The following is a 72089-nucleotide window of genomic DNA, read 5'->3' as shown; positions in this document are numbered from 1 at the left end:
TGATTTGCATCTCTCTGATGACCAGTGACGATGAGCATTTTTTCATATGATTGTTGGCCTCATATATGTCTTCTTTCGTAAAGTGTCTGTTCATATCCTTTGCCCACTTTTGAATGGGCTTGTTTGTTTTTTTCCTGTAAATCCGTTTGAGTTCTTTTTAACTTCTGGATATCAGCCCTTTGTCAGATGGGTAAACTGCAAAAATTTTTTCCCATTCTGTTGGTTGCCGATTCACTCTAGTGACTGTTTCTTTTGCCATGCAGAAGCTGTGGAGTCATTAGGTCCCATTTGTCTATTTTGGCTTTTGTTGCCAATGCTTTTGGTGTTTTGTTCATGAAGTCCTTGCCTACTCCTATGTCCTGGATAGTTTTGCCTAGATTTCCTTCTAGGGTTTTTATGGTGCCAGGTCTTATGTTTAAGTCTTTAATCCATCTGGAAGCAGTTAATTTTCTAATCAGCAAAATATCAGAAATTTTGTTCAATAGCTCATAAACACTTATAACTACTTAATTAAATAAAATAAAGGAGTTTTCATGATTGCAGTTCCATTTTATTATTATGTAATATGTTAAATACATAAGAAGTAGAGAGATTGATACTACATACATACTCTTGTACCTACCACTTAGTTTAAGAAATAAAACATTATAAATACAGTTATACTCTGGTATACCGCTGCTCAATCAACTTTCCCTCTTCATACCCAAAAGTAATGAATATCCTGAATTTGGTATTAATTGTTCCCATGAATAACTTTCTACTTTTATCAGAAATTCATTTATCAATGTGCAAAGTATGAAATTGTTTATATTATTTCCTTGCATGCCTGTACTACAATTTATTTTTCCTTTCTCATGTTAATGTTGCCATTCTTATTTCAACATAGAATTTTTATACTTTTCAGTTTTAACCTCTTAGCTCCAAGATTCATTTTAACGTTCTTAATTTGTCTTGTTTCCTTTTGTCAAACTTTAGTGACTCAAATTTTTTCCATTCTCTACTGCCACCATCAAATTTTCTTAGTGCTTTCTAAATGCTAATTTATATAAAGTCATTTTTACAATTAAAATGGGAATTCAAAGTAGACATAGAAATAAATTTTCTATACTTAAAAGTTGAGATTATTCTAAATCTTTGTTTATGAAAACTTTTGAATATACATGGGATAAAGAGAGCATCTGTTTTGGTTATAGGCAAGGTGACATCAAACTAGAAGATGGTACACAAGTGTAATCTTACCATGTGCTCAGAAGGGGAACCATAAATATATATTGAATAGTACTAGATTACCACACCAAGGGAAATATGTAAGGCAGCTAGTAGGTTGAATACTTCATACAATTCGTCAAGTTGTGAACTGATGATATGCCAAGTCAGATTTCAGGACATAGGCAACAAGATGAATAAGAATTGAGAGCAGACTGAAGAGAAGGCCTATTAGGGCTCAGCTTTCCACAGGAATAGACTGATTACCAATGGATGGGTTCTTATTCTCAGTATCTATGTGCCCCACCAGCTTCACTCTCCACTCTTTGATTTCTGCCCTGGGAATCTAACAGTTATGGGTTACATCAATAGGTTCCCATGGTCTCTAGGTTCCCCTTGAGTTTAGTGAAATGAGAGTCCTCAAAAGAGAGGAGAGAGAGGGAGCACTGTGAGCCCAGCATATTTATTCTGTTGGCAGTCTGCCAGTGAGGTCAGCTCAGGTTTCTTGTGTCCATTCAACTCTCCTGCCTGTAAAGGCAGACTCTATGTAAAACACTTTGAGTAGTAACACCAGGACTGGTTGGCTCACAAATTGGAATTATTCCTCTTTGTAAATTACCATTTTTATTGTCTTTAGGCCCATACGGAAGTGTGGAGGGCATGTATGGGAGTGAATTATGGTTTCAGCAAGGCAGGTGAAATGTAAGACTCAATGAACTAACTGCACTGACATGGGTATATTCACCCAGGATTCAGTAGTTAATGCGCCAGCTCAAAATCCTTGGATTAGCTATTAACAATCCGCTAGATTGGATAATTGAATTATGGATTCAATAATGGACGATGGTTAATGAGGTTAAAATGCTAGTATTTTTCTGGCATACACCAGAGCAATTATTCTCAAAAATTAGTCCCTAGACCAGCATCATCAGCCTACCCTGGGAACTTGTTATCATTCTAAATTATTGAATACTACCCCAGAACTATTTAATCAGAAACACTGGGAACAGCACCCAGTAGTATGTGCTTTAACAAATCCTGAGGTGACTCTGATGTTTGAGAACCACTGCATTAGAGAAAAAAGGCCAAAGACCCAGGGAAATGGAAATATTGGTGGATCAATTATGTATAATCTTAACTCTGTAGTGGCTGAACTCTGTAAACTATCGAAGAGTATGACATGTGGTGAATTTGGGTTTCCTAATGTCAATGGAAATAACAGGATCCTGGCGTGATAGAGGTGAAATAGCAGCATTTAACTATCGAATTGTGTGAAATTTCTCAAAAAGCCAGGGATTGTAATGATAATCAGACTGTTTTGACCTAAAACAAACTGGCAATGGCCAGCTGATCACAGGGTCCTTAGAAATTTGTAGATTGCTCTCCTACTAAGTTGCTAGTTGATAATACAGGTGGAAAATTTTTAAATCAATTAGAAGCCTAATTTTAGTCATCACAGTGTGAATCTATGGCCTCTTCTCCAATTCCTCAGGGTCAGTCAGGTCAAAGACCTTCAACTGAGGGCAGACTGTGAACTTTTGAGGAGGGATCCTGCAACACAGTTGTAGACTTATACCATAAACCTTCCCTCAGTTCTTTTCCAGTGAAACCTGCAGCCATTAATCTGAGTAACTTCTCTGGGGGATGGAAAATATCCTGAGTTTCTAGGGATTAAGAGTTATTTACCTGGAATTTGGGCTGATGCCTAGATACTTCAAAATGCCACTGTATTCCACTGGTAAAAGTAAGGGCTTAGTAAAATCGGAAGGTAGATGGAGTCTTGGCTCCATTTTACAATATATTCATTTGAAATGTAGAATCATTCTGTGGTTATTTCACTGGTTGCAGATTATATAGTTGGAATAGGTATATAAAGTACTTGCAAGATCTCCACAATTGTTCTTTTCTTTATGTGGTAAGGGCTATTATGGTAGAAAATGTGAAGGGAGAGTGCCTTTGAAGATAACAACCCAAAATTTGCAGATTAGTGCTGCCATCAGACTTTAGAGATGCAGAGGAAATTATTCCTATAACATTCCCATTTATCATGCTTGTTTGGCTGGTGCAAAAGCTAGATGGATCATGGGAAATGACAGTAAATTATTGCAAATAATCAAGATGTGATGCCAACTACAGGCATGATTTCAATGTGGTATCTTTACTGAAGCAAATTAACACAGCTCCTGGATTCAAGTATACAATGACTGACCTGTAGAATGTTTTCCCTTAACTCTCCAATCAGTAAGTACTAACAGAAACAGTGTATATTTAGATGGCATGGACAATAATATACTGTTTGCTGTATCACCTCAGTACTGAAAGCTTTCTTGCTCTAGGTCAAAATATAATCCAAAGAGACTTTGATCATCTTCATATCCCACAGACTATCACTTTGGCCCATTAGAGTGATGATATTGTTAATTGGACCTACTGAGTCAGAAGTAGCAAGCACTGTAGTTGAGTTCTTATGAAGTTTCATTAGCAAAAGATATTTTTTAAAATTTTCAATAACAATTTTTAATTATTTGTTTTTCATTTCATCCAAGACTGATACTTTCTTCTACTTTTATTTTAGGTTTAAGGATAACATGATATGTGCAGGTTTGTTACTTGGGTAAATAGAATAACACTAAGGCTTGGTGTACAAATGATCTCATCACCAAAGTAGTAGGCACAGTACCTGATAAGTAGCCTTCCAACCTGCGACTCCCTCCCACCCTCACCCTTTAAACAGTCCCCAGTGTCTATTGTTCTCATCTTTCTGTCCATGTGTATTCAATGTTTAGCTCCCACTTATAAATAAGAATGTGTGGTATTTGGTTTGTAATATGTAATAAACATGAAGTACTGGAAAAATGTTTATGCACTTGGATATTGCAAGTATGTCATGCTTTCCGTATGATTGTTCAAAGATGTTAATTTCTGTATTTATCTTGCTGTAGACTAATGACAAATAGTTCATGAATTGACATGAGTCCATGGACCATACTTTCAATAGTACTGCCATAGATGCCTTAGTAAAACATGTGAATGCCAGAAAGTGGAAGATAAATTACACAAAAGTTCAAGACTTGCCATATTAGAAGAGAGTCCAGTGGTCTAGGGTATATTGGGAAAATTTCTTTCAAAATGAGAGACAAATTGCTTTACCTTTTACCACCCACCACACACACACATACACACACATGCGTGTGCATGCACACACACACACATACACACACACAGACATAATGCTTAGCAGACCTCTTTGGATTTGGAAGGCAACATATAATATACTTGGTGTACTGCTCTGACAGTCTATTTGGTGATATGTTGAGCTTCTAATTTTAAGTGAGTGCTAGAAAAGAATGGGCTTTCCTTCAGTTCCAGGCTGTAGTGCAACATGCTTGACTGTTAAGACTTTATGAGTCAAAGGTCCTGAAGATATGCAAAGTTTTGTGGCAGAAAGAGATGTCATATGCAGCCTCTGAGAGCCTCAACTGGGGAAAAATAGCACAGAATTCCTGGGTTTAAGAGAAAGGTCTTACCCTACTACCATTAGAAAAGCAGCTCCTGGTTTATGAATGGGCCCTAGAAGAGATTGTTTCATTCATCATTAACTGGTCATATCTGATTCAGACAAACATGAATTTGGATGTGCACAGAAACTTTTTGTTATAAAATAGAAGTGGTATATACCTGGCCTAAATATATTTGAAAGGCAACATAAAAACTATGAGCAGATGATCCAGCAATCACACTTCTTGGTATTTAACCAAATTAGTTGAAAACTTATAGCCACACAAAACCTTGCATACAGATGTTTGTAGTAGCTTTATTCATAATTACCAAACTTTGAAGCAACGAAAATGTCCTTCATTATGTTAATAGACAAATAAACTGTGGTACATCCAGACAATGGAATATTATTCTGTGCTCTAAAGAAATGAGCTATCAAGTTGTGAAAAGACATGAAGGAAACTTAAATGCATATTACTACATGAAGGAAGCTAACCTAAAAAGGATACATTACTGTATGATTACAACAATATGATATCTGGAAAAGGCAAGACTGGAAGACAATAAAAAATTCAGTGGTTGTCAGTGGATACAGAGGGGAAAGGGATGATTAGGTGGAATGCAGAGGATTTTTAGGGCAATGCAACCATTCTTTATGATATTATAATGGTGGATGCATGCCATTATACATTTGTCAAACTCAATAGAATATACAACACCAAGAATGAACCCTAACATAAACTATGGACTTTGGGTGATGACGGTTTGTCAATGAAGAATCTCAACTGTAACAAATGTATGACTCTGGTATGGAATACTTATAGTCGGGGAGGTTGTGTATGTGTGGGAAAAGAAGGTACATGAGAACTCTCTATACTTTCTGCTTAATTTTTCTATGAGCCTAAAATTTCTCTAAAAATAGTCTATTTAAATTATGGACAGTTGTCTCAGGCTTAGATGTTACCTGATTATATTGTTTTACCACCTGTCCTCAACCACACTATTACTCTATGAGGAATTCATCATGAGTAGTTAACGTGAAAGAGAAAATGTGGGCTTGATTTACCAATGGATCTGCATGCTCTGCCAATATGACCAGGAAGAAATGGTTGTGAAAATCAGTGGTGAAAGGAAACCCTTCCAGTTAGTGGAATATTTGGCAGTATATCTGATTTTACACATCAGTGGAAGGAGAGATAGCTTGACATATGGATCTAAATCAACTAATGAGCAAAGGCTGCTAACAGGCTGGTTAGGAATTTGGAAAGATCATAATTGGGAAATCAGTAAAAAGAATCCATGGGAATGGAGGAAGGTACTTGGATGGACCTCTCAGAATGGCTCCTCTTAGAATAGTATAAACACATTAATAGCCCATGCAAATGTCAACCAGGGGGTATCCATATCAGAGGAGGCTCTCAATAATCAGCTGGGCAAGATGACCTGTTCTTTTGGTGAATTAACTTTCCCATTCCCTGATGCTTATTCAGTGGGTTAATGTATGAAGTATACATGGTGGCAGAGATAAAGTCTATGTGTGGACTCAACAATATAATCTTTCCTTTGCTAGAGCTAACTTGGCTACCACCAGTTCTGACTGCCCAACCTGCTAATAGCCAAGGCCAACATTGAACTCCTAATATGGTATAATCTGTGATGTGTTAGCATGTGGCAGATTTATTATACTGGACTCCTTCCCTTATTTTTTTTTTTTTTTTTTTTTTTTTTTCAGAGCCAATACCATAAGTTTTATTTTATTTATTTATTTTTTTTTTAAATTTTTTATTGGATTATAGGTTTTGGGGTACATGAGTAGAGCATGCAAGACAGTTGCGTAGGTACACACATGGCAGCGTGCTTTGCTTTTCTTCTCCCCTTCACCCACATTTGGCATTTCTCCCCAGGCTATCCCTCCCCACCTCCCCCTCCCACTGGCCCTCCCCTTTTCCCCCCAATAGACCCCAGTGTTTAGTACTCCCCTTTCTGTGTCCATGTGTTCTCATTTTTCATCACCCACCTATGAGTGAGAATATGCGGTGTTTCATTTTCTGTTCTTGTGTCAGTTTGCTGAGGATGATGTTTTCCAGATTCATCCATGTCCCTACAAACGACACGAACTCATCATTTCTGATTGCTGCATAATATTCCATGGTGTATATCTGCCACATTTTTCCAATCCAGTCTATTATCAATGGGCATTTGGGTTGATTCCAGGTCTTTGCTATTGTAAACAGTGCTGCAATGAACATTCGTGTACATGTGTCCTTATAGTAGAACGATTTATAGTCTTTTGGATATATACCCAGTAATGGGATTGCTGGGTCAAATGGAATTTCTATTTCTAAGGCCTTGAGGAATCGCCACACTGTCTTCCACAATGGTTGAACTAATTTACATTCCCACCAACAGTGTAAAAGTGTTCCTTTTTCTCCACATCCTCTCCAGCATCTGTTGTCTCCAGATTTTTTGATGATCGCCATTCTAACTGGCGTGAGATGGTATCTCAATGTGGTTTTGATTTGCATCTCTCTGATGACCAGTGACGATGAGCATTTTTTCATATGATTGTTGGCCTCATATATGTCTTCTTTCGTAAAGTATCTGTTCATATCCTTTGCCCACTTTTGAATGGGCTTGTTTGTTTTTTTCCTGTAAATCTGCTTGAGTTGTTTGTAAATTCTGGATATCAGCCCTTTGTCAGATGGGTAGACTGCGAAAATTTTTTCCCATTCTGTTGGTTGCCGATCCACTCTAGTGACTGTTTCTTTTGCCGTGCAGAAGCTGTGGAGTTTGATTAGGTCCCATTTGTCTATTTTGGCTTTTGTTGCCAATGCTCTTGGTGTTTTGTTCATGAAGTCCTTGCCTACTCCTATGTCCTGGATAGTTTTGCCTAGATTTCCTTCTAGGGTTTTTATGGTGCCAGGTCTTATGTTTAAGTCTTTAATCCATCTGGAGTTAATTTTAGTGTAAGGTGTCAGGAAGGGGTCCAGTTTCTGCTTTCTGCACATGGCTAGCCAGTTTTCCCAACACCATTTGTTAAACATGGAATCCTTGCCCCATTGCTTGTTTTTGTCAGGTTTATCAAAGATTGAATAGTTGTATGTATGTTGTGTTGCCTCCGGTGCCTCTGTTTTGTTCCATTGGTCTATATCTCTGTTTTGGTACCAGTACCATGCTGTTTTGATTACTGTAGCCTTGTAGTATAGTTTGAAATCCGGTAGTGTGATGCCCCCCGCTGTGTTCTTTTTGCTTAGAATTGACTTGGCTATGCGGGCTCTCTTTTGGTTCCATATGAAGTTCATGGTGGTTTTTTCCGGTTCTGTGAAGAAAGTCAATGGTAGCTTGATGGGGATAGCGTTGATTCTGTAAATTACTTTGGGCAGTATAGCCATTTTCACGATATTAATTCTTCCTAACCATGAACATGGAATGTTTCTCCATCTGTTTGTGTCCTCTCTGATTTCGTTGAGCAGTGGTTTGTAGTTCTCCTTGAAGAGGTCCCTTACGTTCCTTGTGAGTTGTATTCCAAGGTATTTTATTCTTTTTGTAGCAATTGCGAATGGCAGTTCGCTCTTGATTTGGCTTTCTTTAAGTCTGTTATTGGTGTAGACGAATGCTTGTGATTTTTGCATATTGATTTTATATCCTGAGACTTTGCTGAAGTTGTTTATCAGTTTCAGGAGTTTTTGGGCTGAGGTGATGGGGTCTTCTAGGTATACTATCATGTCGTCTGCAAATAGAGACAATTTGGCTTCCACCTTTCCTATTTGAATACCCTTTATTTCTTTTTCTTGCCTGATTGCTCTGGCTAGAACTTCCAGTACTATATTGAATAGGAGTGGTGAGAGAGGGCATCCTTGTCTAGTACCAGATTTCAAAGGGAATGCTTCCAGTTTTTGCCCATTCAGTATGATATTGGCTGTTGGTTTGTCATAAATAGCTTTTATTACTTTGAGATACGTTCCATCGATACCGAGTTTATTGAGGGTTTTTAGCATAAAGGGCTGTTGAATTTTGTCAAATGCCTTCTCTGCGTCAATTGAGATAATCATGTGGTTTTTGTTTTTGGTTCTGTTTATGTGGTGAATTACGTTGATAGACTTGCGTATGTTGAACCAGCCTTGCATCCCCGGGATGAATCCTACTTGATCATGATGAATAAGTTTTTTGATTTGCTGTTGCAATCGGCTTGCCAATATTTTATTGAAGATTTTTGCATCTATGTTCATCATGGATATTGGCCTGAAGTTTTCTTTTCTCGTTGGGTCTCTGCCGGGTTTTGGTATCAGGATGATGTTGGTCTCATAAAATGATTTGGGAAGGATTCCCTCTTTTTGGATTGTTTGAAATAGTTTTAGAAGGAATGGTACCAGCTCCTCTTTGTGTGTCTGGTAGAATTCGGCTGTGAACCCATCTGGACCTGGGCTTTTTTTGTGAGGTAGGCTCTTAATTGCTGCCTCAACTTCAGACCTTGTTATTGGTCTATTCATAGTTTCAGCTTCCTCCTGGTTTAGGCTTGGGAGGACACAGGAGTCCAGGAATTTATCCATTTCTTCCAGGTTTACTAGTTTATGCGCATAGAGTTGTTTGTAATATTCTCTGATGATGGTTTGAATTTCTGTGGAATCTGTGGTGATTTCCCCTTTATCATTTTTTATTGCATCTATTTGGTTGTTCTCTCTTTTATTTTTAATCAATCTGGCTAGTGGTCTGTCTATTTTGTTGATCTTTTCAAAAAACCAGCTCTTGGATTTATTGATTTTTTGAAGGGTTTTTCGTGTCTCAATCTCCTTCAGCTCAGCTCTGATCTTAGTAATTTCTTGTCTTCTGCTGGGTTTTGAGTTTTTTTGATCTTGCTCCTCTAGCTCTTTCAATTTTGACGATAGGGTGTCGATTTTGGATCTCTCCATTCTCCTCATATGGGCACTTATTGCTATATACTTTCCTCTAGAGACTGCTTTAAATGTGTCCCAGAGGTTCTGGCACGTTGTGTCTTCATTCTCATTGGTTTCGAAGAACTTCTTTATTTCTGCCTTCATTTCGTTGTTTACCCAGTCAACATTCAAGAGCCAGTTGTTCAGTTTCCATGAAGCTGTGCGGTTCTGGGTCGGTTTCTGTATTCTGAGTTCTAACTTGATTGCACTATGGTCTGAGAGGCTGTTTGTTATTATTTCAGTTGTTTTGCATTTGTTGAGCAGTGCTTTACTTCCAATTATGTGGTCAATTTTAGAGTAGGTGTGATGTGGTGCTGAGAAGAATGTGTATTCTGTGGATTTGGGGTGGAGAGTTCTGTAAATGTCCACCAGGTTTGCTTGCTCCAGGTCTGAGTTCAAGCCATGGGTATCCTTGTTGATTTTCTGTCTGGTTGATCTGTCTAGTATTGACAGTGGAGTGTTAAAGTCTCCCACTATTATTGTGTGGGAGTCTAAGTCCTTCTGTAAGTCATTAAGAACTTGCCTTATGTATCTGGGTGCTCCTGCATTGGGTCCATATATGTTTAGGATCGTTAGCTCTTCTTGTTGTATCGATCCTTTTACCATTATGTAATGGCCTTCTTTGTCTCTTTTGATCTTTGTTGCTTTAAAGTCTATTTTATCAGAGATGAGAATTGCAACTCCTGCTTTTTTTTGCTCTCCATTTGCTTGGTAAATCTTCCTCCATCCCTTTATTTTGAGCCTTTGTGTATCCTTCCATGTGAGATGGGTTTCCTGGATACAGCACACTGATGGGTTTTGGATTTTTATCCAATTTGCCAGTCTGTGTCTTTTGATTGGTGCATTTAGTCCATTTACATTTAGGGTTAATATTGTTATGTGTGAATTTGATACTGCCATTTTGATTCTAAGTGGCTGTTTTGCCTGTTAGTTGTTGTAGATTCTTCATTATGTTGAAGCTCTTTAGCATTCAGTGTGATTTTGGAATGGCTGGTACTGATTGATCCTTTCTATGTGTAGTGCCTCTTTTAGGAGCTCTTGTAAAGCAGGCCTGGTGGTGACAAAATCTCTGAGTACTTGCTTGTTCGCAAAGGATTTTATTCTTCCTTCACTTCTGAAGCTCAGTTTGGCTGGATATGAAATTCTGGGTTGAAAGTTCTTTTCTTTAAGAATGTTGAATATTGGCCCCCACTCTCTTCTGGCTTGTAGTGTTTCTGCCGAGAGATCTGCTGTGAGTCTGATGGGCTTCCCTTTGTGGGTGACCCGACCTTTCTCTCTGGCTGCCCTTAGTATTCTCTCCTTTATTTCAACCCTGTTGAATCTGACGATTATGTGCCTTGGGGTTGCTCTTCTTGCGGAATATCTTTGTGGTGTTCTCTGTATTTCCTGCAATTGAGTGTTGGCTTGTCTTGCTAGGTGGGGGAAATTTTCCTGGATGATGTCCTGAAGAGTATTTTCCAGCTGGGATTCATTCTCTTCGTCCCCTTCTGGTACACCTATCAAACGTAGGTTAGGTCTTTTCACATAGTCCCACATTTCTTGGAGACTTTGTTCATTCCTTTTTGCGCTTTTTTCTCTGATCTTGGTTTCTCGTTTTATTTCATTGAGTTGGTCTTTGACTTCAGATATTCTTTCTTCTGCTTGGTCAATTCGGCTATTGAAACTTGCGTTTGCTTCGCGAAGTTCTCATATTGTGTTTTTCAGCTCCTTTAATTCATTCATATTCCTCTCTAAGGTATCCATTCTTGTTATCATTTCCTCGAATCTTTTTTCAAATCTTTTTTCAAGGTTCTTAGTTTCTTTGCATTGATTTAATACATGATCTTTTAGCTCACAAAAGTTTCTCATTATCCATCTTCTGAAGTCTAATTCCGTCATTTCGTCACAGTCATTCTCCGTCCAGCTTTGTTCCCTTGCTGGTGAGGAGTTTTGGTCCTTTCTAGGAGGCGATGTGTTCTGGTTTCGGGTGTTTTCCTCCTTTTTGCGCTGGTTTCTTCCCATCTTTGTGGATTTGTCCGCTGGTCGTCTGCGTAGTTGCTGACTTTTCGTTTGGGTCTCTGAGTGGACACCCAGAATGTTGATGATGAAGTATTTCTGTTGCTTGGTTTTCCTTCTACCAGTCTAGCCCCTTCGCTGTATGACTGTTGAGGTCCGCTCCAGACCCTGCTTGTCTGGGGTGCACCTCTAGTAGCCGTGGCACAGCGAGGGATGCTACCAGTTTCTTTTTCTGCTCTCTTTGTCCCAGGATGATGCCTGCCTAATGACAGTCTTTTGGATATAGAGGGGTCAGGGAGCTGCTTGAGGAGACAGTTTGTACTTTATAGGGGTTTAATTGCTGAGCTGTGCACTCTGTTGTTCATTCAGGGCTGTTAGGCTGCTATGTTTGATTCTGCTGCAACACAGCTCATTAAACAACCCTTTTTTTTTTTTCTCAAATGCTCTGTGTTGAGGGGTTTGGGCTTTATTTTTGGATGTCCGATCAGGTGTCCTGCCCAGCTCAAAGGCAGACTAGCCACTGTTTGGCTGCCGAGGCTCCGCCCTGCTGTTGTGTGATTCGTGCTGTTCCTGCCGGCTCTGCTGTGGTCTCCGCCACGCCCTGCGGCGGAGTCTCTTCATTGTAGCGTGTTGCCTCAGCAACGGCAGGCTGCGTCAGCAGTGGGCGTGTATCTCAGTAGGGACGGGTTGCCTCGGCAACGGCTGGCTGCGTCAGCAGTGGGCGTGTATCTCAGTTGGGGCGGGTTGCCTCGGCAACGGCTGGCTGCCTCAGCAGTGGGCGCGTATATCAGTTGGGGCAGGTTGCCTCCGTAGTGGTGGACGCCCTTCCCCCACAGAGCGTCTCGGACCGTCTGCCCGGGATAGTTTGAAATCGCGGTTTTGTTCGTCCCACTGGGTATCCCAAGCGATCTGTTCCTGCAATCCCCTGGGCTGGGCTACTGTGCAAGTCTCCTTCAGTCTCAAGTCCAGCCCTCTCAAGTCTCAGGTTGCCGGTTCAACAAGGCACCCGGACAAGCGCGCCCTGTGGGGATTGCTGGGTAGGGCCGGCCGCCGCCGCCCCGGCTGCCGGCTTTGCCAGGCAGACCTACTGCCTGGCGTCCCGTGTGTTTTTATGCTTGGGAGTTTCCCCGTTCTGTGGGCAACAAAGATCAGTCTGGAAATGCAGCACTGACTCACCGTTTGCGAATTCAACGCGGGCTCCAATCCTGGGTTGTTCTCACAGCGCCATCTTGAGTCCCCTCCTCGACTCCTTCCCTTATTAAGGAGAAAACTTTGTCCTTGATGAGATGGGTCAGCACAATTGTTCTTGGACTTATAGACTGCCTTTATCCATTGCCATGGCATCCCACACAATATTATCTCTAACCAGAGGACACATTTATAGTAATGAGTTAACACCCACAGAATTAACTGATCTTATACAGCCTACTAAAGATTGATTTGTTACGCCAAATAGAAAAAAAACACACCACACATCACCTGCAAGGTTAGGATGCTGTGCTAAAGGATACAATATGTGGCTTAAACCATGTGGCCAATAAGTGGTGCAATTTCTTTCATAACCAAGAATTAAAGGGTAGGTGGGACTGGCTCTTACTATTACAGTTCACAATTTCCTTGAACAGTTGTTTTTTTTTTTTTTGCTGTTTTCACAGTCATCTTGGTATGTTTGGAAATCCTAGTATACAAGGGAAGAATACTTCCACCAGAAAAAAAGAGTCCTGGGTTTGATGAGTAGGAAGCTGAGACTATCCCCATGGCTTTTCTTGAGCTCCTTAGGCTACTAAACCAATAGGCATAGAAGGGAGTCATTGTATTGGACTAGGTAATTGGTTGTAATTTTAGGGGAAAATTGGGTTGTTGCTACAGAATGGCACCAAGAGGATTATGTTTAGAATTCAAGTACTTCACTGAGGTGCCTCTTGTTATTCACTCCCTTGTTCAATTGTCCTCATCAACTGAAAACTGCAACAACCCAGTAAAGGCAGGACTACAAGGACTCAGATCCATCAGGAATACAGTTTTGTTACACCTGACTAGGTAAAGAACCCCATCCATTTACGTGCTGGCAGAGGGTAAGGGGAGCGTGGAATGGAGAGGAAACGTAGCTATGTTAATTGATTTAGCCTTATGAACAGTTATAGAAGAAAAAGATGTAGCACTATGTTTTATGTTCCTTTTCCTCTCACCTTCCTATACCCCACACTATTTTAATGAATAACGTCAGTGGTGGCTAATATTTGCGATGTGATCAAACTGACATCACCTTGAGATGATATTAACTTGTGTGACTCCATGAAACTTCTTGGCAGGAGACATAAAATGTTCACTCAGTTGAAGGACGAGAATGAATGCTGAAGTGCAAAAAGGGTGTGCAGTTCTGGGTATATCTTTCATTTGCCCCTCCAACTCCACTCTCCATCCTTCTTCAACCTAACCTGTGCCTGAGGAGGCTGACTTGTATAGATGACATCAGTGTGATCCCATAACTTCTGATTTCGAATCGAGTTCAGCTAATGGGGAAGCAGGTCAAAAGATCAGAAGAAAGAAAGGAAGTGAACTGAGGGTATCTATTTGTTTAAATGAAAGCTCAGGTTGATTGTGACTATGCTCAGCTCAAAGTGACCTTCTATACAAAACTCTCTTTCTTAGTTTTCATCTCTTTGGGCCTAAAAGTAGTGGTAGCTTATTGTTACTAGCCCCAAGATTACTACACTAGCTCTGCGGTTCTCCTATACTCTGCGGACACCTTTGTAACTGGCGCTTTTGTAAATAAACCCTTTTCAAATTATCTGGAGTGTGCCACCTGTTAAATGATTGCATCTCTGATTGATACAATCTTGCAGGGAATGGTCTTGGTACAACCTACTATCAGTGGCTGGGCAGATATATGACAGATATTTATGGGTAGTTTTTCAAAGGATTAATCTATACAGGTGCATATAAGGCTATATATTGGGGATAATCAAATCTTGCCTTACTAATTGATTGCAATGACTTCTTGAATATGACAGATACAGATATATGTGGTATTACAAAAGATCATTGGACTTATAGAAATTATTTATATAGGATTCTTGGTTAGGTTCAGAAATATATGTCCATCAAGGAGGAGCAGTGACTGCTTAATGACCATAATATGTCTTTTGTAAAGTCTGCATTTTTTGATTGATATTTATCTCTATTTTTATCTTATTTTTATGTATTGGAACATTATTAAGATCACTTTGAGACATACTAGCTCATGGATTTCACCACTGGTTTCCCCCTCTTCAATTGTAATAGACGTAACAGGGCCTTAACTGTGATTCTTTACTTCTTATTTTGTTTATTGTACTAGTAAAATATTTATGTCACTAAAGAGACTATGATAGAGAAAATATGTTCTTGTGTATTATATCCGAAGAATGTCTAGATAAATGAATCCTGTGAAGGTTTAGATAGGTGTAAATGGGACACATCTTAAAAACAAATTTAAGTAAATTAATTGAATGAAGATGAGAAGGTGGGTGGATGGGTTGAAAATGAGATACTATTTGGATAAAGAAGTAGTTAAGCTATTTGGGGGCACGAAACAAAAAAAGGATCACAGCAACTTCTTTAACGGGTGACAATCTGTATCTTTGATCTTTGTAAACAGCTTCTGGGAAAAGACATTTCAAAACACTTGAGTTCTTGATTAAATTATTCAGAGTAGTAGCTATTTGAGGGAAAATAAGGATATCCATGCTCTCCCTAAACCAATTTCAACTTGCCAAATTTCTGAACACAAATCATATTCATGCTAGGTTAATGTTATCTGCATCTAGCATAAAAATTGACCCAATTTCTCTATTAATCCGTATTTGAACATTTTTATACCCAAGAAATATGGGTATCTCAATAGCCTTCTGTATAATCAGTATTTTTACATCAGTACAAATTGGATTAATGATGTCTGGCATATTTAAATATGGAAGATATTTTCTTTTCTCCTGGTTCTAGTAGAAATTCTATGGACTACATTAGATTTTCTTTCTTTTTATCTTGATATAAATGCTCTTAATACATGCTAAAGAATGGGTGAACATTGGCAAAGTTATGCTGAGTGAAAGAAGTGTCAGAAAAGACCATAATTATGTAATTCAATTTATATGAAATGTCCAGAATAGGGAAATATACAAAGTCAGAAAGCATGCCAGCAGTTGCTTAAAGCTTGAAAGAATGGGTGAGGTGGGAGTAGGGAAAATAAAAGGTACAAAGTTTCTTTTTGAGATGATTTACATGTTCTAACCTAGTGGTTATATGGGATTCTTGGTTAGGTCCAGAAATCTATGTCCATAAAGCAGGAGCATTGACTGCTTAATGGCCATAGTATGTTTTTATAAAGTCTGGTTATGCTTGCATATATTTGTAAATACACTAGAAACCATTGAATTGTATACTTTAAAGAGGTTAACTTTATAGTATATGAATTATATCTCAATTCAGCTGTTGTAAAACATAAGGCAAGGAGCTTACACACAACATCTAGTACACTACATACATTCCTTTCTCCTGTCTTGATCAACTAATTCAATTTAATGAAAATTTGGAGACACCCATCATATGCATAACACCATGTATTATTGTTACAGACAAAAGATGAAGCAGCTTCTACCTTTAAAAAAGTTCAAATGCAGCATAGAAGTGATGATATAATAATCCAATCATCATTATTATGTCATACGTGATCATGATGATAATTGGAGGTGGAGGATGAAAAAACCATTTATGGAGCATTTACTATGTGCCAGGAACATTAAATACTTTAAATGTTATTTTATATTATTTTCACAGCAATCCTAGATATAGGTACTGATCTGATCTCCATGTTTGTCCCCTCCAAATCTCATACCAAAAAGTGATTCCCGATATTGGAGGTAGGGCCTAATGGGAGATGATTGGATCATAGGGGTGGATTCTTTATGAATGGTTTAATAGGATCTCCTAGGTGACAAGTGAGTTCTCACTCAGTTCACAAGAGACCTGGTTGTTTAAAAGTCTGGGATCTCTCCCCCTGCTCTTGCTGCCTGCCTCAGCATGAAAGGTGCCTACTCCCGTTTCACTTTCAACCATGAGTGTAGGGTTTCCTGAGGCCTTCACCAGAAGCTGAGCAGAAGTTGGTGCCATGTTGTTCAGCCTGTAGAAGTGTGAGCCAATTAAACCTCTTTTCTTTACAAAAGTATTTCTTTATAGCAACAGAAAAATGATTTAATACAGATATCATTTTCTCTGATTTTGTATATGAAGAAATTGTGTCATAGAGAGGTAGTGAAATAACTTATTTTGGGTCACATGTCAAAAAATGGCAGAATGAAAATGTCAGCCTAGTGTGAGCTGAGAGCTAAGGCTCATAATACACAGAGACCATAAGTCTACAAATACATAATATAAAGCAAATTAAAGCTTTATAAGTAGCATGAAGAGTCAAGAAAAAGTGCTAGAGCCATATGATCAAAAAACACGCCATGTTTGCAGCTCAGGCAGGAATGAGAAAGTCTCAACGTTAAATTACATAGGTGATTTTGAATGGTTGTCTATAATTTTCATGAAGCATGATGTAGTCACAACCCTACATCTCAGAATAACTATGTCCTTTTTGTAAAATAAATATGGCCAAAAAGAAGTGACTACAGAAATGTCACAATATTAAATGAAACTTTGCTTCAAAATAAATGTATAATTATCAAGAGAGTTGTCAAAAGGCAAAAAACAAAAACCCCACATTTTATTGTTTCCAATCTAAACCTTCACCTGAAGCCTGAGATGCTTCAAATTCCTTTTGTGCTCAGAATTAAATTGTGAATCTAGAGTGTATCGATTTTTCCCATCTCCCATCTTTCTTATTTACTTTCTCACTGCTGCCCTTTCCATAGCCTAAGCGAATTGAATGTTATACCTAAAGCTATACTCCTTACTAATCAGATAAAGCAGATCAGTAATAAGAACTTTAGTGCTTTTCACATAGGGAAAATACTATGTTGCTTCTAATTTAGAAGCTACATATTAAACATTCAACTAAATCTATATAGTCTATTGTCCTCCATATTTCTCTACCACAACTTTTAGGATTAATACAAAAAAATAGCATTCCTCTTCATCAAGTCCTCATGAGTACTTTAAAAATTTCTTTCTCAAACACTTTACTGGAACTTTTTTCTACAATCAGCAGAACAATGTAGTTTTATTTCCTAGGCAGCATTTCTGATAAGCATGAAATATGGTAGACCACTCTCTCAATCATTACATAAAAACTGATGCAAATAAATGAGTATTTCGTTTTACTATGGAATAATTATCACTTCTGAGTCAATGGGTAGACTACAGAAGAATGTGATACAAGAAGGTGAGTTATTTTATGTAAACGATGAAACAAATATACTAGAGTTTTGTGTTATTGGTCAGATTAGGTTAGATGATTATGTAGTAATAAAAAGACCCCAAATCTCAGTGGCTTAACATATAACAGTTTATTTCTTACTTTAAAAAAGTTTACTGCAAGTCCATCAGCACTCCAGTCAGGTCCTTCTAAATTGTCACTTATGGACCCAGGTTACATCCATCTTGTAAGTATCCCATTTGGAACAACTTGCTTTCACGTCACCATCACAGGCGAAAGAAAACTGGAGGGTCATGCAGAAATTTTTACAGCTCCAACATGGAAATGCAAAAGCACTTCTGTTTACAATCCCTCTGCTTGAAGTAGTTAAATGACATTGCCTAACTACAAGAAGTTTGGAAGTGAATGGGAGCAGATAGATACATGATGAGCTGTAAATACTTTTGCCATATTCTACAAACAATATAAACGTATGAAAGCATTTTAATGAACATTTTGAAAAACTCTATATGGATACAAAAAATCCCATAAATGCAATAGTTTTTATCAGCATAAACATAGTTTTAGGAAAAAGCTAAAGTTATGAAGCTCCAAGGTGATCTAACATGGCATCACTATAAAGTTCCAAGAACCTTAATGAGAGATTCCAGTATTTCCAATGCAAAAAATTTGGCAAGCCAACATGTTATTTATCTAGCAGATGTTTTTTACCTTTATAATTTTACTTGTAATCGAAGGTAGCTGAGATAAAATCTGCTATTTAAAACCAATAGCTATTTAGCTTTTCATCGTGCCAAAATACTTTGTACCTATGACATTACAATTAGCACATCCTCCATCACAGGTGGTTTTTGAGACATAAATTTATAATTTATGTTACTCTGATATATAAAAACGTAACATAAAAATATTTTTTCACTTATTTTTACATTAGTGGTAAAAGTGAACCAGCAACAGATACAAGGCACCAAATTGTAGTAAAATATGGACACAGGAAGATCAATGATGTCACTATCACCTAAATTTAACTCCTATAATATTTCAACATTAATGCTTAAGACAAAAATCTTTTCAACAGCAACCTTACTAAGATTTTGGCAGTAGTTTTATGTAACACATAGCGTACTAGATAGAGGTCTGGCACTTAACTTGCGTACAGTAACCAGCTTCAATATGAAGGCATTACATATGTTCTTAAAAAATCTTTTCACATGCTAAATATTTTGGCAAGGGTGCAATTAAACACAGTAATGAAATTAATATAGCAAGATTAAGAAATCACAAACTTGAAACTTATAACCTAAGCATGAATCATATCTTATAAAAGGATCACCAATTATATAGAATATGGCCAGATAACTAAAACTTAATAGTATAAAACATGCAAAAACAATTTCAGAATATTTCCTAATCAAAAACCATCAGGGTCTGTTTAAAATGATTCCCATACAAAATGGGTATAAAAGTTACTTCAAATCATGTAATATTGTAATACTAAATATTATTCAATACTGTATAGTGAACAGTGCTGAAGAAGAGGTAAATTTCATAGATATGGGGTCTTACTTATGCTGTAAACTTCGGTCCTTCTTGTTCACTTGAAGCAGCATACAACATCCCAGAATTTCATTAAGTAAGAAACAGATGGCTGCTGCTCTGGCAAAAATAGGATGTGTAAGAGTCAAAGGCACACTATTCAGCTAGCCACAGTGATTAGCAAACACTTGCCCTTCCCACCCCACATGCTCTTCCCCATGTAAACAAAGATACATTAAAGAGAAAAGTAAAATGAACTAAACTTATCTACAAAAGCAAGGAATTGAGACATCAATGTTAAGTCCTTGCATCAAAAACACCAGCTACCATTATCTGGAAATTTCTGATTATATTTCAAAGATGTATTCAAATAAGATACACTTAAACCTTAGATACACTTATTTCTTGTCAAAGTTATTCGTTATCTAACACGTTTTACTTTAATTTCAAACATTTTATTCACTGGTATGACAAGAAAATTTTAGCTCCCAGAGGAATTAACCACTGGAAGGAAGGACAAGCAAACAAACAAAAGCGTATATTTAAGTTGCGGGCAGCCATTATGCCCCTTTCTGGCACAGTGGGATTTGACTGACAGCTCAAAGTCCAGAAATAATTCTACTGACACAGGGAAACTCGGTAAACTCATTGTTGCTTTTTTTTTTTTTTATGTTATCTTGACTTGTGACTTGGACCAGACTTCTTTTTCTTCTTCTTACTATGTTTCTTGTGCTGTTTCTTCTTCTTCTTCTTGACCTTTTCCTTTGCTTGTTCTCGCTCTTCACACCTTCTCTTCTTTTTGGCTTGCACATCCTCTTCATAATCTGATTCAGATGAGGACTCAGATGAGAAATCATCATCAGGATAACTTTTCTTTCTTTTTTTGCTGAGGCTTCTCACATCCTTTTCTTTCGCTGTTTCATCCTTTGACTTCTTTTTCTTTTTTACAGACTCCTTGCTCTCTGATTCTGATTCATATGTAGAGCTTTGTGATGATTTGTATGAACGGTTCTTCTTTTTCTTTCTCTTTTTTCCTTGTTTCTTTTCCTCATCCTCAGAATCTGAAGAACTGCTTGAAGAATCAGAGCTTGATGAAGGAGATGAAGACCGACAAGATTTCTTCTTTCTCTTTCTCTTTCTTTCTTTTTTTTTAGAGGAGCTCTCATTTCCACTTAATAATTTCTGTCTGCTTTTTTCAAGTTCTTTCTTCCAATTTTCATTCATTTTTTCTTCAAATTCAGCTAATGCTTTTGAGCCTCTTTTTTTATTTTCTAATTGTTTCTTTACTTCTTCCCAGGTGGGCCTTGGTCGATTCAGATAATCTTGGATTGTTGGGCCCACAGATTGAGTTGGGCCTCTCCATCTGGCCATTGCTATAGGATTCATATAAGCTACCCGATTATCCCGCTTCCCCATGGTGCCTGATGTTTCCCAGGGCAGACTCTCAGTTGCCAAGGAGAACAAAGATACTCTCCTTAAATTCTTTATCTACTGAAATACCAAGCAAGGTCCATTCTGTAAGAGAAGCAGATGGAATGATTACAAATCACCGTTAATATAAAGACAAAATAAACATATAAGCTTAATTATTCACTGCCTATCACATAGTAGAGTAGAAATTTCCAAAATCTTATATCATGGGTACAAACAATATGCACATTTAAAAATTTTACATATTAAAGACACTGTGGTATAAACCTAATATAAACATTACTAAATCCTGATATTTAAACCTCCCCAATAGGAATCATATCCATTCATTTGTCTCCAAATAGACTGTCATCAATGTAGTTCAGGCCACTATCATCTCTTACTTGGATTATTAATCTCTACTCCCTATTAAGTGTTTATTCTCTGTCAAGGACTGCTTAGTGTTTGCAATGCATTATCTCATTCAATCTGAAGGCCAAACCAATGAAGCTGATCCTGTCATTATCCCTATTTCACAGATGGATAAACTGAGGCTTAGATAATTCGAGTAAAACTCAAAATTTGAACATGAAGTAAGAGGGCTAATAAATGGCATAACCAGGATTTAAACAAAGGGAGCCTGATTCCAAACTCTGAAAATATAAGGCAATACCAAATTGTCTCCTTACATCAACCTCTTAATAGGTAGCCTTTTCCCACCCTTATTCCCTTTTATTGTAGTCCTCACTGTAAACAGAGGGATCTTAATGAACTCCAGTGGCTTTAGGTTTTAATGAAAATCAAATCCAATCTCCTATAAGGTCCGATATGATCTGCACTACTTACTTCTCTCTCTTATTTTGTCTTGTTTCACTCACTCCTTTTCTCAAGTTTTTTCCATTTGGTTACTGGAACATGGTGAATTATAGGCTTAGCCAGTATGGCCAATTCCATCTCATCCTTCAGGTTTCAGTTTAAATGTCAATTCCTCAGAAAGTAAACTATTAGGTTAAACTATGTAAAACTATTTTGTGGGACACAAACAGTTTAAATATCAACAACTTTGTATGGTTCGAACTTATATTAAAGTAGTTTGCCTCTCTGTCTACCCTTCAACCTGATTTTTCTGTATGATAGTTCACTGTTTCTTTTATTCACAGAATTTATGAAATTGGTAATTATTTCATTTGTCAATATTTCATCATACATGTGTATCCACTGCTAAATGTAAGACCACGAAGAGTAAAGGTCATGTGTGGCCTATCTCATTCACCATGGTGTTCCCATTACATGATGCAGAATCTGACCCATATCAATCACTCAGTAAATATTTTCTCAATAATAAACAAACAAATAAATGCATGGATGGATAGACGGGTAACTCTGGGAGAGAAGGGGATTCAGAGGGAGCATCCTGGAGGTGGTGATGTCTATAGGATTTTAAGTAATGAACATGCATTTACCCAGAATATGAGGATATTAAGGACAATTTTGGTAGAGGAAACATGAGAAAAGAGCACCAGGTATTTATTGTTGATGAAACCTAAAGATCAGGAGGGCAGGGGGAAGGAGGTAAGCTTGCAGAGATAAAAAGAAGTCTAAATATGGAAACCCTCTTTGGTCATTTGAAAATCTTGGATTTTTGTCCTATAGTTGATAGGGAGTGAATAAAGACTTTTATATAGAAGAGAAAAACAATCAGACATATAGATTTTTCTGTCGTCTCCATCTTAACCCTGATCCTTTAAGTCAACCTGTCATACCTACCCATCATAAGCTCAATGCTATAGACATTTCAGTGACTCTTGGTAACAGTTTCCAACATCTTATTTCCTGTGTTCTCAATCTTACTCTCCTTCCTCTTTAGTTATGTGTAAATCCTTGGTGTTTCTGTAATTTTCATTCTTACTCTTATCCTAACCACGTCTCAAATATCATGTCTCTGATTTGACCAACCGAAACTCTTAAATACTTTAGTTCATATTCAACTTGCAGCGTCTTTCTGTTACTTGACACTCACAATAGAATGATCCATTCTAATTTCAGTTCCTTGAGACCTAGTCCTGACATCAGCTAGAAAGATAGGCAAAGACCAGTTCACAAAGGCTTTGGGTGGTATGGTAAGGAGATTGGAATCTCTCCTGTGGGATTTACAGTAAAGCTAATGGGGGAACACTATTTTAAGTAGAAAAATGATACGGTCAAATTTGAGTGTTTAAGGACAATTATTTATAGAGTGAAAGATGGATTAAAGTCAGGCCAAGACAGAAGGCAATGAGACCACTCACGTATTCATGTAAACAAGAAATGAAAGAGTCTGAACTCAAAAAGTAACACTGTGAATGAAAAGAGTGAAACTATATGAGACACGTTGAGAAGATTCTATTTAAATTAGTGACAAATTGGAAGGGTGAAAAAGATACACAAATCTGGCATAAGGCTCCAGCTTGACACATTAGACCAAAGGCAACGACAATGACTAGGTAATAGAGAAAATGGCACAGACTTCGAGAAAAGGTTCTAATTTCCACTTTGGAATGATAAAGTTTGAAGTGCCTATGAGATTTCTGGATAATTATGCATGTAAGAAAGAGGATGTATGGATACTGGCACTTTGGAAAGTGATCTGAGTTAGAATACTGAACTGGCAGTCACTGAAGGAGAGAACACTAAATGACTTTGCAGGGAAATTTCAAATGAAAAAAAGTCTGAGCACTGGATTCAACTGAACACCAACATGAAAGGGGTTGGCAGGAAATGAAAAACCTATAAAGTACACATTAAGAAATTAGCCAGAGTGGTAAGAGCTGGACGAGTATCAGAAAAGAAAGAGTCACAGAAACATAGGGAGAATAAAGTTTAAAGGAAAGCATAAGAATTCTTATGACTCTGTAATGTTTAAAATGTCTACATAAAGCAGGTATTATCCTTACCTTTGAAAAATTCATAAAAATTGAAAAAATATTATAGACAACAATATTAAATCCAGCAGATCAGTCAAATTAAAATAAGATCTGAAAATGTTCATTATACTTAGCTATTAAGAAGTCATTAGTGACCTTTGCTAATGGAATCTGAACTAGGTGGTGAGGGCAGAAGTCAGATGACAGTGGGTTAAAAGACTGAATTGAAGGGAGAATGTAGAGACCTAGAGTATATAGATACAGTCAATATGGAAAGTAAAGAGACAGGAAGGCAACCATAATAGATGCAGAGTTAAAACTGTTTTATGTAATCCCAGCACTTTGGGAGGCCGAGATGGGCGGATCATGTGGTCAGGAGATCCAGATCATCATGGCTAACACGGTGAAACCCCATCTCTACTGAAAATACAATTAGCCAGGCATGGTGGTACATGCCTGTAGTCCCAGCAACTCGGGAGGCTGAGGCAGGAGATCAGGCCACTGAATTACAGCCTGGGCAACAGAGTGAGACTCTGTCTCGAAAAAAAAAACATAGGTAAGAGAGGGAATAACTAATGTGGCAAGATCACAGAGAAAACAGTAAGGAATAACATTAAACTCAGAGGTAGAAAGAATCTCTTCTCCCAAGAGCAGAGGCAGAGAATAAAGAAGGGATATCGATGCATGGATGCAGGATTTTTTGGAGGATGGCAGGAGGTAAAAGAGAGAAAGATGAAGAATTTCTTGTATAATAGCCTTCATTTTCACTCAGTGGTAAGTGACAAGCTTGTCTGCTAAGATTAATACAGTATAGGAGTTTTGAGACCAATAATTAAAATTTGGAGTAACAGCAGAGAGTGCAAGATTGTGTTAACACCATATAAGTGTTGCTGGAGTTCATCTGAACTGAAGAATCTGTGTGATCCTTTCCTAGAAGATAACTCAGACTGAGAAAAGAGAAAATGTACCACCAATAAAATCTCTTGCTCAAACACTCTGTTTTGAAAGCATTGTGGCTAACCTTCTCTGTTTCTATTACAGAAAAAGGAGTAACTTGATTTTATGTACATCTACTTATTTGCATGAAGTGTGCTAAAATCCTGAAAAGGTTAGGTATACATTATGAAAATCATGCTAGTAATCTGGATATTATAATAAATTTGTTCATTGATTCTTACAATTCTTTTTTGAAAATCTATTATGTGCCAGATACTATGGAGTGGATATTATGGTTTGGTAAAGGGAAGTGTTATTACACAAATACAAAACAAATGATTATATAATCATAATCATAATTGGAGAGATAAAGGAAAAGTACAGGATGTTATGAAAGAAACAGATACCTAATTCAGAAGGGAAGGTCAAGTCTGAGCTGCTGACATATCATCTGAAACCTGTGGCATAAACAAGAGCTAGCCAGAAAAAGCTAAACAGTATGGGAGTAATAAAAGATTGAATTTCCCAAGTAGAAGGAATATCAAATAAGATAGTAAGGCCTCGAGGTACAAAGGAAAAGCTGAATACTAGTAATCATCTCAATTTCTCCTTTTTGGAAGTGATTATACCATCTGATATTAAACATACTCAGGTAAATATCAACATAAATGTAAGCTCATTGAAAATATATTTTAATGTTTCACAGTGTAGTTTCTACCACAAATATCACTAAAACTAGTTATTTTAAAGATGATCTCTAAATCATTTAAAGATTACAAATGATTCCAATAAATTTTCAGTGAGATGTATAATTGTAGATAAATTCTCGCAGATACATAAATTTGAGTTGAAATATCTTTTTCAAAGTAGTTGGCAATTCCTCTAAGCCTTAATCTGAAGCATTCAACTCTTCTGCAAATATTTGGGCATTTGGATGAGGCTCCTATTTAAGAAAACCTTAATGTTATTTGATCACATTAGCTCATGTAACTTACTATGCTGCTGAAACAAATGTATCTTAGAAAGCTTCTTAAAGGATTTAAGATAGGAATGGGTCTGTTAAATTATAAAATGGCAATTATCTGTACATGTAACAATATCTTTAATTATAACAATATGTTTAGCCACTTTACGTTGATGATAATATAGAAAATAACAACAGTGCAATCTAAGTCACAAACCAAATAAGAAATAAAGAGGGTTTATTGAAAAATTTAATCATATATCATAATTTCCAGGAAATACATAGCTTTGGCAAGGGTATATAATACAATATCCTTTTTCCTAAATAAAAGCTAAGCATGAACACATCCTATTCTAGTTGTTAACATGACTGTTCTGAAGCAAAAATTATCACTCTTACCCTGACTGGAATCAACATGGTAGAAAACTGCAGTGTGGAAACAATTCTTCTCATATATATTCCCTCCAGCATAGTTCTGTCATGGAGCATTTGTCATTCTAAGGAAAATTTAAGAATTTAAAATATCTCTTCCTCTTTCTTCCCTCTACAGAATTGTCAAGTGACAAACGGTCAATCTCTGCCATCTTAAGGATAATATGTGGAAGCTTATAGAAGCAATAAAATATTGTAGAGGCAAGTGCTAAGATAGAAAAGAATGTTGTGAGAGGGTAGAAGCTCCAAGGATAAATGCTTATTAAATGTTTGTTTTAAAGAAATGAGCACTTCACTGTCTCATTGGCCTTATTATAGTACGACACTTTGAATTTTAAATTCAGAAAAACAAATCATCACTATTGTTTAGCTTTTATGCCAATCAAGTGATATGTATTTTTTAAACAAACTTTTTATTTAAAATACTTTTAGATTCACAGAAAATTTACAAATATTGTACAGAGGATTCCTGTATCCCCTGCATCTAGTTTCTCTTACTGTTAATATCTTACATTAATATGGAACATTTGCCACAACTAGTGAACCAATACTTATACATTATTATTAACTAAAGTCCATTCTTTATTCAAAGTTCCTAAGTTTTTAGCTAAGTCCTTTGACTGTCCCAAGAATCCATCTATGATACCACATTACAATTATGCATCATGTCTTCTAGACTCCTCTGAACTGTGGCAGTTCATCAGAATTTGTTTCTGATGACCATCACTGTCTTGAGGAGTAATCATCAGATATATATTTTTTAGAGGTTTATTTTATTTTTTAGACAGGGTCTCACTCTGTTTCCCAGCCTGGTGTGCAGTGGCACCATTTCGGCTCATTGTACCCTCTGCCTGCTGGGCTCAAGCGATTCTCTTGCCTCAGCCTCCTTAGTAGCTGAGACTAAAGGCACGGGCAACCACATCTGACAAATTTTTATAATTTTTCATAGAGACAGGGTTTCGCCATGTCACCCAGGCTGATTGTGAACTCCTGGACTCAAGTGACCCACCTGCCTTGGCCTTCCAAAGTGCTGGGATTACAGGTGTGAGCCACAGTGCTTGGTCTAGAATGCTTTTCAATTTGGATTTATCTAATGTTTTTATCATAGCTATACTTAGACTGTAAGGTTTTGGGAGAAATAACATAAAGGCAAAGTATCATTCTCATCACATCATATTAAGGGTATGTACTACTAACTTATCATTAAGGTTGCTAACCTTGATCACCTGACTGAAGTAGTATTTATCAGTTTTCTCCACTCTAAGATTATTCTTCTGCCATTTCCATACTGTACTCTTTGTGGAAAAAAAAGTCACTATGTGCATCCCACACTTAAATAGGAAGTTACATTCCAACCTCTTGGTGATGGGGTATGCCTACATAAATTTTGTGGAATTCTTCTGCACAGGAGATTTTTCCATTTATCCCTATTTATTAAGTCATTTATTTATACCAGTATGGATTCGTGAGTATTAATTTTATACTTTGGGTAATATTATAATACAATTTTATTTTGCTGCTTAAAATTTTATTTTGTTGCTTTCAGCTTTGGCCACTGAAAGCTCTTTTAGTTAGTTCCTCTGTCCCTCTGATATTAACTTCCTCATTTTGTTTCTTAAGTACTCCCTTACTTGCTGGCTCTTACAAGATGCTCCAATATCATTTTGTATGCCCCTGCATTAGCCCTAGAATCAGCCATTTTTACAGAGCTCGGGTTCCTTTTACTGTAGAATGTTATTTATTAGAAAACAAGACCTTGGCACTGGGTGTGCTCGTTGCTATTGGGATATTATTTCTTCTAGGCCTTCTCAGCAGATAGAGTTACAAAATATATAAAATGCTTTTAGTTTATTTAATCACACATTAAGTTTAAACTAACTACTTTGCACCAGACAGGAATTATTTAGAGATGATACATAGAACACTGTGTTGACTATAATGTGACATCTAGGTGATATGACTGAGTCATCACCGACAAAGTACATTTATTTCTCAAGTAATAGGAATGGATCCGTCCTTGATATACTTCTGAAATTCTTTGAAAGGATAAGAGTATAGTCTAAAAAACTGTGTAAAGGCCCTCAGAGGAACTAAATTCACAAGCTTTGTCCCTTTAGCACTTTACCCTAGCCAAGCAGCCATGAACCAAAAAACAACAGTGTCTATAGTTCCAGTGTCAATGCTTTAGGAAATCCTCTGTAGAAAACCATTATATACATAAATACCAAATTCAAGTAAGCATTTTCCAAGAAGGTACTTGTTTTGACAATGCATTTGGTATGTTTTGGATAGTTACTCACGACTTTCTTGATTGTTTCTTGACAATAGATTTTGCTCTAGAGCACTGTGTGCAGATGTGGTGGGACATGACTTTACATAAAATAATCAAAATGGCCTAGAGCCCTAAAAATTCCAGCTCCTCTATTCCACAGGTCACCTTACGTGAACCAAATCTAATTGAATACTGGCTTCTTTCCGTCTGTGTGATATGACTACTCATATAAAAATGCACCCTGAACAAATAAGGTTTGCGCCATGTTCTACACCCATTGTCTGAGTTCCTGCTTAATAAATGTCTTTTAAGTTTTGTAGGAATCCTTGACAAGGTTCCTCAAACTACAAATGTTATTAAGCCAGTGTTGTTCAGCACTGAACACCTAAAATCAATTTTATTCGCATTTGACCAGTATGCAACTGAAAAATTATTTCAAATTTTCTGAGTGACATCAAGCTGGACTTCCTATTTATTTCTTATAATTTCATTTACATTTTAGTTTTAAAGTAAAGCAATATGCTTTATAGTAGAGGACCATAATATGCCCCTTGAGGCAATGCACTGTGCATACAAACTGATTTTCAGTCTAAAATATGTCAACATTTCCCTAGCGTCTAGTTGTGCCAAGATACACTTGTCATCTCGTCTAACAACTTATCAAAGATAGGGCCTTAAGCATAGGAAGCAAAATACCAAGGGAGTTCTTTACTATTTTTCCCAGTGAACATAATTCAAAACATATCTATTTGTGCATGGCTTTAAATAGCATTACTTGGTTTTACATGTATCAGTTCCTTCTGCAAACTGCCACCCCCACATAAATTTTTAATGTATTTCTGAAAACAGAACAGAGAATTTAATGCAAATATACTGGCTGAGAAACAGCCAAATGTACTACAGTTATTTATTGAAGATGGATACACTTGTATGAGTTTTAGATTTTCTCACATTAGAAATGACTATATATGCACATGTCCTTAAAATCCAAAGGACAGAGCATATTTGTTAACATAACTAAATTATAGCTGGCTACTGAAAATAATAGCATGGAATGGTCAGAAGCATCAAAAACTGTGCAAATTTATTTTGTCATTATCATACTGGAATGAAAAAGGACTATATTTACATAACTGGCATGATTTGAAAAACCATGTGAAGGGATCACTCAGTATTCATCCTTAGAGGGAGAAAAAGCAGTTCTCAATTTCAGGAAGATCACTATGGAAGATTTGGCTGGATGAAAGGAGATAAAGCATCTTAGCAAAATTCACTAGGTAGGCTATATTAATTTCACTGGTGCAGCAAATGATCATTAAAGTTGAAGGCCTAGCTCTCCCATTTACTTGCTGAGTGATCTCAGAAAAACCATATTACCTTACTGTCTCAGTTCTTATATCTGTAAGATGAGCTGATATATGATCATTCTCTTTTAAAACACCATCCCCTATCCCCAAATTCAAATGAAATACTCTTTGGGAACCATTTGAAAATTGTAAAGGTTTATATAAAGAGTTGATATTCCTATGACTATTATTATCAGCATATATTAATTAATATAAATATGAAATACCTAACATGAATAGGTACTGTTCCAAGTGATTTGTATGAATTACATCATTTGATTATCAAAAACTCCAGGAAGTAGGTACAATTATCTTCCCTATTTGACAGATAAGGAAACTGCATCTCAGAAAGGTTAGGTAATCTGTTCAAGGTCTTATAACTAGTAAATGCTAAAGTCAAGATTGGACCCTTAGAAGCCTGATCTATAGTCTGTACTATTAAATAATGTTATACTAGGAAGAGTGGTTGTGAATTCTAGTTGAGGACTATGATGTTCAGAAGGTGACAGGCCAAATGCTTCTTTGAAAGGGCAGAAGAAAGTCTAATGTTAACAGAATTTTAAAGGGTTGATAAGATCCATTTCTATAAACTGGGACAAATTAAAGAAAATACTCTGCGAATTTGTCAAATCAATCTAAAATTTTCAGATATATAAAGCATAACCCTGTTGTTGGGTAAGGGTGGAGATGGGAGCCTAGCTAAAACTAGTCAGTGTTTTTTTTCTGCACTGCCATGTGGCTGTATACAACTATTTTTTACGACCATGAAGGTAACCTGGGAAAATGGAAATATACAGAAAACTCAATAACACCATTTATCTTCAACTTCTTTCCTTACTGAACGTGATTATTAGAGCTGTTAAAATTGACTAAAGTTTTCCCTTCTCTCTTCACACCTGCAAATATGGGAATGCTTAAGGAACAGTGTTATCTATAATCAGTCCAAGGAAATGGAACATATTCAAATCATCCTGTATAAGTTATAAATTCTACTTAAGTTTCTTCCTTTTATCCTCCAGATTAGCTAATAGTATTTGTGTTCCTTTGCATGATAGTATATGTTTCTGTGATTTATATGTGTAGATGATCATTTGTAATTTCCTTTTTCCTCACTGGATCACACATCTCTAAAGATCTAAAAGGTAAAGGCTCTTGCGTTGCCAAGACTACCACGCTTTATCCATGGCTTTGGCAGACGTTCTGAAGCAAGGGAATTTGCTAACTTGACACTTAACACCATGCCACATATTCCAAGCTTAACTGTTATTTTTACTTATTTACAATATCATTGCCCACAGCAGTTGTCTTGTAGTCATTAGAAATATAGGAGGATTCCATACTGGGAAGTTGGTTATTTTCACCCAGATATCTCTAAATCTTTTTCATTCTTTAACTGATACTGAATTAATCTGCTCATATAATTACCTGAATCCGGAATCTGAAGATTCCAGTGCATTTGCTCGTGTTTCTCGAAACTCAATAGATAACATTTTCCTCTGTGTTAGGGAGAAGCTAATTCTAGCCTTAAATGCCTCAACAGCCCTGAATATAAACATAGAGATTACTTATATAACTCCCCTAAGTTTTCTGATAAGCAGCACTATCAAAATCTTGCAATTTATTTGGTGTAGCCAGTTTCAAATGTTTCAGCATTAAATTCCTCATCATGGAAATAAATTTGATTTATTAAAAACTAGAGAAACCCTGCTGATATAGGTGATAGGGAGGAGGACAGCAAACCACATTGCCATGTATGTACCTATGCAACAATCCTACATGTTCCTCACATGTACTCCAAAACCTAAAACGCAATAAAATATATAAAAAAATTAGAGAAACTCTTAAGGTGTTTATGACATACTAAAATGAAAGCAAACTTGATTTTCGTCAGTCTGAATTATTGGCTTAGAAAATAAATCATTGTTCTGTAACTTTATTTCAATCATAATACAATTTAAAATAGAAAAAATGTCTTAAGCTGGGGTTGAAACTGGATGGCAAAAATATATAATCTGAATGTAGGTGATTCATTCACTCACTCAACAAGTTTTTATTGAGATCCTACTGTGAACCAGACACTAGTATTAGAGAAGGCTTTATGGGGTTTACATTTTAGGCGAGGGAAATAATTAGCAAATTTGGGTTTTATTCCAAATATATCAGAAGGAGTCTAACAAGGATGTTAATAGAACATATTGGGGAGTGACAATTGGTGGAGGGATAGAGAAAAAAGTTAAATGACATAATGAAGAAACAACCACATAAATCTGAAATGTGGAAGATTACAAAGAACAAACAGATTTCTTCTAAAAATCGATTTCATGGAAAAAAAGAAAAATTATTTTAGGAAAAAAATTTAAAGAGACATAACCTTGATTTCATCTCAGTTGAGGTGAAAAGCATGTATAAGAGATTTCTTTCTAGAATAATAAAATGTTCTCAAATTAGATTAAGATGATGGCTATACAACTTTTGTAAATTTGCAGTAAATCATCAAACTGTACACTTAAACAATTCTCATGGTATAAAAACTCCAATAAAACTGCTAAAAACTGAGAGAAGGGATCTAAGATATCTCATACTGATTAGGCATTAGATGATAGGAAAATAAGCAGTTTAAATATGGTAATACTGAGATTACATAGAATGCCCTTATCTTTAGGCAATATATGCTGCAATATGTTCATTGAAGCATCATGAGGTCTGTAACCTACTTTCAAATGATGCAGCAAAACAGAGAAAGCAAATAGAACAAAATGATAAAAGTTCTGGACTCTAGATAGTGGGTATTTAGGTGTTAGTCTTCAGGTTTTCCAAGTGCTTGTGAATTTCATAAAAAAAGTTGGAAAATATATTATTTTTAAGAGATTAAAAGAAAGTCACAGGGGGATATTAAGTAGGGAATGACAATCTGTGGTTATTGGCCATATTAACAATCAATTTGGGCCTGCTTACTATATGATTTGATCAGTTAGACAGAAATATCTCAATGCTATGAATATTGAATAAATTTAGTATAGTGAAAAAATAATTAATGATGAAGCTACAGATAGACTTGGGCTAATGTCATGTCTGCAGCAGTATGAATAGTGGTAATGCAATTCACCTTTCCTTTCTGCTTTCTATCTGTCCCATTTTTTCCTTTCTGTTTTGGCTAGTTTACTTTTTTTATGCCCAGTTCATGAAATCAAGAATCCCTAAGGTACATGGCATAACTAAAGACCTTAACTAAATCTATGAACTCCAACCTAAATAATTTAGTCACTGATTAACTCTTCCATTTTTATCTTCTTCCACATTCATTCTCCTCTTTGTACTTCAAGTTCAGTAGCTTCTTTCTCTCAGTATCTCTGATATGCCATATTCCCTCAGCCCAAGACCTTTGCAAATACTATTCCCTCCCTAAGGGAAACCTTAGTATCATTTACATAGGGAAGCCTTTCTTGATGTCTTTGAAAATGTTAGGTGTGATAATTACACTCAAATTATTTGTATAATGATTTGTTTAAATCCATTTCCCCCCACTAGATTATGGATTCTATAAGGAAAGGATTCATGCCTTGAGAATTCACCACTGAAGCTCTCCAAACAATAAATAAATATACATTCTATTATTTATCTCATTTACAAACCAAAAGAAACAACCTCTATTAACTGCATATCCTTTAAAATCTATTGCTCCATTTCTCTGCTTATCTTTTTAGCAAAACTCCTGGAAATAGCTATTTATACAAAGTTTTCAACTCCTTTCCTCTCAGTCTCTCTCAAACTCATAGCAATGGAACTTTCATTTCAACCACTCCATGGGAACTTTTCCTGTCTAGGTTATGAATGACCTCCATGTCACTAAATCTCATGATCAATTATTATTCTTCATTTTATCTTCACGGATCAGCATAATTTGACAGAGTAGATCACTCCCTCCTCCTTGAAACACTTACCTCAAATGGCTTCCAGGATAACACACACTTTAGGTTTTCCACTCACCTTTTCCAGTTGCTTCTTTCCTGGCTCCTTTTCAGGTTCTTCCACTTTTACCATAGAAAAATGAGAAATGAGATAATGTTTGTTAAAGTTCTTGCACTAACATGGCAGTAAGTTTTAGGTTATAGAACTAAAACTTAGAGTAACAAAAAAAAGGTAACAAAATTTGAAGAGGTATATGACCAGAACAAAATATTGTTTTATCAGCCAAACTAATCACCCTTTTTAGAAAGTTATGATTAGCACTTCCTTACCATTATTGTTATTTATTCAATTGTAAACAACTATTTACTATAACTATAGATTGCTCCCTGCTCTCCCACATTTTCTACCTGTAATTGTTTACCTCATGTATTCTTTCCTCACTGCCTATTGAAACCACTTTACCCTCAATCTAATCATTGTTGTGAAACCCAATTTCTTTGAAAAAAATTCTACCCCATCACCTACACTTCTATTTTATATTTCAATACTGCTTTAAACCTTAAAGTAAATTAATAAAAGAGCGACTGGGGTAATATTTATGAAATAATTTTCCCCACCTTAAGTAATTAAGAAATAAATTCATTTTTAATGCCCCTTAGTGTCCCTAAACTTTCATTGCCAACAAAGCCTGATGAATATAGAACTTTCTGATAGTAATAACAGTATACCGATGAAACAGGAACTCAAAATATGGTCCCATAACCATGGGGATCTTCAAGATCTTTTCAGGGAGTCTCCAAAGTTCTCCTTTTTCTAACTACGTATTTGTGTAAGGTCTGATTTTCTTCCTATACTTCAACTAGAACATCATATCATAACAGACTTAATGTGGAAACTGATAAGAGAATTATTGAGTGAGGTATCGAAGAGATTTTTAAAATATGCAATAGTATGTCTGGTTTTCACTAAATGTTTTATTTTGGAAAATATAGTCATATTTTATAAAGTGTTACCTGGCTAACAGGTAATGGGTTTATTCTTGGTATTTTCAAATGAGTTAAACATTGCAAACATTTCTCAGTTTTACTTTTAACACCACAAATATCAAACATTACTATATATCAGATATTATTTACCACATAAATAAATGCTGTTTAAGGTTCTTGGTAATTTGTAACAGTGTAAAGAAATCCTGAGGCTATAAAGTTTGAGAAACTTTGCCCTCCAAAATTGTTGCTCAAATAATATCCATGAACCACCTGCCTGATTTTTATTAAAAGCATATTTTTATTTTTAATATGTCAAAGTATTAATTGACTATAATATATGTATATATAACCTGCCTATATTTATTAAAAATATAGAGTTTTGATTTTACAGAATATCTTCTAAATAATAATTGTGGGGACCAGTCATGAATTTATATTTTGAACATGATCTCTGGGTGATTCTTATACACATTAAAATTAGAAAAGTCAAATGAAGGGATATAAAGACTTTGAGGTCTGATGAATCCAAACCCTAGTTTTGGACACTTCCTGGTTGTAACCCTAGCCTATACTACTCTTAAGCAATTTCCAGCTCTTAGTTTCCCCTTCCCCTATGTCCCTAATCCTATTCTAACTGTAAATATTCAATTAAATAACTGTTCATTTCCTGAAGAAGTTCCAAGATTTTGTATCAGAGAAGTTTTAGAGGCAATAATCTGGGTCCGAGAGAAAGGACACTGGAAAGGACACGTGTACTTCCATAAGAGGCACAATGTTTTTACTTAAATCGTTTTGAGGTGGCTATGAGAAGATGATGGCGATTCTAATGGGATACTGTCTTCCAGGCTACTCCTTGGCATCGACACCTATTTGATTCTGCTACAGAACAGGGAGAGCCTCTTCAAAGGATTTTATTTTCTGTTCTTCACCTCCAAGCACATGACACCGTGAAGCTGGCAGCCATTTCATCTTGCCCTAACCCCAACCCAAATCAGTTATTCTTATCAAGCTACCTGCTACTTCCTCAATGCTTGTTGTGATTTGAATACACAGTTCTGACCAACGAAAGGCTTGGAACTGGTTAGAATGTTATCAATTCAGTCAGTTAGCAGAAACTAACAATAACCCATGAAATTTTGCCCACCACTGAACCATCCCTTTAAGATCCATCCCTTTAAGAAAGTTCTTCTCTGCAGAAGAGTGCTGCTCATAGTTTATTAACTTGCAGGATGAGAATTGTAGAGTGATGTTTAAAAATCCAGATTCCCGTGTTTCATCCCAGACCAAGTATATCAGAATCTCTGGGAGTAAGACCTAGGAATTTAAAAAATGTCTTCAGGGGCCGGGCATGGTGGCTCATGCGTGTAATCCCAAGACTTTGGGAGTCCAAGGTAGGCAGATCACCTGAGGTCGGGAGTTTGAGACCAGCCTGGCCAACATGGTGAAACCCCATCTCTACTAAAACTACAAAAATTAGCCGGGTATGGTGCCATGTGCCTGTAATCCTAGCTACTATGGAGGATGAGGTAGGAGAATCCCTTGATTCTGGGAGGCAGAGGTTGCAGTGAGCTGAGATTATGCCATTGCACTTCAGCCCAGGAGGAAAGAGCAAGACTCCTTCTCAAAAATAGAAAGTCTTCAGGTGATTATGGATTATGGTAGAAACTAAAGTCTGGAAACCATTGAAATAGGAAAAATGTCATGTAAAAACAATACAGAGAATAAGAAAAATATGCTTATTCTCTCTCATCACCTAGTTCTTTCACCAATTGCAAGCATATGGATGTTGTCACCTACATCCCCTTCTATATAGACATAATATTTGTTTCCTTCCAATTAGACACTGCTATTCAGGAGTTCTAGACCAGCCAGTAGCACCAGGAGTAGTGATAGTTATTCTATCTAAAGTCACAAGATATTTAAGTATAAATTAAAATGCCCAGGTAATAGCTTATACTGAAAATAGTATAAACACAGGAATTTTAGTTGGATAACCAACATATTCTGTCTCTGTTAGAGGATATACATACTTCTGTATGTATATCATACATAAAAATCATAATCAGAGTTTTCCTTGGTGAGCCTGGAATCATTAAAAAGGGAGTCAGTAGATTTTCTTAATGATCACTACCTTAAGGTTTAATTTGATGTATTTACCCATCTCCATCATTGAGAAGGAGACTGGAATATTCCAATCTACTAATCACAGCACTCTCTTTCTTGACAGTGCTGGAAACCTGCAACTAGCTCTCTCATTTTCCCTAATGGAGCAATTTTCTTTCTGATAATTCACTCTCCTGTTAAATGATTAGATTTTACATTTTTAATTTATAATCATGGTCTATTTGTGTCTCCTTTAGACTCAACCAAAACTGAGCGTTTCCAAATTGAATCATCTACTCACCAGCCTTCTCTTGGGTTAATTTTTTAAGTGTTTTATTTTACTAGGGATATAAATTTTTCTTAATTTTGCCTTGTATTTCTGACCCCTCTGTAATGATCACATGATACAATGAATTTTAAAAATACAAGCAATCAACTTTTAAAGAGATCTCAAGATTGTTTAGTATAATGTCTACTAATTGTAAAAATATCACGGCAGAAGGTTTCCATTGTGTTATATTAACTGGAGAATACTTTCAAAGTGGTTTATTGCATCAAAAAATATTTCAAATGAAAATATTATAAACAAGCATGTAATATCTTTCTCAAAAGATGCTCTGTAATATTGACATTTTTTGTCTGCATTTTGCATTTCTACCTCTGCTTATCTTAATCTCTCTCCTAAACATACAAGATAATCCCTTGTGCTGACAACCCAATGTTATTTTTCTCTGCACTCACTTGTTCTTTTCCTTTAAAAAAAAAACTCTGTTTTTTTTTTTTAAAGGTCTAAAATACATGTGCTTTATTGCACTGGATAATAATAAACATTTTGATTTTAACAAAGATTATATTAATAATCTATTATCTAGATAATTCTTTGTTCAACATTTTACACTGTGTAAATATCTCAAAAGAGCAATTTGAAACAAGCGAATGTTAACCTTGTTGTTACTGCAAAGTTAAAACTTTGTTATAAAACTTTTATAAGAAATATTAGTTACAAAAAGCAAAAACGGCAAAATTAGTACTAAATGCATGGATACATGCTCCCTTCAGAAGGGCTTTGGCCTTCAAAAAGGGTTTTAATGTTGCATCTCAAGTTTAATAGTTGTGAAACCATAGACTGATCTTTTAGCCTTTATTAGGATAGTCTTCACATTGGGTAAAATGAAAAACCCTGTCTCTGTCTTGTGGGTTTTTGTGAAAATCCAAAATGGTACTGATATGAGCACACTTCAAAAAGACAAATATGTTATACTGATGTAATTTCATATTGTTGGAATTGTTAATTTTAAGAATTGATGTAATTTCATACTGTTAGAATTGTTAATGTTAAGAATCATCATGCTATCAAAAGGATATAAAGGGAGGACCATATAGGTCTATATAACAAAAATTTCAAAGGAAATTTTGAAATTAAAGAATATATATCTCAGTGATATTACACACACACACACGTACTCACAGGTAAGCTTTTAGGAGATCCTATAAATAATACAGATAGCTATGCAAATATTGTACACTGGGTTTGCCCAGCTTACATTACATATTATTTATTCTTTTCTGTGTGCAGTCCATCTTCCATACTGCCAACTCTAGTTTCCTACCTTAAAATAAAACCCCGACTTTTTCAAATGTCATTATTTTGGCAAAAAGATCCTGGCTTCCACTTGTTTCTCTAAACGCATCTCCCCTTAACTTCCTTCCTCTTATTCTCTTTTCTTCCTTGACTCATCACTATGACTCCTATGCTACAGCTATAGGAAATACCCTACTGTTCCTCAAATATTTCTGGGTCTTTTCTAACTCTTTGACTATAAACAATCATGTTGTTTCCTTTGGCTGGAAACCTTTCTTTAATCCCTGACTTCTCTGATCCTCTTAGTAGGAAATAATTTCCTTCTACCCTATATGTCCATTACATGTGGTTCATTCATTTATTCAAACAATATTCATATATGAAGTGTCTATTATGTTCCAAACACTGTGCTAGGAAATGCTTACAACATGAAAGTAAACAATACAATCATGGTTCCTAACCTCATAGATTTTATGGCTGTTCATATTAGATAAATCACAAGTAACTACATAATTAAAAATATGACAGTGCCATATGGTTCAATGGTAGCGCATAACTACTACCCAGTCTACAGGATCCTTAGGGTAGCAATGATGAGTCATTTATCCATTCTTTCCCACGGTATTAAACATATAAGAAGTGCTGGAATAAATCTGTTTGTTTGTTTAAATTACGTAGCCAGTCTCAGTAACTGTTTCATCACAATGCTAAACATAGAGTCTATTCAATGCAAAAAACGAAACTACTCAGTAACCTAAATGTTTTGTCTTTATAAGAAAAGTGGTAGTTTACATGTTTCTTGACTGAATTGGCATCTCAATACATATTATGTTACTGAGCATTTGGAGCTAGAATTACTTGGAACATAAATTCTCATAAAAATACACAGATGGCATCCAATTATGACTGGCTAAGAAGATCAGGAAATCCTTTCCCCCCAAAAGTACTAGAGGTTAAGTATACCTAATCTAAATATCAGAAATCCAAAGTGCTTCAAACCCCAAAAGATTCTGAGTGGCAACATGACATTCACAGGAAATATTCATTGGAACATTTTGGATTTTGAATTTTTCAAAAATTAGGGCTATGGAACTGGTAAGTATAATGCAAATACTTCAAAATCCAAAAAATCCCAAATCTGAAACACGTCTGGTCACAAGCATTTTGGAAAAGGAATATTCAACCTGTATAAGCCTGGAAAAAATTAACAGAATCAACCATTTTGGTAGTCTGGAAATTAACCAAAAACATGCCTCTATCTGAGAAGCATTTATGCTTGAAAAATCTCTGATTTTGGGATAAGCATAGTAGGTAACTGTGGCCTAAAGCTGCTCCCATATTTCCCATCCCCAGCTCATTTAGCTCAGAGGTTCTGCCAGGACTCATACACTGAAAACCACAAAACATTACTGAAAGAAATTAAAGAATATCTAACTAAGCGTAGAGACATTTCGTACTCTTGGGTTGGAAGGGTCAACACTGTCAACATGGCAGTTCTCCCCAGTCTGACTGATAGGTTAAATGCAACCGCTATAAAAATACCAGCTGGCTTCTTCAAAGAAATCGACAAATTGATCCTAAAACTGACACATTGATTGAAAAAATCATATAAAAATATAAAGGATCCAGAATAGCTGAAACAATCTTGAAAAAGTAGAGTAAAATTGGATGACTCATACTTTCTGATTCCAAAACTTACTATAAAGCCACAGTTAAGATAACGTGGCATTGGCATATAAATAAGTGGAGCAGGATTGATAGTTTAAAAATTAATCCATACATTTATGGTCAACTGATTGTCTACAAAAGTACAAAGACAATTCAGTGGTGAAAAGGATAGTCTTTTCAACAAATGGACAATTGTATATACATCTTTTTTAAAAAGAAAGAAATTAGACACTTAACACCATATATTAAAAAAACCTCAAAACAGATCACAGACCTAAATGTAAGACCTAAAGGTAAGAGTTAAAATTATAAAATTTCATAAAAGAATATAGGAGAACATTTTCATGAGTTGAGTTTGGGAAAAGAGTTCCTAGGTAAAATGTCGAAAGCATGTTCCGTAGAAGAAAAATTTATAAATTGGACTTCATCAACTTGTGTTCCCCAAAAGTCATCATTAAAAGAATATAAGCCACACCCTATGAGAAAATATTGCAAATCATGCATCTGATCATATCCAGAATATTTGAAAATGTCTTACAAATCAATAACTATTAAGACCAAAATATTAAAAACTGGCAAATAATTTGAATGAACATTTCTTCAAAGAAAATGCACAAGTGGTTAAAAGGGATATGAAAATATGTTCAACATCATTTGTCATTAGCGAAATGCAAATCAGAACTCCCACAAGAAACTATTATACATACACTAGGTGGCCATAATAAAAAAGGCAAACTACACCAAGTGTTGATGGGAATACACAGACAGTAGACCATGGTGCATCTGCTGGTGGTATTGCCATATAGTACAGCCACATTGGAAAATATTGTAGTTTCTTTACAAATTAATGACAAATATACTGTACAACATAGCAATTCTACTCCTAGAGATATATCCATGAGAAACAAAAACATATGTCTACACAAATACATGTATGTAAACATGTATAGGAGCATTACACATAATAGCAAAAAAACCTGGAAATAATCCAGATGTCCATTGCCTGGCAAATTCATGAATAAAATGTGATACAGTCATACAATGGAATAGTATTCATCAACTAAAAAGAAAAACTATTGATCGATGCTATAACATGGCTGGACCTCAAAAACATAAGTGAAAGAAGTTAGGTGCAATGGGGAATATACTGTATGATTCTATTTAGACAAAATGTACAGAAAAGGCGAATTTATATAGACAGAAGACAGACGAGTGTGCTTAGGCCTCGACGTGGAAACATGGATTGACTGCTAACAGGCCCAAGATAACTTTTTAGGGAGACGAAAATTCTAACAATTATGGTGATGGTCGCACAACTCTCTATAAATTTGCTAAAATTATTGAATTATAAACATATAACGAGTGAAATTTATGGTCTGTAATTATATTTCAATAAAGGTTCTTTTAAAGAAAAAAGCCCACAGAGATATAGTAACTAAAAACAATTTAGTGGATTTCTTTAAGTCCTTACTTAGCTTTTTTAGGCTCACTGTATGTACCCATTTTCCTAATTTCTACTTCTATACTAACACTCTTTAAAACCAAGTCTATATCTCCAGCCCTGACTTCTAATCTTTCTTTTCTCCAGTTTTCATCTCATATATTCAGTTACTTCTTATACTCTCCCAGCAAAAGTTAACTCCTCCACCTCTTGCCTCAATAAGCTTTCCTTCTCAATTTTCCCATACCTATTAGTGGCACCTATAATTTCCTTTGTTTCTCACAACTTCAGTCTCCTTATTTTAATCCCACATTAAATTAGAAACCTAGTAAAACTGATTTTCTCCAAAGCATCTCTTAAATGTGCCCTTTCCATTGTCTGATCAAACTGGTCTTGCTGGTTTTATATCCTTATGCATAGGTGATAGAGCAATCTATCTCATGTTCTATTTTCATATCACTACAGTCCTTGAAAACTTGTAGTGTCTTTAAATTTACATGTGCCTTTTTTTCAATCAAAAATATCTGCTGAAAAAAAATAAACACAGATAAACAAAATAACCATGGAGTACACTGCTTATAAGTAAACATAGTTAATACTTTGTTGACTATACTTCCAGATATTTTAATGTATATTCATACCCTTTATTTAAAAAAACAAGTTTATATACATAATATTTTGCAACCTGCTTGCATGACTAAATGCTATATCATGATCATCTTTCTAAGTTAATAAATATTTATCACTACTGATAACATATTACTATTCCTTTGGATAAATGGACCTTATTTTGTTTAATCAACTATTACTTTTACCAAAATTTTGTAAATTAATTTTAAAACTATTGCTGTTACCTATTATATTAAATCTAAATTTATAACCCTTGCATTCTCCAATACCATCTTAATATTTTCCAATATAATTCCTTTATGCCAGACAAAGCAATCTGCTTGTACTACACGTATATATATATAGTTAAGTCATGCATTTACATCTTCTTATATCCTTAGCACTGATATTTAAATTTTTTGCATTATTTATTTTACTTATTTATATAATTGCTCTGTAGGTGTCTCATTCTTGTATTTTTTTCTCTCCTAAATTAGATTGTGAACTACTCCAAATCAATTTTTAAGTTTGTTTTTTCTATCCCCACAAAGCAATCAACATAGTGCTACATATACAGTAGGTCATTAAATTAATATTGATTTAAATTAAAGATACAAATTCTTGCATTCATTCCTCATAAGTTCATTCGGTAAAAACAATTTTGAGAAAGTGAAATGAAATAAAAATGAAATTGAAAAACATTTATTATAAATTAATGAACACCTACTACACACACAACACTGGGTTATCATGGAAACAAATAAATAAATGATACATGATCTCTCCTCTCAAGGGGTTTATATTCTATACAGGGAAAGTAAGGCACATAAATAGTTAGACAATGATACAAGACTACCATTCAAAAGATATTAAGGAGCAATACATGATTAAGTGAAAATGAGAAAACAGAAAATCAGTGATCCGGGGACTAGAAAATGGAGAGCTAAGCCTTAGAAAAGATAAGTTGAACGTTAACATGTGGGAGATTTGGAGAAAAGGCAACCCTTACACACTGCTTGTGGGAATGTAAATTAGTACGGCCATTTTGTAAAAACAGTTTGGTAGTGCCTCAAAAAACTAAAAATAGAGCTACCATATGATCCAGCAATCCCACTGCTGGGTACATATCCACCCCACTACCCCCCCAAATAAAGAAAATCAATATATCAAAGATGTGTCTATATTCCCATGTTTATTGAAGCCATTTTCACAACAGTCATGAAATGGAATCAACCTAAATGTCTATCAACAGATGAATGGACAAAGAAAATGTGGTATACAAACATAATGGAATGGAATTTAGCAATAAAAAGAGTGAAATTCTGTCATTTTCAGCAACATGGATGAATCTGAAGAATATTATATTACGTGAAATAATCCAGAGACAGATTCCACATGATCTCACTAATATGTAGAATCTAAAATGTTGTTCGTATGGAAGTAGAGAGTAGATTATTGGCTACCAGAGGATGAGGAAGGTAATGAGTCAAGGGATGGGAACAGATTGATCAGTGTTGTAAAGTTACAGTTAGGAAGAACAAATTCTGGTATTCTACTGCATAGTAAGAGGACTAGAGTTATCAACAGTGCATTGCATATTTCAAAATAGCTAGAAGAAAGCTTACTGAATGTTCATCACAAAGAAATGATGTTTAAGGTGATACATATGTTAATTGACTTAGTTGATCATTATACAATGTATACGCATGTACCAAAACACCATATTGTAACCCATAAATATGTATAACTATTATGTGCCAATCACACCTCTTTTTAAATTTTAAAAACATTTTTAAGTTTATGGCAATATTTTTGGAGGCACAGGTAGTCTTTGGTTACATGGATAAATTCTTTAGTACTTCTGAGATTTTGGTACACTAATCACCTGAGCAGTGTACACTGCACCCAATATGTAGTTGTTTATCCCTCACCTCTTCGCACCCTTCCATCCGAGCCCCCAAAGTCCATTGTATCATTCTTATGCCTTTGCTTCTTCACTTAGCTCCCACTTATAAGTGAGAACATATGATATTTTGTTTTCCATTCTTGAATTACTTTAGGGTTTATGCAGAGGAAAATTAAGTTTGAAAAAGTAGGCTGAGGCCAGAAAGTGAATGGCCATGAATGCCTGATGAGTCTAGACTTGTTAAAATAACCCTTTATCGAGCACTGTTATGTGACTGGTGGGTCACAAGCCTAGTGGGCATCTTTTGTACATTAGATATTAGAAATCCATTTCCTCTGTCTCATGGCACTCTTATTTTCTTTTGAGAGCAGTCAAGTGAGACTATGACAAAGAGTCTCATCCTCTTATAGCCAAGTAGCAAGTAATTAAATTGAAAATGACTGATGTTCCAGTTTATCTTAGCCTCAACATCATGATTAGACTATTCTGGCTATGGAGCCATGTTGTATTCCCTGTTTCCTTGGTCTCCATGGCTACTTCAGTTTCTGCCTGTTTCCATGCCTGACTCACTAGCCTCCCATTGATTCTGTGATACCCTGATATTTTTCCAGTGAACTAAATTTTATATAAATGAGACAGAGTCTTTTCCTGCTGCTTGTAACTAAAAAGTCCTAATTGACATCGCTATGTATTATTTTCCACATTTCACTGAAAAGAAGGGTGTGTATTTGTTAAATTTAGTAAATTCCCAAGGCCACACAGTTAGCAAGTGGCAAATGTGGGTATGTTTGACTCCGGATTCTAAGCTGTATAAAATTGCCTACTAGAGGCTATGTGGGAGGCCAAGGTTTAAACCCTAATTTAAATCTTCAAAAATGATATTCTTATCCTTATGTCATGCTAGTTTTAAATGAGACGTGACTGCTGATTTTAGAGAAGGGTATGATATAAAGAAAATTACATTTTAAAGGGGTTAATTTCTTTCTTTTTTTTCTTTTTATTGAGACGGTGTCTCAGTCTGTCACCCTGACTGGAGTGCAGTGGTGCCATCTCGGCTCATTGCAGCCTCTACCTCACGGGTTCAAGCAATTCTCCTGGCTCAGCCTCTCAAGTAGCTGGAATTACAGGCACCTGCCACCACGCCCACCTAAGTTTTGTATTTTCAGTAGAGACCAGGTTTCACCATGTTGGCCAGGCTGGTCTTGAACTCCTGACCTCAAGTGATCTGCCCGCCTTGGCCTCCCAAAGTGCTGAGATTACAGGCATGAGCCACTATGCCTGGCAAAAGGGTTAATTTCAGAGTATGTAGGCTGGAAGAGAAGCAAGAGTGCTTGAGGTTGGAAGATAAATGAAGAAAGTGAGGTGAATAATCCATGTGGGAAATGACAGGAGTCTAAACAACAAAATGATGGCTGAAATGTAAGACAATGTAGAAGGGAACAATTACTAGAATACTCTATCAGTTTTCATAGCTATCTCTCTAAAATTTGCATCCTATCAATTTTTCTTTTCACTATTTTATAATAACTTTGGTCCAATGACTTCAAATTTCAGACCAGTGAGCATAAGTCTTAGTGAATTAAACAGAATCTCTTGGTAAGCACAATATAAACTTAGAAACAAGCATAGATCATTTGCAGGTAAATTAGGTACACATCATTTGAAGAAAAAGTACAATCTGCCCAGTGATTTTATGATCAAGCAATATGGGTCGAAATTTCTTCAAATCATTGCAAAACTACAGGAAAAAAGGCTATAATAAAATTAAGATAGACATTTGTAGAAATTGGCTCAAGTTTTTCCTACAAGAGTAAAAATAAACTTTTCAGAAGAACGGTTAATCCACTCACAATCTTCAGTTTTCAGGTAAGAAAAGTCACTAGAAGCAAGAGTCATTATTCTCCATTGAAAACAGCTGTACAAGTCAATAAGAAAAAAAATAGAAGTTGGCCGGGTGCAGTGGCTCAAGCCTGTAATCCCAGCACTTTGGGAGGCCGAAATGGGTGGATCACGAAGTCAAGAGATTGAGACCATCCTGGTCAACATGGTGAAACCCCGTCTCTACTAAAAATACAAAAAATTAGCTGGGCATGGTGGCATGTGCCTGTAGTCTCAGCTACTCAGGAGGCTGAGGGAGGAGAATTGCCTGAACCCAGGAGGCGGAGGTTGCGGTGAGCCGAGATCGCGCCATTGCACTCCAGCTTGGGTAACAAGAGCGAAACTCCATCTCAAAAAAAAAAAAAAAAGAATACAAGTTTTGAAATAAGAAGAAACAATTACAATAAATGTAATTTCACAGAACTTAGACTGTGAACATAATGGAGAGGAGGGCTGTACTGCCTCTGATAACTTTATTGTCATAGCAAAAAAATACTATGCTTTTTGGAAAGAACAACTATGTAAAAGCTTCAACTACCAATCAGAATAAAGCATAAACTCCTTAAAAACGATTTACATGGCACCCATTATAATGACACATCAGACCAGCCTATATGAGGGCTGTTCAAGTGAAAGATAGTTCCTACTTTGCAATAGTGGTAACTGAAATACTATTTCAGCTCTCTATACAAACTGTGACCAAAGAATGACCCAATTTAACCAAACAATGTTATTCATTATTGTCATAAATATTTGTTTTTTAATTATAAAAATAATACATGCTTGTTTTAAAAATTCAAAAAGTGATTCAGAATAGAAAAGAAAAAGTTAAAGCTTTTCCTTGAATCTAATTACACTAGTTCAGTGTATTATTGTCATAAATTTTTCTATGTAAATGAAAACAAACACACATGCATATAACATATATACATCCATACTTTTTATATACATGGGATCAAATAAAAGATACTGTCTCACTACTTGCTTTTTTCATTTGGCACTCTATTATGAACATTGTTTTTACATGTTGAGAACCAGCTATCCAGGTCTAAGTTGCCAAGGCAAATGTGCCCTTAAGCTCTGGTTTCTGGCATTTTCCCAACCATCTAAATGTTTTAATAACTGATTTTTGTATTAAAACGTTTTGACTTTGGGCATAAAAAGAGGCAGATAGTTCAATAGAACAGAGCAGAACAGAAAATAAAAAAATTAATCCACATATCTACAGCCAACTGATTTTTGACAAAGGCACCAAGAACACTCATTGGGAAAGGGCAAACTCTTCAATAAATAGCTCTGGGAAAATTGGATAACCATAGGCAGAAGAATGAAACTAGACTCCCACACCTCTCTCCCTATACAACAATAAACTCAAAATGGATCAGACTTAAATGTAAGACAAAAGACTGTACAACTGTTACAAGAAAACATGGAGTAAATGCTTCAGGAAACTGGTTTGGGCAAAGAATTTATGAGTAAGACCTCGAAAACACAGATGACAAATGCAAAAATAAACAAATGGGACTATATCAAACTAAACAGCTTATGCACAGCAAAAGAAACAATCAACAATGTGAAAAGTCAACCTAGAGAATGGGAGAAAATAATTGCAAACTATTCATCCAATCAGGGAATTAATATCCAGAATACACAAAGAACTCAAAACAATCAAAAAATCAATTTCAAATATTGGCAAATTATCTGAACAAAGACATGCAAATGGCCAAAAAATATATTTTAAAAATGTTCAACATCACTAATCATCAGGGAAATGCAAATCAAAACCACAATGAGCTATCATCTCACACCAGTTAGGATGGCTACAATAAAAAAGATAAAAATTAACAAATGCAGGTGACGATGCATAGAAAAGGGAACTCTTACACACTTTAGGTAGGAATGTGAACTGGTACAGCCACTGTGGAGAAAAGTATGGAGGTGCCTCAAAATCTACAAATAGAACTATGATTTGACTTTCCAAAAGAAAAGTATCTTTTAAACAATAAAAAAACTGGAGGGAAGTTGTTTTTAGTAATTTATGAGATAGGAAAATGCAGTGTGGCAAGTTACATGATGCTTAATTCAAGCAACAGATTCTGATAAGAATAAAGGTAGCTGGGTCATCAGGGTAGCCATTTTATGAGATATTCAGAGTACTATTTATTAAAGTGAGAAGCTCTGGTAATTTGATCTACATTTTCCTTTACATGCTCATTATATGTAAAGCAATTTTAGAATAATTATTATCTAGGAGTACTGCCCTTTAGAAAGAAAATACTAATGAAATAAAAGGGTTAAGTAGACAGACATTTTAATTTAATATTAAATGTGGACATCATTAGATTCTGAAATTTTTCTTCTGAAGATTCTGTGTGTCGTCCTAATGATTAATAGTTTGTGAGGTATTACTATTTAGAAGTTTTAGAAGTTAGTTGTTAAAACACCAATTCTTTAAAGCCTGAAAATTTAGTAAACTAATGTAATTTGTTGCATGACAGATATGTATCACTAATTTGGGCACAATTAAGAGACAATTGTTAAATAAAATTAGGATGCAATTAAAGGCTAAAAACAAATTTTATTTGGACAGCAAGTAAAAATGGTACTGCTGGTTGAGTGCAGTGACTCATACCTGTAATCTCAGCACTTTGGGAGGCTGAGGCGGGTGGATCACTTGAAGTGAGGAGTTCAAGACCAGCCTGACCAATATGGAGAAACCCCATCTCTACTAAAAACACAAAAATTAGCCTGGTGTGGTGGCAAACGCCTATAATCCCAGCTTCTTGGGAGGCTGAGGTAGAAGAATCTCTTCAACCCGGGAGGCAGAGGCTGCAGTGAGCCAAGATCATGCCATTGCACTCCAGCCTGGACAATAAGAGTGAAACCCTGTCTCGGAAAAAAAAATGGTACTGCTGTGAGGAAGCCAGTTCATTTATTCAAAAAGTTAATTAGTACAGTATTAAATGTATTCTTGTGAAGAGCAATACTTTGAGCAAGTAAAAGGGATTATAAATAAGAAAATATCTTGGTCTCAGTCCTAGGTAAACTTAAAATATTCACAGGAAAAAAACATTGTGTGTACACATAATAAATGACCTGTGTGGCCCTGTTATAATGTTTATCATAAAGCATACAAAAATGTATTACACTCTAAGCAAATAAGCCCTGAAGGAAAGGAAGAGTTAAAGAACTATGTTCCATTGGATAAGTATTTCTCGAGGAGATAAGTAAAAACTGATTGAACATGCACTATGTTATAAGAGTTTTATATGTATTATGTCATTTCAAGCTCACCATTGCTCTATAAGATGGGTATTATTATTATCCTCATTCCACAGATAAGAAAATTGAGGCATAGAGAGTTAAGAAATTTGCCCAAGGTCTCTGGACGGTAAAAGACACAGCTTGTACTTATACACTTATTTGATTCAAGACAGTGGAGTATCACTAAAAGTTTGAAATTAGAGCAAGGATATAAGTGTTTTCAGAAAGACCTTTCAAAGAACCGTGTATAGCACATCTGAGAGGCTAAGGAGCAGTTTGGACACTGCTACAAGCAGATTGGTCAACTAGCCTAATCATTTATGTAATTCTCTTTTCTGTCACATTTAATCTTTCTTACAAAAAAGGCTAAACATATTCTCATGATGTAGATAATGAAACAGTTAATTAAGGTATATAGTTACCTCTAAACAACAACAACAAAAATTCTTATTCTTTTAGCTAGATAAACACCAGTTATAAGAGAAGACAGACAAACCTGGTCAATATTATAATTTTAAAATTTTGTTTACATCTGTTTTAAGAGAGTTGCTAAATCAAAGTAATGAATCTAGAGAACATATACCTTTATTTCTTCTTTCTCTAAGAAGCAGATTTTTTTAACCAAAAGTAACAATTAGTTCATTGACATCTTGTTTGTTTACTCACTTCTTAGAGAATTGTGAAGTGTTAGCTATCATCATCTTGAAAGTATCAATAGTAGATTTGCTGAAACATTAGTCTATACTACATAGTAAACATATACTTTCATAGAAACATCTGCCAGAATGGAGAAGAACTAATTTTTTTCTCAGAGGAGGTATCTAATGAAATTAATTAAATGTATTTGGATATTCTGGATAAAAATTAGCAGAAAATGTCACTTTCGGCTTCCTCTTTGTCCAAATAAATTGCAAAATGTGGAAATAGCCATTGAAAACATCAATATAGATAGATAGATATAAGATATATAAGATATCACATAAGATATATGTCTTATATATGAGATATATGCATATGTATCATATGTATATAAGATACATCTGCCTATCTATATATAATAAACATTGTTCACTTTTCAAAGCATTTGGATTTTTCCCTCCTTTTTAGTAAAACTAAATATATACATTCAAACTTGCAATAAAAAGGTTTGCTTTATTCTAATTTTAGGATGAAAATTCTTCAGATGAGTATTACAGGCAAAAGATTCTTGATTATTCTTGTAAAAGCATTCCTCTGTGATGTGGTTTTATATTTTTGAAGAATGTATGCTGTTTGTACATTGAAAACTAGCATTAACAACAAAAGCAAAAATAGAATGCATCACATCAAATTAGAAAGTTTTTGCACAATAAAGGAAATAAACAAGTGAAGAGGCAATATATGGAATGGCAGAATACATTTGCAAACCATACATATGATAAGGGGTTAAATATTCAAAATATATAAGGAACTCAAACAACTCAGTAATTTTAAAAAACGGGCAAAGAATTCAGAGATGTTGTTCAAAAGGTATACAAATGGACAACAGGTATATGAAAAAATACTTGACATCACCAATCATCAGGTAAATGCAAATTAAAACCATAATGGGATATCATTTCACTCTTGTTAGAATAGCTATTACCAAAAAGACAAAAGATAAGTTGGAGAGGATGTGGAGAAAAGTTAACCCTTGTAAACTGTTGCTGGTAATGTGAATTAGTATAGTCATTATGGAAAACAGTATGAACATTCCTCAAAACTACCATAAAAATGGAACTACCATATGATCTAGTAACCCCGCTACTGAGTTTATATCCATAGGATATGAAATCAATACATTGCAGACATATCTGCACTCCCATGTCCACTGCAGCATTATGTACAATAGCCAAGATATGGAATTAAACCTAAGTGTTCGTCAATTGATGAATGGATGAAGAAAATGTGGTATACATACACAATAAAGTATTGTTTGGCCTTTAAAAAGGGAAATCATGTCATTTGCAGCAACATAGATAAATCTAGAGAACAAAATGAAATACCGCATGTTCTCACTCATAGGTGGGTGATGAATAATGAGAACACATGGACACAGGGAGGGAAGCACTACACACTGGGGTCTATTGAGGGGAATAGGGGAGGGACAGTGCGGGGGGGAGTTGGGGAGGAATAGCATGGGGAGAAATGCCAGATGTGGGTGAAGGGGAGGAAGACAGCAAATCACACTGACACGTGTGTACCTACGCAACTATCTCGCATGTTCTGCACATGTACCCCAAAACCTAAAATGCAATAAAAAAACCTAGAGAACAATATGCTAAGTGAAATAAGCCAGGTACAGAAAGACAAATCTCATGTGATCTCAATTACATGTAGAGCATAAAAATGTCAAATTCATAGGAACAAAGAGTAAAATGGTGGTTACTAGACTATTGGGAGTTAGGGGTTTGAGGAGGTACTGTTCAAAAGATACAACACTTCAGTTGGACAGGAGGGAGGTAAGAGAGTAGATTTAGAGTGTTCTCACCAGAAAAAAAATAAGTATTTGAGGTAATACATATGTTAAAATGCTTGATTTAGTCATTCAATAATGTATACATATGCCAAAACATCATGTTATATGGCAAAAATATATGTAATTTTTACATAACAATTACATTTTAAAAAATAGTGCTATATTAAATATCCAAATTAGGAGCTAATATTCCTTATCTTCCACTGCATTAATTGTAATTTCCCTTTTAAACTCCATGCAGTTAAGGCTATAGTGCAAGAAATGCAATTCAGAAATATTTCCTTAGAAAATAAAAATCTATAACCACACACCATATTCTGTTCATTTGAGTATATCCTTATTATTGGAATAAGCATAAAATGAAATATTTGTGCTTTGAAAACCATTGCTATGGTTTAAAACGTTATAAAACAACCAATATTTTATTTATTACTATTAATAATAATATCATCATAACCAATGTTTTATTACTATTATTTTTTTAACCTTAATTTATTAACAACTTGAAGATACTTTCTATTTAATATTTCAGTTTTAGCAAGTAGGTCACTCTTTATCAGATGTGAGAAAAACAAAGACATTATTTGTGCTCCTGAATAATGCTAACTACTATTTCCTGTGGCTGGGCTGTGGACACCTACACAATGGCAACTCCACAGAATAGAAGAACATTTATGTTTCTTTTTGTTATTTGTTTTCTACGTTTTTACTGCTGTTATCTGACCCTTTATCTCACATACTTGGGAGGAGACCTGAAATGTCAAGGATGAAGATCCAGCTTCTGTGACTGTCTCCACTGTAATGGAATTCTGTTATCACACAATTTTGTTCTCATTCTTTCCCAAATGTATCTTAAAAATGGATAAGTTCCGATTCTGTCATTAAAATCAGTACACAAAAGAACAGATTAGAGAGTCCAACATAGACGCACACATACAAGGACAACTAATTTTTCACAAATGTGGAAAGGCAAGTCAGTGGTGAAAAGACGGTCTATTCAACAAACAGTGCTGGAACAACTGCATATCCATATCAAAAGAAATAAACCTTCAACCGTATCTTGTACTTTTTGCAAAAATGTATCAGACCTATATGTGAAACTTAAAAGTATAAAACTTTTTTAAAAAAAGGAAGAAAATAATTGTGACCTTGGGTTAAGCAAAGATTTCTAACAGATGACACCCAAAGTATGCTCCATAGAAGAAAAACAAGATAAATTGGACTTTGAAAATTGCAAACTTCTTATCCCAATTACCCTGAGTTGACCATTACACATTGTATGCATGTATCAAAATCACATGTGCCCTCAAAATATGATGTATGATATATCGATATAAAAATTACAAATGTTTTCTCTTTAAACAGTGAAAGGCAACCTTAAGGGAATGTAAAGAAAATATACAGTCTGGGAGAAAATATTTGCAGATGCCATAACTGATAAAGAACTTGCATCCAGAGTATATAAAGAACCCTGAAAACTTAATAGTAAAACTGCAATCCCAATTTTTTAATGGAGAAAATACAAATGGTCACTTCACCAAAGAAGCTATGTAGATGGTAAATCAGCACATCATTAGTCATCAAAGAAATATAAATTAAAATCACAATGAAATACTACTGAATATCTATTAGAATGGCTAACTTTTATAACACTGTCCATATCAAGTGTTGGCACTGTTGATGGAAAGGCAAAACAACCACTTTGGAAAACAGGTAATTCCTTAAAAAGTGAAACATACACATACCATATGATCCAAACATTCCACTCCTATGTATTTCTCTAAAAGAAATTAAAACATATGTCCATAGAAAACTTGTATACAAATGATCATAGCAGCCTTATTTGTAGTAGCCCAGAACTCAAAACAACAAAAATGCCCATCAAAAATTGTAGTATTGCCAAGTAATGAATAATCACTCAGCCGTAAACAGGAAAAATAAACTCCCGATACACACAACAACATGGGTGAATTTCAAAAATAATTCTGGTAGTGAAAAACAGGCAAAAAAAGAGGGACATACTACATTATTCCACCTATAAAATTTTAGAAAATGCAAATTAATCCATAGGAACAGAAAACAGACCAGTGATTGTCTAGGGACAAGAGGAGAGATTGAAAGATATATAAGGAAACTGTTGGGAATGGTACAATTTTCATTATTTTGTCTGTGGTGATACTTTCACTGATTCACACATTTATCAAAATTTACAAAACTGTATACTTTACATGCCATTATTGTGTGTCTATTATACATCAATAACATGGTTTTTAAAAAGGAATTAACTTGTGTATTCAGATAAAACTCGTCCAGGAAGAACAGGGAAAAAGCCATTCAAAAATAAATGAACTTGCAATGCTTTGCTTTTTGATATCTACAACAAAAGATATGCTGCTATACTTGTCATTATACTTGTCATTATATACTTTGTGTGTTTGTGTGGCAGGAGTGGTGGTGGAAGGGATTGTGTGTATGTTCATATTAAGGGAGGTAACAACAGATATTAATGTACTATGTTCAGTCTGAGCATACTATCAGATTCTCTGTTATGTATCATTTCAGGTAGAAACAGGATCATTTAGCCCTCCCCCCAAAAAATATCATCTATGAATTGAACAAAGAACATATCACTATGCAAATAATTTATATTTAACCTTACTAAGAAAAATAAGTATATGATATGATTAAACTGATACTTATATTTCACAGTAGAACAAATAGGATATTATTTTCATTTAGATACCTACTACACGACATTAAATAAACAAATTGATCCAAGAAAAGCCACAAAAATAAAAGTACATTACAAGATACTTATGTATACATAATGGAAGTAGAGTATTGTGATTAGAAAAGTCATCTACTTTCAACCATTTTCATTGTCTACATCTATGGAAAAAATAATTCCAAATTGAAAATCACAATGATTGATTAATAGGTTATTTTTGTGTGATGTTTTTGAAAGATTTTTTTTATGTTTCTTCCCCATGTTCTATTCCAAACTTTTCCAGAATCAGCGTGAGTGGTTAAGTAGTAATCCGTAATCCTTGAAAAGCATCCAAAAAACCCCGCAAGCATCCATAAAAAAAAGTCTGAATATGAAAGTAATTGAAAGTAATTTAGTCACATTTGCCCAATATCATGAGTTATTTCCTGAAGAAATCATAGTTGCCTTAAGTAAGTCAAGGCCAAAATCATTTCACCTTTAGGATTTCACCACTGACTAATTTCTTGCTTAATTCAGTGGAAAACAAATAAAAATATGAATAGACGTTTCTCAAATAAACAATAAACATATGAAAAGACAATCTTACCACTAATCTAAGAAATACAAATATATAACATTGATAAATTAATTTGGAGATGTTGATTACAAATATAAGTAGTGATTACTTCTCCGTGGTATTTTGAGTTACTTTTACTTTATTCTTTGTATTTCAATGTACTGTCTGACTTTATCAATGAACACATACCATTTTTACGGAAAGTAAAATTATCTTAAAACCGACTCATTAGATATTTGCAGAAAAAGTCTGACCAATGAATCAGAAAATAATTTAGAAACAGACACAAGGAATTTCTTTTATGTGAGCAAAGTAGCATTTCAAGCAAGCATGAGATAGAAAGATTACCAAATAAATGGTACTAGAAAAATTTACTAGCTAATAAAAATAAATATTTTAACAATCTGGATTCCTAACTCATGACTGACTCTAAAATACTAATTCCTGATGCTATAAAATTTAAAACATTTAAAAAAAATTTAAAAGAGCATACTTTTAAAAAATCTCCATAATTTAAAATAAAAATAGTAAGTTGCAGAACAAAATTTATGGTATAACCCCCTTAATGTAAATCATTGTTTCTATAACATTTGTTTTGACTAAAATTATTCAATGAAAGAATATGCACTTAGTAAGTTTCATTCACCATTATACTACAGTCCTTTACCACATTTGCAGGGCATATGACAGGCACGAAAATATATTAGTTGAATGACAAAAAAAGAAACTTTATGCACTGTTGGAGTTGTAAATTGTGATAATCATTCTGCAGAGTTTGGCAAAATGAATACAATAATAATTTCATAATATGAAATGATTATCCCCAGAGCATCCAATTCTAGGAATTTATCTCATGACCAATTTTCACAAGTGCATAGAAATATATGCTTTAGGTATTCAGGGACACTTTTACCGTAACAGGAAAATAGTATGCATTTAAGGGGAGAGATGGTATAGAAATAGCCACCCTATAACAGGAATTGGTCAAATAAATTAAGGCAATTATTTCCATGAAATATGTATTTCTTTAAAAATAAGATGAAAATATAGTCATTAGTAATTGATAAATGAACAGATTACAAAACATAATATGGTATCACATAGATAAAGCAGTATACCTAAATAGGCAGGTATGTATATGCACGAGGAAATTTCTGGAAGAAAGTGCATCAAAATGCTAGTAATCCTTATCATTTAGTGGATAAGATTGTGTGCTTTCACTACCACTGAAATTTTCTATATTGAGGTTTTATCTTTGCAATGTTCACAGACTTTGACAATTAGAGAGAAACAGTAAAAGTAAATGCATTTGTGAAACAGAAAAGCGTTTCCTAACTTTTAAAAAACGTGACTACATGACAAAGCACAAATTCTATAAAGATTAATCTAACTTTAATACATTTCTTCATTTGAAACGAATAATTTATCATATTTCATATTTTGATTTACCACTTGTATTCTATGATCAGGTTTAGATAGTTAATGCGGTTAAGTGGGTTATTTTCTGCATTAGGATGCCAAATCACCTCTGTAGATTTTCCTGTTTCCATAGAATTATCAAGATAATTATCTAAAATACATCTCTAAATGACTGTATCCTGTAAACTTTTATTCAGATGGAGATGAGCAATTTTTGTCATTCTTTAAAATGTGCTAAACATGTTCCTTACCTTTCAATGAAAAGTAAATACTCGTCTTTTTTTATTGTACCAAGGGAGTTGTTCTGTAGCAGAAAAAAAAAATCCTGTAAATAAAAATAACAAATACCCGTTTTTAAACTTCATTTTGCAAAAGTTTATTCACATATTACTGGACTTGTAAATCATACTTTAATATGGTTAGAATTTTACAACATTAGAAGGAAATTGGTGGCAGATGACATCGCATACACTGACAGAAGATGCACATTCATTAGCACAAATTCCCCCTCCCATCCCACTGTTCTTCGAATTGAAACCTGCTGCACAAAAGTATAACGCACATCATTTGCTTTTTAACAATACTACCTAACATTTAATACCTCTTTGTTTTATCTACAAGGTTGTTGCAAGCATTGAGAAGGGCTACGTGGCAAGTTAGCAGCAAGGTTGGGGTATAATATATGCCAGCCTAAAAAGAGAAATATAATAAAAATGGTGTAACTGACTCACGGCAACATGGGTTCGCAAACCTTGTAGATGGATATAAACCAGGCTTGCCAAACATCACAGACAGCACTTATTAAATCAGCTTCGTGGAATGCAATACGCCTGCTGTCTAGTCCCTCCCCCCTCTACCAATAACCGACTCTCCCCTTTTTTATCCAGTGTAAAAATACATGCTCATAGAATATTTAGAGAAAATCGTTTTGTTTTTAAATCGTCCATAGTCACACTACCCAATGACGCCATTTAGACCATTTTCATTCAATTTTTTTTTAAACAGGGTTTTGTCAGGAGACCCGTGACAAACTAAACTGGAAATCCGGATGGGCGAATAGCAGAAGGAAGACACGCCTCTTCTGCCCTTGTTCGGAACTATGGCTGGCATTTTTATCTCATGTCTACTTTTTTTTTTTTTTTTTTTTTTGCTTTTTGAATTATAAAACTATAAATGTAGACTTTTTGGGGGGTAGGGGGGACACCATCCAGGGGGTCGCACCTCGGCCAGCGAGCAGCGTCTGGGAAGGTGGGCGGAGCCAGGAGCAGTGGCGTTTGGCTGTTCGTTGGGCGTACGATTTGTCAATTAAGGTGGACCAGCAAATGAGGAGCGAACTAAAGGCACACTGGGAACGAAATGAACGGGAGGTCTGACTGCAAGGGGAGGGGGCTCGCGATCTAAAACGAGAAGAGATCTCGGGGTCTCATACTGCGCCATTCGGCTGCGGCACACCTCGGCACTCCGTAGCTGCAGCCGGGAGAGGCCTTGCAGCTACCGCTGTCGCCCAGGCGTTCACTGCCGCTGCCACCTCAGCGCCGGCCTCTGCATTCTCAGCTCCAGCTCCGCTCTGCGCCGCTGCTGCCATCGCCGCTGCCACCTCCGCAGCCCGGGCCTCCGCCGCCGCCACCCAAGCATCCGTGAGTCATTTTCTGCCCATCTCTGGGCGCGCGGTCTCCGCGGTAGAGTTTTGCAGGCTTGCAAAATGGCAGAAGCAGATTTTAAAGAGGTCTCGGAACCTGTCGCCCAAAGTGTTGCCGAAGAGGAGATGGCTAGCTCGGCTAGTGATTCTGGGGAAGAATCTGACAGCAGTAGCTCTAGCAGCAGCACTAGTAGCAGTAGCAGCAGCAGCAGTAGCAGCAGCAGCAGCAGCAGCGGCAGTAGCAGCACTAGCAGCGGCAGCGGCTTATATAGAAAGAAGAGGGTACCTGAGCCTTCCAGAAGGGCGCGGCGGGCTCCGTGGAGAACAGATTTCGTGATTAAGCTGCCTCAGGCTGTTAGAAATCGTGTGCAAGCGCTTAGAAACATTCAAGATGAATGTGACAAGGTAGACACGATGTTCTTAAAAGCAATTCATGATCTTGAAAGAAAATATGCTGAACTCAACAAGCCTCTGTATGATAGGCGGTTTCAAATCATCAATGCAGAATACGAGCCTACAGAAGAAGAGTGTGAATGGAATTCAGAGGATGAGGAGTTCAGCAGTGATGAGGAGGTGCAGGATGACACCCTTAGTGAAATGCCTCCCTTAGAGGGTGAGGAAGAAGAAAAGCCTAAAGAAAACCCGGAGGTGAAGGCTGAAGAGAAGGAAGTTCCTAAAGAAATTCCTGAGGTAAAGGATGAAGAAAAGGAAGTTCCTAAAGAAATTCCTGAGGTAAAGGATGAGGAAAAGGAAGTTCCTAAAGAAATTCCTGAGGTAAAGGATGAGGAAAAAGAAGTTCCTAAAGAAATTGCTGAGGTAATGGATGAAGAAAAGGTAATTCCTAAAGAAATTGCTGAGGTAATGGATGAAGAAAAGGTAATTCCTAAAGAAATTGCTGAGGTAATGGATGAAGAAAAGGTCATTCCTAAAGAAATTGCTGAGGTAATGGATGAAGAAAAGGTAGTTCCTAAAGAAATTGCTGAGGTAAAGGCTGAAGAAAAAGCATATTCTGAAGACGGTATGGAGGCAATCCCTGAAGTCAAAGAAGATCCTAAAGAAGCCCCCCAGGCAAAGGCCGAAGATAAAGAACAGCCTAAAGCAACAGAGGCTAAGCCAAGGGCTGGAGTAAGAGAGGCTCATAAAAGAGTTCCTGAGGAAAGGCTTCCGGAAAGAGTAAGTCTTAAAAGAGCTAGGAGGGGAAAGCCTAAAAGAGAAGACCCTAAAGGCATTCCTGACTATTGGCTGATTGTTTTAAAGAATGTTGACAAGCTGGGGCCTATGATTCAGAAGTATGATGAGCCGATTCTGAAGTTCTTGTCGGATGTTAACCTGAAGTTCTCAAAACCTGGCCAGCCTGTAAGTTACACCTTTGAATTTCATTTTCTACCCAATCCATATTTCAGAAATGAGGTGCTGGTAAAGACATATATAATAAAGTCAAAACCAGATCACCATGATCCCTTCTTTTCTTGGGGATGGGAAATTGAAGATTGCAAAGGCTGCAAGATAGACTGGAGAAGAGGAAAAGATGTTACGGTGAAAACTATCCAGAGTCGCACAACTGCTACTGGAGAAATCCAGCCAAGAGTGGTTCCTAATTCATCATTCTTCAATTTCTTTAGCCCTCCTGAGATTCCTATGATTGGAAAGCTGGAACCACAAGAAGATGCTATCCTTGATGAGGACTTTGAAATTGGGCAGATTTTACATGATAATGTCATCCTGAAGTCAATCTATTACTATACTGGAGAAGTCAATGAATACGGTTCCTACTATGGAGTTGGCAAAGATTACGGAAACAGGAAGTATAGAAAATAAAAAGGTCAATCTGAAAGATTTTTCAAGAATCTTAAAAATTCAAGAAGTGGAGCAGATTCATACAGTCTTGAAAAAAGTAAAACCCTAACCTGTAACCTGAATACTATTATTTCTTATAGTCATGTTTTTGTAGTTTCTTGGTAGTCTGTATTTGAAAAATTGTCCTAAAAAGTGTCTAAGTGCCAGTTTATGCTATCTAGACTGTGGTAGTATAATATTCTTCAAAATATGTAAGCTGTTGTCAGTTATCTAAAGCATGTAAGTTTGGTGCTACAGAGTATTGACTTTTGTGATGTCCTTTGGTCATGTTCCTGTTAGACTGTAGCTGTGAAACTGTCAGAATTGTTAATGAAACAAATATTTGCTTGAAAAAAAAAAGTTTATAAAGTACCAATGCAAGTGTTTTATTTTTTCTTTTTTCCAGCCCAGAAGACTAAAGTTTAAATCTGCTTGCACTGGCTGTGCCTTCCTTAGTTTGCTATAGAAATACAGTACTTATGCTAACTAAAACAGTGTATTTTGAAGTTTGACTGCTTGAAAAAGATTAGCATACATTTAAGAATGTCAAGACCACACTTGATTAAATTGAGCGCTTGTGTATGTGACATATAGTGGCCTATAAATTTAATCATAATGATGTTATTGTTTACCACCGAGGTGTTAATATTATGTAGTATTTATAAACAGTTCATTCACCTTATATTGTATAATTGTAAACTGAAGATACCATGTTTTCTTTGTATTGTGTTCTACTTTCACTGAAAATAGTCACTTCATTTGATACTGTTTTTCATGTTCTTTTATTGCAACCTAAAATAAATAAATATTAAAGTGTGTTATACTATAAAAATCTAGCCTTCTGACTATAAAACAGGGATGCTTATCATAGAAAAAAGTAGAGGATCACACAGAAAAGGACAATTTAATAAAAGATAACTTATTAATATTCTGATGTATTTTCCACATCTTAGTTTTTCTGTTAGAGGACACTCATTCAAGGTTTTGGAGAGCAATGGGACAAAGAGAAGGAACAGGGCATGGAGGGAAAGGAAGGGTAAGGAAGGAGAGGGTGGGGATGGTTAAGGGAGGAGGGATAAAGGAGGGATGGAGAAGAAAGAGGTGAGAAAGGGAAAGGGAAGGAAGGTGTGTAGCAGAAGGAATAGGAGGGTGGGGGGAAAGGGGAGAGGGAATTGGAGAGAAGAGGGGAAGGAAAGCTGCAATGCATCACTTACAAAGGCCATTTATGCATAAGAAATTATGGTTGCACCCTTAACCTTGACATGGGAGGAGGTCACACTACCTTGGCTAATTTTTTCTTACAGGTGACGTCAGGCTCTCATCTATTCTCCACCATGCAGCTTGTCACAGATTAATTAGATCCTAAGATTTTGGTTCGTGATAAGTGGGAGCACGTTCCCTCACCCTTAAACTCAGTTTACGAGGCAGCTTTGCCCTGGATATAAAGGGAGAAGCACAGCAAATAATAAAATGGTATCTTATCTCACATTTGTCATTTCCCAGTCCACATATGTTTTTCTTGAAGCATCACACACTGGGGTCTGTGGAGGAAGGGGAATAGGGGAGGGACAATGGGGGGAGGGGAGTTGGGGAGAGGTAGCATGGGGAGAAATGCCAGACATAGGTGATGGGGAGGAAGGCAGCAAATCAAACTGCCGTGTGTGTACCTATGCAACAATCTTGCATGTTTTTCACATGTACCCCAAAACCTAAAATGCAGTAAAAAAAAAAAAAAAAAGAAAGAAAACCTCATAGGAAACTGTAGCCAAAGTAAGACAGGACTTTAGAATTTCTGGCTCTCTAGGCATAAAATGATCTACAGCAGTCTTCCATACCCCACCATATATAGTTTAGCATCTTGCTTTTGTTTCTGCTTAACATTAGTCCCTCCCCCGATTTCTGTAATGTAAAAATATTACAACCGATGTCGTATTTAACCAACCACATGTGTTTGGATAGTTAGGTATTTTTTATGATTTCCACAACATCAGGAAACAAATTGTTTTTAGCAATACCACAGTATTTTTTTTTTTACAGTGCCTGTTTTATTTCTGAAATTCTTTGCATCAGTGAAAAATGGATATGGAAGATTTACTTATATGCCAGAACCAAATGAAGACTATAATAAATATACTGCACCTGGCTCCTGCTGCATAGGTGTTTAAATTGGATACATACTGTACTTGCCAGACATCACAGAGAGCAGGACACTGAAAATTTATACATGGGATGCAATATGCTTTTTGCATCTTAGATCTCTTACCAAATTATTTAGCACCTTCCCTTTCTGTGTTTTCCATATTAAAGGAACACGTGTTATAATATAATATTTGCAAAATAGAAGCAGAAATGCACAAGATAAACATCATTCAGAAGCACACTATACTAAGATATGCCCTTTTTGTGGATTGATGTATTTTTTTCCAGTTTCTCTCTTGATAAGGTTTTATCACTGCTCTTTTTAACTTTAAATCTAGGGACGGGGTAGGGTTGCAGAGGGCCAAAGATTTATCCATCAGTAAGGATGGGATACTGGAAATGCAATTAGTCTCTAGTGTATGCTTCAACCACCTCTACATGTTAAGGAAGGTGGGCAGAGCCAGGAAATACGTTGGGCTGGCACGTGTATTGGGCTGCATGTTTGCCCGTCACGCTTGCTCAGATAATGATGTTAGACAGAGAAGCCCGCTGGGAGCTAAGGTAAGGGGGAAGGGGAGGTAGTGAGAAGTGTTCAATGGGTCTTCTACACCTTCCTTATGGTGTGCTGTTTCTTGCTGCTATGACTCAAAGCTGAGGCCAGCTGCCCCCAGCCCGAGGAATAGGTCACCTCCTCCTCCAGACCGCGCCTCCACCGTCTCTTTGTCTTCCTTTGCAGTCCAGACCACCTCCTTGTTAATGAGCTCATTCCTCTCCTGAGTTGGGCTCTGAGTATCCACCTAGTTATTCTAAATCTTGGGTCTTTTTAGTTTAAGGTGGTAGACTCATATAACAAGAGACATTCCTAAGCAGAAGTGACAGAGACTACTAAAAAGGTAATGGAAGGAACCTGAGCTGAGTGAAGAAAGTGACAACACAGTCAAAGGATCTAAATGCCCCATTCTGCAGCCTGGAGTGTTCCAAGCCTGGAGGTACTACACTATCTGGCAATGCCAGTTCATTTGCCCTTAAAAAGCTTCAGGGCGATGTGATAACATAGAAGCTGATTTTTATCAGGAATTGCAGGCTCTGGGTAAAGGTATATATCTTCACTTTATTAGATGTTTGAGTTCACGAGCACATTTATGAAAATTTGGGATTGTGCCTGCAGATTACAGAATGAAAGTCCTGAAAGTGATGAGGTTTCCAATAAGGAGGATCTGGATTCTGAGGTGACTGGTACAGCTGAGAAGCAAAAGGAGGGCCAAAGATAGGAAAGGAGAAAAATGATTTAGAAAAAAACTCCATAAAGTACTGAGCATGTGCTGACTTTTTAAAGTTATATTTTATTTGAACAAAATATTTCAAAACCAAGGTGTTGAAGAAGATAGGAGCTGATGTTAAAATGAGATTTCCTGATCCCTTTCTCTTTGAATATTCAGAAAATAAGGTCTGCAGACAGTGTCACCTAGACCAAAGGAAAATAAAGAATATCCTTCTAAAAGTAAGATAATCACATTTTAAAAGGGACACTCCAACCTAAACTGAACAAATTCCCAAAGACTATTTATTTCCTTCGGTGCTTTATTTCCTTTGGTTTTCTTGAAATGTTACAGTGCTGGAAAGTGGAACCCATGAAGGAAAAAGTCAGGTTCATTTATAACTTTGTGATTGATAGAATTTAAGTTACATGCTTTTCTAATTCAGAAATGAGATTTACATTAAACAGAAGAGTCTTTTGAAATCTAGGATGACAGCAAAACTGAAAGGCTGACAGATCTTGACTCAACTATAAGATGGAAAAGCTGAGTTCTCAAGAGCTGGAAAACACTGAACATCTGAACTCAGAAAACAACATGATTTGAAGAAGCAGAGTGTATAACCTGTAGTGTAATATTTCAACACATTATGCATTACCTAAAATTTTACATTTTGTGTTTTTTGTAGAGTATATTTTTAAAATGTCAAAAGGGAAATGCTTTAGTATTAAAAGACATAGCATTAAGATATATACCTTTCTTTGAGATGAAGAACACACCAAATTCTCTAAAGGATCTTTATTTATTGCTATGTCATTTAGTCCTTATGATGTATTTTTATCATATAGCTATTAAAGAGCTATAGTAAATATTCTCAGACATTTTCAATGCAGCTAATATTCACTTGAGGAAAAATACACTTGAAGAATGCATCCAAGTGTACGTTTTACTTCAGCTCAGAAGTGGGAAGCGTTTAATCATCTTGTACCAAGTATACCTACATTATTTTGATATAAAATAGACTTATTTATTATGCAATGGTACATTACAAAATTTTAGCACTTGAATAAAGTAACACAGAACTAAGAATTTTCAGGAACCCATTAAATATAAATTTTCCTGGATTATTTATAGTTTTGAATTTTGCGTGACACAAATATATAAAGGAAAAAAATTGTAATTAAGATGTTACTTTCCATAGTAGTGTTACTAAAAGTTGCTGATTCCAAGTGGTTTCCTCACTCAACCTTTATTCTTCAACTGTGTTTGTTATTTTCAAATCATTATGCTTAATCATCTAAGTTTGAAGATGATTAGGCATATTTTATTTGCACTGTGTTTCACCAAAAGTTATATTTTTGTGTTATTATATCTTCTGATTATAAAATGTGTCCAGTATAGAAAATTTGGAATATATATTGAAAAGCAGAAAATAATTTGAAACTATTTGAAATTTATTTGAAATTTGACACTTTATATGAAAACATTTCTATGTATATGTCTTTAAACATGATAATTACTATTTTATACCTTTCATTTTTCATTTATTATATTTCGAAGTACTTTCTATAACAGAATGTAAATCTTCACTCTTTTTAGTTTGATTTATAATTGATGTGTAATAATTGTACTTTTTATATATGTATATTCTTTTTTTATTATACTTTAAGTTCTGGGGTACACTTGCAGAACATGCAGGTTTGTTACATAGGTATACATGTGCCATGGTGGTTTGTTGCACCCATCAAGCCATCATCTACATTAGGTATTTATCCTATTGCTATCCCTCACCTATCCCCCCACCCCCTGACATGCCCTGCTATGTGATGTTCCCCTCCCTGTGTCCATGTGTTCTCATTGTTCCATTTCCACTTATGAGTGAGAACATGTGGTGCTTCATTTACTGTTCCTGTATTAGTTTGCTGAGAATGATGGTTTCCAGCTTCATCCTTGTCCCTGCAAAGGACATGAACTCATCCATTTCATAGCTGCATAGTACTTCATGGTGTTTATGTGCCACATTTTCTTTATCTAGTCTATCATTGATGAGCATTTGGGTTGGTTCCAAGTCTTTGCTATTGTGAACAATGCTGCAATAAACATACACGTGAATGTGTCCTTATAGTAGAAATGGTTTAGAATCCTTTGGATATATACCCAGTAATGGGATTGCTGGGTCAAATGGTGTTTCTGGTTCTAGATCCTTGAGGAATCGCCACACTGTCTTCCACAATGGTTGAACTAATTTACACTCCCACCAACAGTGTAACAGTGTTCCCATTTTTTTGCATTCTCTACAGCACCTGTTGTTTCCTGACTTTTTAATGATCACTATTCTAATTGGTGTGAGATGGTATCTCATTGTGGTTTTGATTTGCATTTCACTAATGACCAGTGATCGTGAGCTTTTTTTCATATGTTTGTTGGCCACATAAATGTCTTCTTTTGAGAAGTGTCTGTTCATATACTTTGCCCACTTTTTGATGGAGTTGTTTCTTTTTTTCTTGTAAATTTGTTTAAGTTTCTTGTAGATTCTGGATATTAGCCTTTTGTCAGATGGATAGATTGCAAAAATTTTTCTCCCATTCTATAGATGGCCTGTTCACTCTGATGATAGTTTCTTTTGCTGTGCAGAAGCTCTTTTATTTATTTATTGTCAATTTTGGCTATGGTTGCCATTGCTTTTGGTGTTTTAGTCATGAAGTCTTTGCCCATGCCTATGTCCTGAATGGTATTACCTAGGATTTCTTCTATGGTTTTTATGGTTTTAGGTCTTACATTTAAGTCTTTAATCCATCTTGAGTTAATTTTTTTATTTTTTATTTTTATAATTTATTTATTTTACTTTAGGTGCATACTATATCTGTCATTTCTCCCCATGTTATCCCTCCCCACCCTCCCCTCCCTCCCCACCCCCCACTGTCTCTCCCCTAGCCCCCCAACTGTCCCCTGTGTGTGATGTTCCTCTCCCTAAGTCCACGTGTTCTCATTGTTCAACACCCACCAATGAGTGAGAACATATGGTGATTGGCTTTCTGTTCTTGGGTCAGTTTGCTGAGAATGATGGTTCCCAGATTCATCCAAGTCCCTACAAAGGACACGAACTCATTGTTTTTTATGGCTGCGTAGCATTTCATGGTGTATATGTACCACATTTTCTTTGTCCAGTTAATTTTTGTATTAACACTACTGAAGTTGCTTTTCAGCTTAAGAAGATTTTGGCTGAGACAACGGGGTTTTCTAAATATACAACCATGTCATCTGCAAACAGAGATAATTTGACTTTCTCTCTTCCTATTTGAATGTGTTAAACAGCCTAAATGACATTATAAAAAACTGATGAAATAAATGAAGATATCCATTTGATGTACATTATACAATGTATACATGCTTTGAAACATCACACTACACCCACAAACATGCACAATTGCTGCCCGATCGAAGATGGATGAATAGGAACAGCTCTGGTCTGAAGCTCCCAGTGATATCAATGCAGAAGGCAGGTGATTTCTGCATTTCCAACTGAGGTACCTGGCTTATCTCATTGGGACTGGTTAGACAGTGGGTGCAGACCACAAAGGGGAGCAGAAGCAAGGTGGGGCATTGCCTCATCTGAGATGTGCAAGGGATTGGGGAACTTCCTCCCCTTGCCAAAGGAAGCTGTGAGGGACTGTGCAGTGAGGAACAGTGCATTTCAGCCAGATACTACAATTTTCCCACAGTCTTCACAGCCTGCAGACCAGGAGATTCTCTCCAGTGCCTACGCAACCAGGGTCCTGTGTTTCAGGGACAAAACTGGGCAGCCATTTGGGCAGACACTGAGCTAGCTGCATGAGCTTTTTCTTCATACCCCAGTGGTGCCTGGAACCCCTGCAGGACAGGACCATTCATTCCCCTGGAAAGGGGGCTGAAGCCCACTGGGAGATCCACTGCTCTCTTCAGAGCATCTTTTTCTGTGTGACTAGTAATGTTAAGCACCAGATTAAGAAAAATGTTGCATGTGTTACGAACATTATTTTTTCACTTGTTTTTATATTTTTCCCTACAGAAGTTTTAGTGGTCATATTTATCTCTTTTCCCATTAGGGAATTGGGGTATTTTAGTCAGAAAAATCTTTCTTCACCAAGACCATTGTTTAAAGTTACTTTTGTTTCTTCCAATACTCTTATAGTTTTATTTAAAGCTAAATCTTTCTTAAATATTTTTGATGTAAAGATCAAGATAGCTACACCACATTTTTTCTCTCAACAAAACCAGTTTTTTCAACACCATTTATTAAACATTGAATATCCAATAAAATTAATTGCTGACTTTATTATCTAATTTATTATTTTATGTGTTAAGGCCTATTTTTGGACTCCTGTTTAGAAGTGTTATTCTTGTGGCAGTATAAATCTTTTTAAACATAAATTTTTTCATATACATTTTAATATCTAGTAATAATATATTTTTTATAAAACTAGTTTTTAAGATTTTCTTGGATATTTTCACCTATTTTTTTCACAAAGGAATTGCAGTATCACTATTTTTTCAACCCCCGCCCCCATCAAAGCCTAATATTTAGATTGATATGTTTTGAATTTATAGATCAACTTACAGAGAATCAGGAACTTCATATCATTCAGTCTTCTAACCTAAGGTCAACATGTGCTTTTCCATTTAATTGTCTTTTTTATATCCTTCAATAGAATTTTGAAGTTTATTTGTTAAACAACATCTGAATCATCTTTAAAAACTTGTCTTTAGTTTTTCTTCCACTTGTTTGCCTTTTGTCTATGCTGTTTTGCTTGTTATTTTTAAATCATCTGTAATTAGGCATTGCATCCTTTTTTAACCGCTTGGAATGGAAATAACTGTTTGCTGTGTAATGTGTGAAGAGGTGGGAGAAAACGAACTTGGGCATCTCAGAAGCTTTAATTCATGTTTGTCTCATAATCATCTTTCTCTAAATTGTCACATCTTCCGCTGAGGTTATTTCTTCTCTTAATTTAGGAGAGGAAGCTCATTCCACAGCTCATTGAAATCTGTGGAATGAGCTTCAGGTCAGCATGACTTACTGAAATGCCTTGAGTTAGAAGTGTACTATGGTAATCTTGTTTAGTGAATTCATTTTCGACTCACTGGCCAACCTCTGTATAACTGTGTGATGCTTGTCTATTTCCTCTAAAGGCTCTCAGAAAATGAAAATGATATTCCGGTATAATTTCCCCTTTCTTACAGCTCCCCTTCTATGTTATAGTGCTATTTTCCTAAGGAATCATCCCTGTTCCTTTCACTGTGTGACACAGCCCTGAATGAAATGATCAGCGCTTGAACACTTAAGGGAATCTACACCCTGTCTGAAATCTATGGGAGCAAACATTAACTCAGATTCCCGCATTGTTTTAGTCCAAATGTCACTGTAACTGGAAGATATTATTTTCAATATGTTGTGTGGGGTTGTGGCTAGTTCTTTGATTCAAGATCCTTTATTCCTTTGTTTTTTATTCAGAGCACGCTGATGCACAGCCAAGCATGACAGCCATAGAGCAACATTGAGGGGACTCTCAAACTAGAAGTGTGTAGTATTCTCTAACTGTATTGATCACAGAAAACTTTATCTGCAGCACAACTACCAGCAACACCCCCTAACTAAATAGTGCTCTAGAAATACCAGCTTGGTGAATACTGACTTTGGCCAAAGTGGTAAATTAGTCCAGGTTTACCCACTGGTAAAACAATTTTAATCACTAATTTTTCTAAACTCGAAATATTGAGATGATCAAATACATACAGGGAGTTGCAAACATAGAACCTGTACCTTCACCTAGCTGCCCCTAATGGTAACATCTTACACAACTATAGTACAATACCCAAACCAGGAAACATTTTGACATTGGTACAATCCACAGACCTTATTCAGATTGCATTAGATTTGACATTTACTAATGTGTGTGAGTGTATTTCTAAGCAACTTTATCACATATATGAATTCGTGTAACTACCACTACAACCAAGGTTCACAATTTTTGTTACTATAAAGATGCTCCCTTATACTAACCTCTCTCTTTCTTTCTCTAATTCTTGGTGACCACTGATTTGTTCTCATTATCAAATGACAAAATAATATAGATGGTTATATAAATTGAATTATACAATATGTAGCCTTTTGAGATTGGCCTATTTTCATTCAATATAATAATCTTGAGGTTCATCTAAGTTGTAGCTGTATCAATAGGTTGTTGTTGTTTTAAATGGTTGAGTGGTATGTTGCATTGTTTTAATCACTGATCTGTCACCATACAATAGGAAATAAAACCAGGTGGAAAGGGAGTAGTAGCACTGCCAGTGGCCAGAACTGCCCACAGGGATGGAAAAAAGAAGGAATTACAAGATCTTCCTTTGTAATGTCTGAAAGTTTAGTAGTAACAGGAGCAAATGTTTATATGTGTTTACAGTACAAAGTTATGTACAGATAAAGTAATTTTCCCAAGCTCACACAACCAGTATGTGGCAAAGCCAAGCTTTAAACTTTGCAGTCTGGCTACAGTTCCTACTCTTAACTGTTATGCAATACCGCCTTTTCACCATACTGTATCACTTAGAAGAGGCCAAGAAAGATATGAAAAAATGCTCATCATCACTGGTCATTAGAGAAATGCAAATCAAAACCACATTGAGATATCATCTCATGCCAGTTTGAATGGCGATCATTAAAATATCTGGAGACAACAGATGCTGGAGAGGATGTGGAGAGATAGGAACACTTTTATACTGTTGGTGGGAGTGTAAATTAGTTCAACCATTGTGAAAGACAGTGTGGCGATTCCTCAAGGACCTAGAAATAGAAATTCCATTTGACCCAGCAATCCCATTACTGGATAGATATGCGAAGGATTATAAATCATTCTATTATAAAGACACATGCACACGTATGTTCATTGTGGCACTGTTTACAGTAGCAAAGACCTGGAACCAACCCAAATGCCCATCGATGATAGACTAGACAAGGAAAATGTAGCACATATACACCATGGAATACTATGCATCCATAAAAAAGGATGAGTTAGTGTCCTTTGTACAGACATGGATGAAACTGGAAACCATCATTCTCAGGAAACTGACACAAGAACAGAAAAACAACCACTGCATGTTCTCACTCAGAGGTGGGTGTTGAACAATGAGAACACATGGACACAGGGAGGGGAGCATCACAAACTGGGGTCTTGGTGGGGACTAGCGGAGGGACAGTGGGGGCTAGGGAGGTTGGGGAGGGATAACATGGGGAGAAATGCCAGATATAGGTGACAGGGGATGGAGGCAGCAAACCACATTGCCATGTATGTACCTATGCAACAGTGGTGCATGATCTGCACATGTACCCCAGAATCTAAAGTACAATAATAAATATATTTAAAAACAAAAGAAAAGCTCCTTCCTTGTCTATACCCAAGGCCAGATAGGGCCAAGGGAAGCAGCAGAGAAGAAATAAGGGCAAACTGAAGGCCAGAGGTTGAGGTGCCCAACTAAAGAGGAAAATTAATAATTCCCTCTTATCTAGTGTTCGCATCCCCCGGAACCACTTGTAGCTCATGTCTTGGTAACTTTGTCAAGATTTATAGTTTAGGGAGACCATTAGGTAGTGGTTAGCCCCCAGTTCACATCCATCATACCCAGGGATATAATGAGAATGGGCTTAGTAAATTTATATTTCAATTAATTGCAGGGTATTCCATTACTCTTGAAGATTTCTTTTAGCTTTCCAACTTGTTATATTTTATTATTACCCATCTGATTTCTTATTGTTAGCAGCCATAGACAGCCTTGAAATCAATAGATGTAAGAAGGGAAAAGAACCTGGTAAAGCAATTTGCTCCTTAGCATCCTTGAGGAGAGCCCAAAGGGAAATGTAAGAGAATTGGACATTGTAGAGGTTTGTATTGATTTTTACTTTTGTCACTTATTGGCTATGTGACCTTAAGCAAGTCACTTAACTCTCTAATCCTCATTTATCATAATTATAAAATGGAACTGTTAATGACATTTATATTTCATGGAATTATTGTAAGACTTTCATGAGATACTATTTTTCAAATACTTAGCATAGTGTTTGGCTACAGTAACCATTCAAATAATAATTACTATTATTAGTGCCACAATTACAATAAGTGATTTTTGCTTGGGACTCCAGGCGAAATGTCTTCATATTAAAGATGTTAATATTGGTATTAATTCATCCAGGCCTGCTTCAAGAGAAAAAGATCTTTTTATGTATACATCTTTCATGAAATACATGTATTTCATGAAAGATGTATTTCATGTAGTTATTCCTGCCCTTTCTTGTTTTTTTCTTCCCTGAATCAATAAATCTTAATTGGTTTCTGGTAAACACTTATTTATTTGTATCATCACTAAATCTTCACTCTTTCAATGTCACTTTGAATTTTTATCTGTTCCTCCAAAGTTTCTCCAGTATTCCACATAATCTGTTGTCTATGAAAGTCTAGAATATACACTTTTTTCTTTGGTAATGTTTAATATGATGGGACTCTTTCTAGAACACTAGAGCCCCATTTCTATGTTTATATTTCATTGATAACACCAGTGAAACTGTACGATAGGAATTTTAAGACTATTTCAAGTTTGGAATGTTTTCCTGAAAACCTCTTTTAATTTTGGCCAAGGTATTAACAGCAGATGCAGAGAACAGTCAATAATTTATTGAATTGGTTTTGAAAAAAATATAGTTTTATCAGGAAATCCATTTTTCTGGGGTAAAATCACTGCCTCATTTTTTGGAATTTTTAATTTTTATTGGAACATAGTAGGTGTATATCTTTATGGGATACATGAGATACTTTGATACAGGCATGTGATGCATAATAATCACATCAGTGT

At 35.8% G+C, this 72089-nt stretch overlaps 2 protein-coding genes across 4 annotated transcripts; one reads left to right on the top strand and one right to left on the bottom strand.

Moving 5' to 3' along the window:
* Positions 1–18105: 18105 nt before the first annotated feature.
* On the bottom strand, positions 18106–57345 carry FAM133A (family with sequence similarity 133 member A). Of its 3 annotated transcripts, none has more exons than XM_008989575.5 (4): positions 57074–57345; positions 56594–56667; positions 33781–33824; positions 18106–21045 (listed from the first exon to the last, which is right to left on the bottom strand). In XM_008989575.5, the coding sequence occupies exon 4, from the start codon at positions 20944–20946 to the stop codon at positions 20203–20205; it is 744 nt and encodes a 247-aa protein (XP_008987823.3). In that variant the 5' UTR covers positions 20947–21045; positions 33781–33824; positions 56594–56667; positions 57074–57345; the 3' UTR covers positions 18106–20202. The 3 variants fall into 3 exon arrangements, with proteins under 3 accessions (XP_008987823.3, XP_078218326.1, XP_078218327.1); XM_078362200.1 differs by having other exon boundaries at positions 57094–57345; XM_078362201.1 differs by having other exon boundaries at positions 56594–56646; positions 57074–57119.
* Positions 57346–57767: 422 nt separating this feature from the next.
* On the top strand, positions 57768–60649 carry NAP1L3 (nucleosome assembly protein 1 like 3). Its single transcript, XM_008989572.5, has one exon. The coding sequence runs from the start codon at positions 58045–58047 to the stop codon at positions 59797–59799; it is 1755 nt and encodes a 584-aa protein (XP_008987820.4). The 5' UTR covers positions 57768–58044; the 3' UTR covers positions 59800–60649.
* Positions 60650–72089: the final 11440 nt, after the last annotated feature.

This window comes from Callithrix jacchus, chromosome X (genome assembly GCF_049354715.1).
Source record: "Callithrix jacchus isolate 240 chromosome X, calJac240_pri, whole genome shotgun sequence".
NCBI classification, from domain to species: Eukaryota; Metazoa; Chordata; class Mammalia; order Primates; family Cebidae; genus Callithrix; species Callithrix jacchus.
This window is presented reverse-complemented; position numbering and strand designations above follow the sequence as displayed.

Excerpts from the sequence above, each read along its gene's own strand:
- FAM133A (XM_008989575.5), bottom strand. The coding sequence starts at position 20,946 with ATGGGGAAGCGGGATAATCGGGTAGCTTATATGAATCCTATAGCAATG.
- NAP1L3 (XM_008989572.5), top strand. The coding sequence starts at position 58,045 with ATGGCAGAAGCAGATTTTAAAGAGGTCTCGGAACCTGTCGCCCAAAGT.